General features: G+C 36.1%; 6 protein-coding genes and 1 long non-coding RNA gene across 9 annotated transcripts; 4 read left to right on the top strand and 3 right to left on the bottom strand.

The window, feature by feature from the left end:
- Positions 1–11,435: 11,435 nt before the first annotated feature.
- Positions 11,436–12,338, top strand: LOC112701275 (uncharacterized). Its single transcript, XM_025752054.1, has one exon. It carries the CDS (start codon positions 11,436–11,438, stop codon positions 12,336–12,338), a length of 903 nt encoding a protein of 300 aa, XP_025607839.1.
- A 3,325-nt stretch (positions 12,339–15,663) lies between these two features.
- LOC140174319 (uncharacterized) lies at positions 15,664–18,658 on the bottom strand. Its single transcript, XM_072198753.1, has 3 exons — positions 17,423–18,658; positions 16,241–16,597; positions 15,664–16,152 (listed from the first exon to the last, which is right to left on the bottom strand). Exons 1-3 carry the CDS (start codon positions 18,656–18,658, stop codon positions 15,664–15,666), a joined length of 2,082 nt encoding a protein of 693 aa, XP_072054854.1.
- A 2,360-nt stretch (positions 18,659–21,018) lies between these two features.
- Positions 21,019–26,123, bottom strand: LOC112702775 (uncharacterized methyltransferase At2g41040, chloroplastic). Of its 2 annotated transcripts, none has more exons than XM_025753950.3 (8): positions 25,865–26,123; positions 24,360–24,460; positions 24,120–24,260; positions 23,434–23,515; positions 23,082–23,275; positions 22,859–22,970; positions 21,792–21,896; positions 21,019–21,291 (listed from the first exon to the last, which is right to left on the bottom strand). In XM_025753950.3, exons 1-8 carry the CDS (start codon positions 26,018–26,020, stop codon positions 21,163–21,165), a joined length of 1,020 nt encoding a protein of 339 aa, XP_025609735.1. In that variant the 5' UTR covers positions 26,021–26,123; the 3' UTR covers positions 21,019–21,162. The 2 variants fall into 2 exon arrangements, with proteins under 2 accessions (XP_025609735.1, XP_025609736.1); XM_025753951.2 differs by having other exon boundaries at positions 24,360–24,445; positions 25,865–26,076.
- Positions 26,124–41,583: 15,460 nt separating this feature from the next.
- Positions 41,584–49,809, top strand: LOC112702774 (cyanate hydratase). Of its 2 annotated transcripts, none has more exons than XM_025753949.2 (4): positions 41,584–41,999; positions 42,522–42,593; positions 49,076–49,184; positions 49,420–49,809. In XM_025753949.2, exons 1-4 carry the CDS (start codon positions 41,728–41,730, stop codon positions 49,462–49,464), a joined length of 498 nt encoding a protein of 165 aa, XP_025609734.1. In that variant the 5' UTR covers positions 41,584–41,727; the 3' UTR covers positions 49,465–49,809. The 2 variants fall into 2 exon arrangements, with proteins under 2 accessions (XP_025609734.1, XP_025609733.1); XM_025753948.2 differs by having other exon boundaries at positions 49,357–49,809.
- An 826-nt stretch (positions 49,810–50,635) lies between these two features.
- Positions 50,636–54,707, bottom strand: LOC112702773 (uncharacterized). Its single transcript, XM_025753947.3, has 4 exons — positions 53,104–54,707; positions 52,426–52,637; positions 51,892–52,162; positions 50,636–51,004 (listed from the first exon to the last, which is right to left on the bottom strand). Exons 1-4 carry the CDS (start codon positions 53,365–53,367, stop codon positions 50,720–50,722), a joined length of 1,032 nt encoding a protein of 343 aa, XP_025609732.1. The 5' UTR covers positions 53,368–54,707; the 3' UTR covers positions 50,636–50,719.
- Positions 54,708–56,495: 1,788 nt separating this feature from the next.
- LOC112702772 (uncharacterized) lies at positions 56,496–57,292 on the top strand. Its single transcript, XR_003154264.2, has 2 exons — positions 56,496–56,801; positions 56,968–57,292. It is a non-coding gene; the product is annotated as an uncharacterized lncRNA (long non-coding RNA).
- A 3,048-nt stretch (positions 57,293–60,340) lies between these two features.
- Positions 60,341–65,434, top strand: LOC140174318 (uncharacterized). The gene is made up of 5 exons (XM_072198752.1): positions 60,341–62,663; positions 62,754–63,119; positions 63,462–63,559; positions 63,710–64,630; positions 64,799–65,434. Exons 1-5 carry the CDS (start codon positions 60,341–60,343, stop codon positions 65,432–65,434), a joined length of 4,344 nt encoding a protein of 1,447 aa, XP_072054853.1.
- Positions 65,435–71,172: the final 5,738 nt, after the last annotated feature.

Below are 71,172 nucleotides of genomic sequence, written 5' to 3'. Positions count from 1 at the left end.
GGAGAGCGAGTGAGGTCGGTTTCTCGCTGAGAGTTTTGAGATGTTCTCTCATCGTGTCTTCGGTGCCGTTCGAGTGTTCGTTTAGTGACGAGGTCGGTTTCTTGATTTCGTTTGGTAAAGGATTTGTCCTGACCGTATTTTGGTCTTTGACGTGACCTTTCCGTGCCTGCTGCGCCTGTTGCGTTTTTTGAGGCGTAATTGATTAGTTTGCTTTTCCGAGGGGGGTGTTTATTGAGGAGGTGTTTTTCTCCTTTTTGCCCCTACTATTTTTATTATGTCCAGGGTCAGTTGTGTCCTTTCGTCTTTTTGAAACCATTTCGTTTTGGCTTCTATTTCCCTCGTCCGTTTTTCTTTTGAAAGAGAACTTCTCCCATTTCTGAGGAAAAACTGCTTAGTGGATTTTGCTTTCTGGTGCTGTTTCTGCTCCTGCTCATTTCCCTGTGTTTCTTCAAGTTTTCTTCTGCTTTTACCAGGTTGGTTTTTTCTTTTCTGCTGTTTCTTCCATATGTTTGTTTGTGTGCCTGTTCCTGTTTTTGTCTTTGCTGTGTTTGGCGTTTTGGGTTTGGGGAAGGGGCTGAGCACCGCCACTTTCTGCTTTGCTTTGTAGTGGTGTTTAGGTTTTATTTTTCGTAATTGTGTCGAGTTGGTGGGCTGATGGTGGCGCTCCTCCCTGTTTTAGGTATGCAGCGTCGGAGAAATGAGGGTGTGGGTGCCCCCATTGCCCCTTCCAGGGGCGTCCCCAATCGCTATGGTTGGGTGACCAGCGATGTGTGGGGCGTTCCGTCGCGGATGACGGAGGGCGATCTCCAACGGCTCCGCGATCAAGGGGCAATTTGTGGTGGCGGTGAAGAGGAGGGACGATATGAGCTCGTGCTCCCTGATGCGGATGAGCGCGTCTGCTATCTAAACCTTCATTCTCCCACCGTGCCGGACTGGATGTGGGTCTACGAATCCATGTTTACTCGGCTTGGAGTGCGGTTCCCTTTTTCCCCGTTTGTCCAGGGTTTACTAAGTCGGTGTTCCGTGGCACCGTCTCAACTTCATCCGAACAGCTGGGCAGCCGTTCGGTGTTTCGAGCTGGTGTGTCAGTATCTCGACCTCCCAACTTCGGTGCCTGTTTTCCTTTTCCTCTTCTTGTGCACTCTTCCGACTAAGGAGGGGAAGCACAAGAAGGGGTATATGTCTTTCCGGGCTCAGCCTCATCGTCGGATATTTGGGTTGTTCGAGGATTCCTTTCACGGGTTTAAGTGGGAGTATTTTAAGGTGCGTCCCGTTGAGGGTCACCGCCCGTTTTGGCTTACTCTGGAAGGCGAGCGCCGGTTTCCGACGTACTGGAATTTTGGCGCCGGGCCGTCGGTTTTGACTAAGATTTCCTACGACGATTTGTCCCGGGAGGATAAGGATATTGCCAGCGTTTTGTGGTCGGACTTTTATTGGTGTGTTCCCTTTTTTTTTTTGTAACTCTTCTAAACTCTTCTGTTGGTTTTCTTTCAGTTGAGATGGCTAGCGGGTTGACGACCTTGGCGAGGTTGAAGGCCGCGTTAGTTCGGGAGGAGGGATCGTCGTCCCCTACCACTCCTGTTTCGAATCCGGTTGTGGATTCTCAGGCTGCTCCTCAGGGGGTGGTTTCCTCGGAGGTGCCTACTGAGGCTCAAGTTCCTCCCGGTTCGCCTGAGGTGGTTGTGCTGACGGGTACTGAGACTTCTCGGAAGAGGGGTAGGGCCGATGAGCCGGGCAGCGAGACTTTTGAAGGGGAGGGCTTGGTCCCTAGTGTGATTGACCGACGCTTCGACGCCACGGGTTTCATTGATCAGCATTTGATGCCTGGGACGGAGTCGTTTTTTGATGGCTGTGACGTCTCGTTCCAGGCTGAGTCGGTTTACCGTGCCCTTCTTCGCTCAGCTGTGGTCGTTCGGAAAGCTGAGCCCGTGATGGCCCAAGCGGGTTTGCTGGAGAAGAAGCTTCGGCAAGCTCAGGCTGACGTGACCAAATTGAAGGAGGAGCTCAAGGTTGCTATTACTGCGAAGGAGAAAGCGGCGAAGTCTTCAGAGGATGCCGGGGCGGAGATTCTCCGACTTGCCGGTGTTGAGACTTCGCTTCTTTCTCAACTGGCTGAAGAGCGGAAGTGTTCCTCAGATGCAAGTTCTCAAGCTGCCTTGCTCCTCGCTGAGTCGGAAACTCTGAAGGCTCAGGTCGAAGCCCTGAAGAAGGAGAAAGCGGCTTTGTTGGCTGATGCTGGGGATGCCATTGCTGCTACCGAGGAGACGATGAAGGCGCAGTTTCGGGTGTTGGCCCCTGGTGTGGATGTGTCTGTGACGGGAGCTTTCAAGACCGTCCGTGATGGGCGGATTGTAGATATTTGAGTAGTTTCCTCTTGTATTTTAGTTTTGAATTTGTTAGTTACTGAATATTTTGGTATGGCCAAGGGCTGTGACTTTTGGGGATCGTTTAATAGTATTTCCGGCCGTCTGGGCCTTTTGTATGATCCGTTTGTGGTGTGTTTTTGGCCGTTCGGGCCTTTCCGTATTATTTGTTTGTTCTAACGTAACCGTTCGTTTGGTCGGTTTTTTGGATATCCGTGCGTTCGGCCTGAAGGGTGATCAGTCCTCCAGCGATGGCCGTGTCTTCGTTCCGTGTTTTAAGAAACAGTAGTGACTTGTAATGGGGATGAAGTGAAAATAACTCGTTAAAACCCTTCGTGAGGGAAAGAGTACCCGAGGTTCTGAAAGACAATAAACAATAAAAAATAAAGGGAAATAAAGAATGACTTATTTAAGTATAGTATCTTCGTAGGTTGGCCGCGTTCCAAGTTCTTGGTATTTCGCTGCCGTCTAGTCGTTCGAGTTTATACGCTCCTTTTCCTATTACGGCCTTGACTCTGTATGGTCCTTCCCAGTTAGGTGTGAGTTTTCCTTCTCCTGGGGTCGGGAGGCCGATGTCGTTTCGTCGTAGGACGAGGTCGTTATCCGCGAATTCTCGTCGGATGACGCCGTGATTATACCTTAGGCTGATTCTTTGTTTGAGTGCTAGCTCTTTGACGTGAGCTATTCTTCTTTCTTCGTCCACGAGGTCTCGTTCTGCTTCTTCGTCGTTGCCTCCGACCGTTTTCCTGGGGCTGGGGTTTCCGATTTCCGTTTTCCTAACTCTTCTGCCCATAGCCCCTTGGCTTCGTCAAGTCGTTTCTTAAGTCCTTTGACGATGATTTTGTTGGCGGATTCCACTTGCCCGTTTGTTTGGGGATGTTCTACCGAGCTGAAGCGATGGGATATATGCAATCCCTCTAGGAGTTCTCTGAATTTTTTGTCTGTGAACTGAGTTCCGTTGTCGGAGATGATGACTTCGGGGATTCCGAACCGGGTAATGATTTGTCGCCAGACGAATTTCCGGCATTGGGTAGCCGTGATAGAGGCCAGGGGTTCGGCTTCAATCCACTTGGTGTAGTAGTCTATGGCGACGATGAGATATCTGAGTTGGCCGGGTGCCGTGGGGAAGGGCCCGACGAGGTCGATTCCCCAACTGCCGAATGGCCGTTCAGCCGATATAATGCTGAGTTGGTGTGGGGCGGCTTGGTGGAGATTGGCATGCCTTTGGCATTTGTCGCAGCTTTTTGTCAGTTGTATGGAATCTCGGATGATCGTTGGCCAGAAGTAGCCGGCCCTGACGATTTTTTGGGCTAGCGTTTTTCCTCCTATGTGGTGACCGCAGCATCCTTCGTGGATTTCGCGGAGTATGTATTCCGTGTCCCTGGGTTCGACACATTTAAGTAGGGGCTGCGAGAATCCGCGTTTGTATAGTTGTCCTGCTATCATGGTATAGTTGGCGGCTTCTCTCTTTATTCGCCTTTCCTCTTTCGGATCTGGTGGGAGGACTCCGTCGCGGAGATATTGTAAGATCGGGTATGTCCAGGATTCCCAATTTGAGGATGTTAGGTGTGCGTGGATTTCCGTTAATACGGAAGGCGACTTAACGACCTCCTGGATCAGCGATCTGTTGCCGTGTCCTGACTTCGTGCTGGCTAATTTGGAAAGTAGATCCGCCCTGGCGTTTCGCTCCCTGGGGACGTGGTGTATGGAGACGTTTTCGAATCCTTCTTTTGTTTCGCTTACTTTTTTGAGGTATTGTTGGAGCAGGGGGTCCCGGGTTTGGTAGCTCCCGTTCATTTGGGAGCATACCACCTGGGAATCGGTGTTAACTTCGAGTATCTTGGCGCCGACTTCCCGAGCTAGGTTTAGGCCTGCCAGAAGGGCTTCGTATTCTGCTTGGTTATTTGATACTGGGAAGTCGTATCTTATTGATTGTTCAATTGTGATCCCATTTTGGTTTTCAAGTATAATTCCAGCGCCTTCGTGAGTGGAGTTCGATGAGCCGTCGACATGCAGTTTCCATGGCTCGGGTGTCTGCTTTGTCGGAGTCATTTCGGCGATGAAGTCGGTCAAGGCTTGTGCTTTGATCGCGTTTCGGGGTTCGAACCTGATCTGGAATTGGGATAACTCGATGGACCATGCTAGCATTCTTCCTGCTAGGTCGGGTTTCTGTAATACCTGTTTGACCGTTTGGTCGGTTCGCACCGTTATGGGGTGGGCCTGGAAGTATTGTCGTAGTCGTCGGGATGCCGAGAGGAGCGCGAAAGCCAACTTCTCTAGTCGTGAATAGCGTGTTTCGGTGTCTTGTAGCACCTTGCTTATGAAGTATATGGGCTTCTGTTCTTTTTTCTTGTTTTCTCGGACGAGTGCTGCTGCGATTGTTTCTTCCGTTATGGAGAGGTATAGGTATAGCGTTTCCCCTGTTTGGGGTTTTGCGAGGATTGGAGGTTCCGTTAGGACCTTTTTGAAGTGTTGGAAAGCTTCTTCGCATTCTGTCTCCCATTTGAAGGGGGTTCCTTTTTTCATGAGTTTGAAAAAGGGGATTGCCTTCTGTGCCGAAGCTCCGAGGAACCGGGATAGTGCGGTTAGTCGGCCGGTGAGCTTTTGGATATCTTTGAGGTTTTTGGGGCTTGTCATCTCGAGGACGGCACGACATTTTTCCGGGTTTGCCTCAACTCCGCGTTGTGTGATCATGAATCCGAGGAATTTTCCTGCTTCCATTCCGAAAGCGCACTTTGTTGGGTTGAGTCGCATTTGGTGTTTTCGCAGGGTGTTCATTATGACTTTTAGATCGTCGGTTAGTTGCTCACCGGATTCCGTCTTGGCGAGCATATCATCTATGTAAACTTCTATTTTGTTTCCGGTTAAGTTGTGAAATATTTTGTTAACGAGTCGCTGGTAGGTGGCTCCGGCGTTTTTTAAGCCGAAGGGCATTACTTTATAGCAGTAGGTTCCGTCTGGAGTGATGAATGCTGTCTTCTCTTCGTCTGGTCGGTGCATTGGGATCTGGTTGTAGCCGGAATATGCGTCCATGAAGCTGAGGTACCGGTGTCCGGACGCTGCATCCACTAGACCGTCGATGTTTGGTAGGGGGAAGGCGTCTTTCGGGCATGCTTTGTTGAGATCTGTGTAATCGACGCACATTCGCCACTTCCCGTTTGACTTTTTAACTAGTACGACGTTGGCTAGCCAAGTCGTATAAGGGAGTTCTCGGATAAAGTTGGCTTCGAGTAGGGCTTTCACTTGTTTTCGGACCTCGGCGGCTCGGTCTGGTGACATTTTCCGTCTTCTTTGTGCCACTGGTTTGGCTAGGGGGTCTACTGCCAGATGGTGAGACATCAGGTCGGCACTTATTCCCGGCATATCGGCTGGTGTGAACGCGAATAGGTCTCTGTTTTGTTTCAAAAGTTGGGAGAGTTCTTCTTTGAGGTCGTATGGGAGGTTTCTGTTGATGAAAGTATACTCTTCTTTGGTTGGCCCTATCTGTAGTTTTTCCATGTCTCCTTCTGGTTCCGGTCTGGGTTGGCCGTCTAGTCGTGCGTCTAGGTCGGCAAGGAATATTCCCGCTGCGTCCCGGGATTTTTTCCTTAGGGCTAAGCTGTTGTTGTCGCATTCGGCGGCGACTTCCCGGTCTCCGTGAATGGTTCCGATGGTGCCGTCGTCGGTTTTGAATTTCATGAGGAGGTATTTGGTGAAGATGACTGCCGAGAAGTCGTTGATTGTTTTTCTTCCGAGAATGACGTTATAGGCTGTGGAATCTTTTAGGACGACGAATTCGGAAAGGATCGTCTTTCTCTGATTGCTTGTTCCTATGGTGATGGGGAGAGTAACCGAGCCGTCTGGTTTGAGGAAGTTATCTCCGAGACCCGTGACGCCGTGGCGGTGCGTTTGGAGGTTGTCGTTGCGGAGTCCGAGTTTGTCGAAGGCTCCTCGGAAGAGGATGTTGGAGTCGGCACCCGTGTCGACGAGTATTCGTCTCACTAGTCCTGTTCCGATTCGGGCTGATATGACGAAAGGAGCGTCTTCGGCCGAGGTGCCGTGTTGGCAGTCCTCGGGTAAGAAGGTTATCGTGTTGTCGGTAGTGGCGACTGGGTCGTGGTTTTTGACGGCCATTACCTTAAGGTCTTTCTTCATTGTTAGTTTTGATTTATTCGGCACGTCCTTGCCCGTGATAACGTTCACTATGATGGTCGGGTCTTCTTCTGTGTTTTCCCTGGGCGGTTTTTGAGTTCTTGGGTTGCGTCCTTCTCTCTCTGGCGATTTGTCTCTGTCGGCGCGCCTTGGTTCTCTGATGATTTTGACGAACTCTGGGAGTTTGCCGTCCCGTATGGCCTGTTCAAGGGCGTCTTTAAGATCGTAACAATCATGAGTTTTGTGGCCGTATCCGTGGTGGTAGTCGCAGTAGAGGGCTTTGTTTCCTCCTGTCCTTTCCTTGAGTGGTCGTGCCCTGGGGATGATGCCTCGATCTGCTATTTGGTGGTATACCTCCGTAATTGGTGCTGTTAGGGGGGTGTAATTGGAGAACTTTCCTATTCTTGGTGGTCGGTGGGTCGGTCTGATGTGGTCTCGTTGGTTTTCTTTGGCTGGTCCATTATGACGAGGAGTCGGGTTGCCGTGTTGGTTTCCGACGTGTTGCCGTTTATTGGCAGCGACGACCTGGCTGACTTCCTCGTCGTTGATGTAATCTTTGGCGACGTTCTGGATCTCGTGCATGGTCCATACCGGTTTGGTGGTGAGATGTTTGCGAAAGTCTTCATTCATGAGTCCGTTAGTCAGGCAAAGGCTAGCGACGGAGTCCGTGAGCCCGTCGACCGTCAAGCATTCGTCGTTGAAGCGGTCAAGGTATTTTCTTGTGGATTCTTCTTGCTTTTGTGTGACCCCTAATAGGCTGATGGGGTGTTTAGCCTTGGTGATTCGGGTTGTGAACTGGGCCATGAATTTTCTTGTAATGTCGTGGAAGCTAGTTATGGACCCGTTCGGGAGGGCGTTGAACCATTTGATCGCTGGTCCGGCAAGGGTTACTGGGAAGGCTCTGCATCGGACTGCGTCGGATGCTCCCTCTAAGTTCATTCTGGCTTCGAAAGCCGTTAGGTGCTCTTGCGGGTCTTTAGTCCCGTCGTATTTCATGTCGGTGGGTTTGTCGAAACCTCTGGGGAGTTTTGCTCTTAAAATTCCTTCCGTAAAGGGTGTAGCTCCCATTATGGTGTGGTCGCTTCTCGTGCGCTTGGTGCTTCGGTATCTGCGGTCTTCGTCTGAATCGTGTTGTCGATTTAGATCCCGAGAGGCGTTGCGATGGTGTTTTTTGTCGTATCGCCGCTCAGGGGATTTCTCGCGTCGACGGTTGCGTGAAGCGCTGCGATCATCTCTCCTATTGCGTTGCCGAGCTGACGACCTGCCGCGGTGGGATCTTGACCTGGAAGTTGCATGGCTTCCGTTATTTTGTTTTTCTCCGTCGTTTAACTTGCCTTCAAGCTCTTGGACCCGGAGACAGAGCTCCTGGATGATTTGTGCCGCTTTGTCTCTGGTTTTCTCAGGATGTTGTGGGTCCGTTGTGACGTGTTCGTTTGCGTGGTGGATGGTGCTTGCTATTTTTGCTTGGTTTGTGGCTTCACGGTGTTCTGAGACCGGACGACGTGGTTGGGAATCGTCCTGGTTTGATGGGTTATCCTCCGGGATGTCCTCCATCCGGTCTGACCGTAGCAGGTCCCCACAGACGGCGCCAATGTACAGAATGCTTCTGATATGTGTTGAGGAGGATCGGGAACCTGCGAGTTGGATCGGACGTTGGATGGCCCAGATGGAGCGGAGGGGAGGTACCTGCAAAGACACTCCGACGCTCAAGTCAGAATGGATCTAAGAGGTATAAGGTGTGAGGAATGAATGATTACCTGGAGGGACCTGGGTCCTCCCTTTATAGGTGATGGTGATAATCTTATCTTATCTTATTTGCTTAAGATAAGGGAGATGTTTGAATTCGAAAGTTAGTTAGAAGATCTAGAGGGCCGATTCGGGGCCTTCTAGAAAGATGAGATGGGTTGACCCGGTAAGCCAGGTTCGGGCTTTGGTCATGGGTCCGGGGCCGGATCCGTAACATATAGCAACTCTGATAAATCAAGAAATGAACTTAAAAATTTTTCCTCACAATATTAGACATCAACTACATTTATTAAAAACATGTGAGCAAAAATAGAGTTCATCAATGATTGAAAAGTGGTCGGCGCATTTGTTAAATCAAATGACATAACGAGCCATTCTTAAAGACCTTGGTGAGTGCAAATGGAGTCTTGTGACAATCTGGTAGAGTCACCCACATTTGATAATACCCAGCCCGTAAAGAAATAAAAGAATCACCATGTGGTTAATGTTTATGGTGGTTAACTTACTCATGTAAATTTTAGGGTTCATCAACCAAGACGTAAGGTTTATAATGAACATCAGTAGTGTTAGATTAATTGACTTTGCTGTGTAAATTTGTATTTTTTTAGAGTGCACTAATATTCATAATATTTATAGAATACAGAGAATGAATCGCATATAAAAAATAAAGGAGTCGTTATATGATTAATGTTTACGGTGGATAGTTTAATTTATTCATGTCAATTTAGGGTTCACCAATTGATATATAAGATTTAGAATGAAGATAAGAGCTGAAATAATTGACCTCAATTTGAATTAGTGCTTCTTTAATAAGCACCAATGTTCATAATATGTTTGAAATATAGGTGGTAAATCACATATAGAAAAATAAAGTAGTCATCATGTGATTAGTGTTTACAATAGTTAGCTTATTCATATAAACTTTACGATTTACCAATTGAGACTAAGTGTTGGATTAATTAAACTCAAAGTTTAAATTAGTTTTTTTCTTTAATTGCACTAAAATTCATAGTATTCATGGAATATAAGTGATGAATCCCATAGAAAAAAAAATAAAAAAAAGTTTTTTTTTAAAAGAAAGAGCTCTACACTCAAAGTGGAGCATACAAGAACAAAGATAACAACAAAGTTTTGGTGAAAGCTAACAATAAAACAAAACGCTACGTTCTCGGTAAGGTTGGAGATAAGAACGAGCAGTTTGGCCACCACCAGCATGAGGGGTGGTTTTGTTAGGGGAGGAGCGTCTCGTCCACACTCGCCGAGAGAAACGATCGGAGGTGATGGGGAGTCATCTGCAAGGAACACAAAGAAAAGTAAGAGACTGGAAGAAGGTGTGGAATTTACTGGAAGTATAGCTATAGTCCCTAGAGTGGAAGAATGGATGGAAGAGGAAGGTGGTAACGGAGGAGGGGAACCTCTTATTCAGGAGGCTGCTAGTACAGATCTAAATGCGCACGAGAATACAAAGAAAGTTTCCTTTGCTACTGTGGTTAGAAGTGGAGGAAAAGGGAGGTCAGAAGAGGATGGAAATAAAGCAAATAGCAAGGATAAAAATGCTACCCCTGAGGAAAAGGAGGAGGAAGAAGATATCTCTATTCAGAAACTGCCAAATGGCCTCTATAACGTAGTGATTCCTGAAGGAGTGAAGAGCGAGCTCAGGAAGGACTGGTGGGAAACCCTCATTGTTAAACTCCTTGGAAGGAAGATCTCTCTATCTGCCTTACAGAGAAGACTGCAAGTGATGTGGGGAAGAATGGGATCTATAGAAGTGATAGACATAGGAAATGAGTTCTTCCTTGTTAAATTCTTTAACTCGGAAGATCTTGACTTTGCGATAATGGAGGGACCATGGAAGATTTTGGATCACTACCTCACCATTCGGCTATGGAAGCCGGATTTTAATCCGGCTGAGGCCACCATAGATAACATAGCAGTTTGGATAAGGCTTCCTGATCTTGCTATAGAATATTATCATAGGGCAATCCTTGAGAAGATAGGAGGCATTGCGGGTCGCACGATTAAAGTGGACTCTAATACTGCTCAGATAAGCCGAGGGAAGTTTGCGCGTATTTGTGTAGAGGTTGAGCTGGATAAGCCCTTAGTTTCTCAATATCTAATCAATGGAGAACCGCATAAGATAGAGTATGAAGGATTGCACCAGGTCTGCTTTGGCTGTGGGCGTATAGGGCATGAAAAGAACCAATGTCCTTTAGCTCAAAGTGGGAATGGAGCTGCACAGAATCAGCAGAATTCAGAACCAAACCAGAATCCAATTCAGAATTCAGCGCTGGAGGTAGAAGGAGAGGGCAGAATGGTCAACAAAGACAATGGAAAGGGTAAAAATGTCATCGAGCAGACACGGGAGAATTATGGGCCTTGGATGCTAGTTCAGAAAAGTGCACGTGGCAGGAGGAGCGTGAAATCAGGAGAAGGAATGCAAAATGGCGAGGGAAGAAAAGAAAAAGGAAAAGAGGATAGTACAGTACAATCATCTCGTTTTGCAATTCTGCAAGCAAATAACGAAGAGAGCCACGATCCTACCAATCATGAGCAGTCAGGTAATGACGCTAATAAAGACAAAACAACTGAAAGCTTTCAGGGAGGCAAAAAGACACACAAACCTAATGCTAATGCCAAAAACATACCTTTAGCTATACACACAGCCCAAAAAAGCCATAACTCTGGCCCAAACCCACAAGCTCCACCTGCCCAAGACTGCCAACAACCTGCAACTTTTAAAAAAGGAACCAACCCTAGCCCAAATCAGCAAATGAACATAGACCAAAATCACATGTCTACACAAAATAATAATATCAAAGCCCCAATAGACCAAAACCAGCAAAACCACCGTATGGATATAGAAAACACAAGGCCTAATTCAGAAAATTGGAAGGAGCCAGACCCCATAAGTCCAACCCTCTCCCTGGAGATTCCTAATACATTCCAGGATATGGAAGGAGTGGAAGAACCCCCAGACCCAGAGCCAAAACCCCCTGATTTCAGTCCTATGGATTCAAACGAATTAAGCAGAGCAGTGGAAGCAAATGAGCAACCCATTATGGTGGTACAAGATGGAAATGGAGAAAGCTTTCCCCTTCAGGGGGATGAAATGCAATGTTCATAGAAGGGCTTAGGCCCAGCGATTACCCTGATGGGTGAACTTGACACGTAGTGAGTACAAAATAACTCTTAATGATGAATATTTTGGCGTGGAACATTAGAGGAGTTGCGAATGATGCTACCATTCGAACTCTAAAGGAACTTAGAAGGCAACACAAACCAGACATAACTCTTCTCTTTGAAACCAGATGCAGTGGGGCTAGAGCTTTGGAGGTAATATCTACTCTTGGTTTTAAATTTTATTTTATTGAAGAAGCTAATGGTTTCTCGGGTGGCATATGGGTCTTGTGGGAGAATAGCAATTTGAAGATGCAAGTTATAGAGAAGTTTAATCAGTGCATTCACCTTAGAATTGAAAATTCAGGGGAAAAGGTGTGGACTTTATCGGCTGTTTACGCAAGTCCGCAGGAGAATTTAAGAAAAGTGTTTTTTGAAAATTTAAAAGACTTCTCCAAGAGAAATAAGGACCCTTGGATGCTTATAGGTGATTTTAATGAAATTGAAAATGAGGGAGAAAAAAAGGGGGGTAGACAAGTTGATATGCATGCCTGCAGGAGGTTTAGGGATTGGATGGATGACTGCAAGCTCTTGGACCTTGGATTTGTTGGTACAAGATTCACTTGGAAAGGCGGACAAAGGGTGGGATTAGATAGAGTTTTCAAGAGGTTGGATAGAGCTATATCAACCTCTAGTTGGAGGACTCTCTTTGGTGATGCAAGAATTGAAGTCCTTCCAAGGGTCAATTTGGACCATCACCCCCTCTTGGCCATCCTCAGACCAGAACAGTTTGATGGTGGGGAAAGGCCTTTCCGTTTTGAGGCGATGTGGAGTACCCACCCTGACTTCTTTCAGTTCATTAGTGGAAGTTGGGACAGAGAGCGTTGGCTACCGGGAGCTTTGAAGGAGTTAGCGGTGAACTTAAAAAGGTGGAACAGGGATGTTTTTGGTAATGTTTTCAGAAAAAAAGGAGGATTTTGAACAGACTGGGAGGAATTCAAAGAGCAACAGATTATGGGAGGAATCTTTTTCTTGAGGAATTAGAAAAGCAGTTGGTAGCAGAGCTCACCGAAATCCTGAATCACGAAGAGATTTTATGGATGCAAAAATCCCGCCAGCAATGGTTTGTCGAAGGAGACAGAAACACGAGATATTTTCATACTAAAGCGACAATTAGAAGAAGGAAAAATAGAATTCTAAAACTTCGAAGAGGAGATGGAACTTGGTGTGAAGATATGGAAGAAGTCAGGAATATGGCCACTAATTTTTTCAAAGAGCTCTATGAAAAGGACATCACTGGCCCCTTCATACTCACAAATACGACTTACCCAAGCCTCAACTTTCAAGAACAGAAAAAATTGCAAGCTGCCCCAAACCACTCTGATATTAAGAGAGCAATTTTTGGCATTGGTGACTTAAAGGCCCCGGGGGAAGACGGATTTCCAGCCATTTTTTTCAAAGAAAATTGGAGGATAGTTGGAGATTCGGTTTGTTCCTATATTGAAACCCTTTGGAGAAATCCTCAAGGAATCAAGGACATTAACCGAACTTTAATAGTGTTAATCCCCAAGAAGGATCAGCCTGAATTTATAACGCAATTTAGACCCATTGCATTATGCAATGTAATCTATAAAGGCATTTCTAAGATGCTGGTTGCTAAACTGAAGCCGATTCTAGCTCAAAGAATTGCTCCATATCAATCGAGCTTTGTCCCGGGAAGGATGATACATGACAATATAATAATTGCAAAGGAAATGATGCACAAGATGAAAAAGATGAAAGGAAAAAGGAAATATATGGCTATCAAAATAGATTTTGAAAAAGCTTATGACAGGTTGGATTGGAGCTTCATTAGGGAGAGCTTGGAGGAATTTGGAGTTACAGGGCACGTTCAAAATGTTATCATGAATTGTGTATCTACGGTTTCCTACCAGATTTTGTGGAATGGATTTAAAACAGATGAATTTGTTCCCAAGAGGGGACTACGACAGGGGGATCCCATTTCTCCTATCTCTTTGTGATTGCTATGAACAAGCTATCTCAAATCATAGAAGATGCTATGACTATTAGGGATTGGAAACCAATGACAGCAGGGAGAAATGGGCCGCACATAGCCCATCTTTTGTTCGCGGACGACTTGCTTCTGTTTGCAGAAGCATCTATTGAGCAGATGAAGATGATCCAAAGCATACTGAACAAGTTTTGCAAGGCATCGGGGCTAAAAATAAATCCAGCGAAGACCTCTATTACTTTTTCCAAAAATGTTGACCAGAATACTAAACTAAGCATAATGCAGTTCAATGGGTTCAATGAAACAGTCTGTCTGGGGAGATACTTAGGAGCCTTAATCACCACCGGAAAGAAGAAAAAGGAGAACTTCAAAGGTACTATAGAGAGAGTGAAAAGAAAACTCAGTGGGTGGAAAGCAGATTGCTTGACCTTTGCAGGAAGAGTTACACTGGCACAAGCAGTTATTAGCCCAACCTTGAATTTTAACATGATGCACTCGTGGGTTCCTAAAGGAATTTGCAAGGAAGTTGAAAAGATTCAAAGACGTTTCATTTGGGGAGAAGGAGATAATCAAAGAAAAATACATGCGATAAATTGGGAGGTCATATGCAAGCCTAAGGACCAAGGGGGCTTAGGTTTCAAAAATTTGGAATTAATGAATAGAGCTTTTCAAATGAAAAACGCTTGGAGATTGATCACAGAACCTGAATCTCTTTGGGCTGAAGTCCTATATTCAAGATATGGGCGGGATCAGAGTATTCTATATGAGATGAATAGCAAACCGTCGGATTCACAGTTCTGGAAAAATATGTGTACAGTGGCAGAAGATGTCAAGAAAAATCTAAGCTACTCTATAGGTAATGGGGAGCACACGTGTTTCTGGAGAGACGCATGGGTTAAAGGGGAACAGTCTCTGGTTTTGAAAGCTACGACTCAGGTGGATGAGAATCAGCTGAACCGGAAAGTAAAAGAATATATTTCTCAGGAGGGTAATTGGAATCTGGAGCTCATACAACAATTTCTCCCACAAGAAATCCTCAGGAAAATCAATGCAATCCCTCCTCCTCATGTTTCTTTGGGTGCAGATAGAATAAGTTGGAATCTAACTCAGGATGGGAACTTTTCAATCAAAAGTGCATATAAAAGTCTAATTAATCAAAACAATGTCCAGGATCATGTGTGGAGTATTATATGGACATGGCAAGGACCCCAAAAGATGAAGACATTTCTTTGGCAAACAGTTCATAAAAAGCTCTTAACAGCTAGCAGGAGGAGTAAGTTTCTTGGCACTGTACCTGATTTTCATAGATGTAATGGCACTCAGGAGACCCTTGCTCATGTACTTCGCGATTGTGGAGTAGCTTCAAGAGTCTGGGTTAAACTAATTAATCCGTCGCATCTCCAAAATTTTTTCAGAGCTCCCTTTGATCTCTGGATAAGGTGGAATCTTTCATCTAATCTGGACGCCCAAAAACAAGAATGCTGGCAATCCATCTTCATCACAACCTGTTGGTGGCTGTGGAAATGGAGAAATCAAGAAATTTTTAACCCTCCAGGAAGAAGGCCTCTAGACCCAGCAAACTTCATAAGAGAATATGTGAAAAAGATGAAAGAAGCATTTCAAAACAGAAGAGGGAGGACTCTTACCCGAAACAAGAGGGAGGAACATATCACCTGGATCCCACCTCCGACTGGCTGGATTAAAGTCAATACAGATGGGGCAGCAATGGAAGGTGAAGGAGAAGCTGGTTGTGGAGGAGTGTGCAGAGATGAATTGGGCCGATGGGTGGCAGGGTTTCAAATGAATATCGGAAGATGCTCAGCATTCCAAGCTGAACTGTGGGGAGCTCTCCAAGGACTTCGAACTGCTTGGGATTTGGGGTTTAGAAAAGTGATTTTAGAAATGGATTCCCAATCAGCTTTGGAGGTACTTCACAAAGGAGAAGAGAGAAAAGATCATCCTAATCCTTTAATCAGAAGTATTGAGGAGTTAATGAGAAGAAATTGGCAGTTAAGATGTACCCACACATATAGAGAAGGAAACAGGGCTGCTGACTGGATGTCTAAACAGAGTTTGAAGATTGGCTTGGGATACAGATTTATTGATCAACCAGTTACAGAATTAACTCAAATCTTATATGATGATGCTAGAGGGGCTTCACTTCCCCGCAGAATAATTGGATAATTGTTTTTTGTTTTTTGGGCGGCTAGCCCCGTATAAGTACCAAAAAAAAAAGATAACAACAATACTAACTAACTATTATGTCATCTCTGGCATAGCCATCAACAACATAAGCTAGTTACCACACCATTCCGTAGCACTAAGAAAAGATTGTGCCACACACTCTACAACGCCTGCTGTCTTGTTCTGGAATATTACACCATTTCTCTGTAGCCAAATGTTCCTTATAACTGAAAAGAACCCAACTAGCCAGAACTTTCGTACCTCTTGTCTCATAGTCATGGATCTCCAACTCTCAAAGTGATCTTTCAATGTGCCGGGAGCTGTCCACTCCTGACCAAGTTTCGAGATCCATCCACGCCACACCTGCCAAGAAAACTCACAAGCAACCAACAGGTGATGAACACTTTCAACGACTTTCTTACACAACACACACAAGTTATCATGTTGTCCCAGAATACCCAACCTATTAAGCATGTCCTTTGTGTTGACCCGGCCAATCAGAACGAACCAAGTGAATAGCTCAACTCTAGGCAGAACTAATCCTCTCCAGATCTCTTTTGTGAGTTTGTACCTCAGAATCTCCTCATCCAGAGTCGCTTCCTGCAACACCTGCACAAATGAGTTAGTCGTATAAACACCTTCCTTTCTAAATTTCCACACCACTCTATCTTGCACTGCTGCTATTAACAGATTGCAAGGCAAGTAGCATCTGATCTAAAGTTTCTGATTCCCACTGGCGGAGCTCCCGCCTCCACTGAAAATTCCATATCCACTCTATCCCATCCCAGAACCCACAATCCCCAATAGGTGATCTTTTTTGGCTTGAAATCAAGAAGAGTCTCGGATAAGCGTCTTTCAACTTTCCTATGTGCAGCCACGTATCCTCCCAAAATCTGATAGTCCTCCATCCCCTACCTCTATCGCTAGGCCATCTATCATCTTCTGCTTTACTTGTTGCTTCTTTATTTGTAATTGACATATATCTTTCCATGGACCCCCTCTCACTGGTAAAGTATGAGTAGACAGCAACTGATTTGGGTTCAATCTATTGCAAGAACACACGATCTTCTTCCACAATGGACAGTCCTCCTTCGAGAAACGCCACCACCATTTAAACAGTAAAGCAGTGTTACGAACCACTACATTACCCACTCCCAGCCCACCTAACTTCTTTGGTGCCTAGATCATCTCCTACTTCACTAGAGCCATGCCAGGCCGTTCATCATCCTTCCCCCAGAAAAACCTCCTCTGCAAAGTAATGATTCTTCGAGCAACTGCATTCGGCATCTTATACAGACTCAGATAATAAACTGGTAGGCTGTTTATGACTGACTTAATGAGAACTAGCTTTCCAGCCTTAATTAGAACCTTCGCTTTCCATAGGCTAAGCTTCTCTTCCACCTTCTCTATAACCGGCTTCCAAGTTTTCACTAACCGCGGATTTGCTCCTAGGCAAATACCAAGATACCTTACCGGCAGGGTTGTTTCCTGGCAGCTGATGCGTGAGCATCTTTACTATCTTTTCATAGTGAATTTGCATCTAATTTGTTAAGTTTAATTAAGAATTAATTATATTTTAGCCACTATGGATGCTATTTTGATTTTTGTGCAATTTTATTTATTTTAGGTAACATTCGGCTGGATTCGATGGAGTTTCTGCAACACAAGAATCAAAGGAGATGGATGCGAGGAGCGACGCGCACACGTGCCTGACGCATGCGCGTGAATTGGAGGTATCCATGGCGACGCGTGATTCGAAACACCTCAGAAGTCTCTGATAACTTCTCACTGTCCCCTCCTCGGTCGGGCAGAATAAAATTGTGTCATCCGCAAATTGTAAATGTGACAACTCAATATTATCCCTACCTACCAACAGTGGGGAGATGCGACCGTTCCTTACTGCCTCACCTATCATTCTGTTGAGCACATCCACCACCAAAACAAACAAAAACAGTGATAATGGGTCGCCTTGATAAAATCCCCTCTCCATTTTGAATGCTTTTGACGGGGATCCATTAACCAGAATAGAGATGTATGCCGACTTTATACACTCCTTCACCCATGCCCTCCATGTACTACTGAAACCCATCTTCTCTAACACGGTATTAACAAAGCACCATTTAACTCCATCATAGGCTTTGTGGAAGTCCAGTTTGATAATCGCTGATGCCTTTCTTTCTCTTTTTAACCAATGTATCGTTTCGCATGCAATTAAAGCTCCATCGTGTATCTTCCTTCCTTTCACAAAGGCACTCTGGGATTCTCCAACTAATTCCGACATTACACTCCTCATTCTTTGTGTCAGCAATTTAGAGATAGCTTTATATACACAACCAACCATGCTGATTGGTCTAAGGTCTTTTATCTCCTTCGCCTCTATGAACTTTGGTGCCAACGCTACCCATGTGACATTGGAGTCTGCTGGTAGTCTCGCATGCTCAAAGAAGCTTAATACAGCTGTAGTGAATTCCGATCCAATCTCTCCCCAACACTTTTTTATAAAATTCATGTTGTATCCGTCATTCCCTGGTGCTTTCGAAGATTCACAGTCCCATATCGCCTCCTTCACTTCCTCTGCTGATGACATCACCTCTAAGGCTTCCGCTTCCTCCCTCTCCAGTCGGTTCACTAAACCATCTCTAAAGCTCACCGTCGGGGAAGCTTCCTGGTGGTACAAGCGCTTATAAAAGTCTCGAATCGCCACCTTTATCCTTGCTTGGTTCCTTATTAGTCTCCCATTAATAACCAAAGACTCGATTCTGTTATTCCTTCTTTTTGCCGAGGCGATATTGTGAAAATATTTAGTATTCCTATCCATTTTCTTGGCATACCGGGCTCTAGACATTTGCTTCCAGTGGACATCCTGCCTAACATACCACTTCTCACAGCATCTCACTAGTGCCCTTCTCCTTGACTCCAACATACCATCATGCAAACCACTACTCACCACTTCGTCCACCTTCTTGATCTCTTCTTCAAACTTTCTTATCTTCTCAGCTATATTCCCAAAGTTCTGCTTATGCCATCTCTGAACCGGAACGGACAACGCTTTCATCTTGTCTAGGAACTGTCCATTACCTAATTCCCTCCACTCTTCCTTCACCATTCGTAGAAAACCTTCATGCGTAAACCACGAATCCAAGCTCCGAAAAAGTTTTGGGCCATCAAACTTTCTGCTCTCTTCCATAATCAATGGGTAGTGGTCTGATAAACCTCTTGGGCCTCCCCTTAGTCGTGTTCCCGGATCATCTCTAGCCATCCCAAGGTAACAAGGCTCCTATCAATTCGACTGCACGAGCTCCCCCTAAACTATGTATACCTTCGATCATTTAACAGCAAGTCAACCAGCTCCATATCATTTATCCAAGCTCTAAAATCCTCCGCAGACGCTAATAATGTAGTAGCTTCTTTCCTTTCTTCCACATGCATAGTTTCATTAAAATCGCCCAGAAAATAGATCGGAACCTAGCATAACCTTGCAATGTAACTCAATTCTTTCCATACTACTATCTTCTCAGCTCTCACATATGGTCCATACACCAGACAAACAGCACACTGAAACTGATCTTTTATCACAACCCTTTCCACACACATCCATCTATCTCCTTTATAACAATTAGTCAAATTAAACACTGTTTCGTCCCATATGATCAACAACCCTCCGGACGCCCCAACTGAACTTATATACTCCCAATCAGCTCCATCTCTACCCCAGATACGCATAACATCAAACTTAGTTACAAACTCCTTTTTTTTGTCTCTATTAGCCCAAACATATCCAAGCCAAATTTATTTTTAAAATTCTTTAACATACTGAATTTTTCAGCACCACCTAAACCTCTAATGTTCCAGGAACTTATAGTCATTTAGTATTAATGTTCCAGGAATTTATAGTCATTTAGTATTAATAGAACACATCTGGTTGTGATACTTTGGTCTACTTCTTCTTATTTTCTCTTTTTTCTTTGCTTGTCGCTACTTTAGGGCCATTGCCTCATAGTTAGTATTCTAAGTAGTTAATTTATTCATGTCAATTTTAAAGTTCACCAATTGAGATATAAAATTTATAAAGAAAATAAAAATTGAGTTAATTGACCTCAAAGTTTAAATTAACATTTTTTTAGTAAACATCAATATTCATAGTCTCTATAAAATATATGTGATAAATCACATATAAAGAAATAAAGAAATCACCATACAATTAGTGTTTATAATAATCAGCTTATTGTGTTTTGCTACGACAATAAACAAATGACAAGAACAAACTTTATCAACTGTTGGTATTTATCTTCTTAAATCTGTGTTTACACATAGTCAGCTATATATTATACTGTCCAGAGTAAATTATAAGAGCTAAAGGTCTTGATCATGAATAACAATGATAAAGTATCAAATCACACTGTAAATATTATTTATCGTAAGGTCTTTGGCAACTTACTTCATGGTGTTAATAATTAACAGAAGATTTGGTGATTTATAATTTGTATTAATTTTTGTTTCTTTTTTTTTTTTTTTCTGTTTTTTCAAGTCTAGATTGATTAATTGTATTTGATGTTTTCAGCTATGTTTATTAAACTAGTAATACAACAAAATCACATGTGGGTGTGTTTGGCAAACGCCTTACAAGAGAAGAAGCACGTTTAGCCTTCTTGAAAGCTTCAATTTTAGTTTGGCAAATTTTTGATTCATGAACGCAGAAGTGATTTTGCTTTCAAAACCATGGTTTTCAAAAAGCTACAATTTTAAGCTTCTGCGTTTCACCAACGGGCTTCTAGCTATCAATACTCAATCTTTATTTACTTTTTACCAACTTTATCCTTTATACATATTATTATATTATTTATGAAATTCTTATTATTTTTGTTTACATGAATTCTCTTTTTTTATTATTTATTATTTTTATTTTTTATTAATTATTTATTTGATATTATACACTTTTATAATTGTAATTTTTTGTATTATTTTTATTATCTTTTTATAATATGATTTATTGATTCTATTAGGTAAAGTAAATTAAACAAAAAATTAATTGTAAATAATAATAATAATAATAAATTATAGTATACTAAAAAAGAGTATTAAGAGTATTAAAAATATACTATATAAAAAATATCATAATTTTTTTTTGATTTATTTCAATTACTACCAAAATAAATATTTAATTTTTTTATTATTCTTAGTACTCTCTAAAATTTATATTTTGTTAGTTTTAATTAAAAATATATTTTGCCAATGTTTATATATTATTTTATTTTAGTGTATAAATATTAATTTCATTATAGAATTAATTAATAAGATATATTCAATTATCTAAATTAAAATGATAAGATAATATACAAAAATTATTTAAGTTGGTGTCTATTTTAGTAATTTTTTTATCTAAAAGTGATTTTGAGTAGTATAATCCAAACAACATTTATTTTATTATAATTCATTTTGATGTAAAGATTGCCAAACATAAATCACTTTAACACAAACTTACTTTTCATTAAAATCAAGTTTACAAAATCAATTTTATTCAAATTACCGTTTGTAAACTGTAATCCAAACACACACACAGAATTATGATAAAATAGAGTAAGTATTATAAATAGACTAAGCCTAATATTATCAAGGCTTTTCAGCAGTAAACATAATATAAGATTGTTGAGTTTTGCTTGAATAATTTGTAAGACCAGTTGATGTGCAAAGGTCCTCGATCTCCTCCTCTGTCAAATAGCTATAGCCTTGAGGACTCCTCTGCAAACCCAAAAAATGATTTACCTGGCTACTGCTCAAAGAAATGTTTTGTTCTTTATTCCGTTACCTACTTTTAATTTAGTATCTTCTATTTTTAGGGTTCTATACAAAAAAATGTGAAAACAATAAATGAAAATATAAAATATATTTTATTATTTCCGCTGTTTTCACTTTTCTTTGCAAAATTTTGAAAAACAAAACATTGGAAATAGAAAACAGAAATCAAAACCCGTTTAACATCTGAACAACATTTCAAGAAGAAAAAATTAGAGAGAGTAAAGTGTGATCTCCTACCATTAATTTTATAAGTGTGACAAAAAATAAATATAAAAGAGAGAACAATAAAGGATTAGAAATCACACTTTACACTTTATTTTTTTTAACAATTGAGAAGATCCATTCACATTTCAAGGGACATCTTCTTCAGCTTGCAAAATATTTAGAACTTAAGGCTTCAGAACCAATGAAAAAGAACAAAGATAACTATGATCTGAGTTTACCTCTCTAAAAGGGCGTATAATCCAGGGAGTTGATGAAGTGTAACGCAGAAAAGTGGTCCCCACAAATTTTCCACCACTTCTTAGTATCCGGGTGATTTCAGCAATCTTAAAGAGTTTATATTGGGGGAGTCATTATGAATTTATTTTGAAGAGCATGCAGATACAACAGATAAAGATAATAGTTGAAAAAGTCTAGGAGCCAGTATTTTTGTTGAAATCTGGCCAGCACTTAATCATAAAAAAAATAAGTAATCCTACACCATTAAAAATATTAATGATAGCTAATTGATGGCTAAATATCACAAATTCTGTTGGCCCCTAACATTTCTCGATAAAAGTCACCTTCGCATGAAGATATGGAGTATTGGAGTGCACAAAAGTAGTGCACACGGAGACAGCACATTTAGGAATTAGTTGCAATTTTTTTGTGTTGAAGTAAAGTAACATAATTACTTCTTCGCAAAAGAATTTATTCTCATCCAGAAGACTATGTGTACCATATCATAGATTTGTAAGATTATAATGTGTTCCAACCCGGATAATAGTCTATATGTGCAGGCTGTATACACAGATAAAACATTCATGTAATCATATATATGCATGTGTCATGTATGTATACATTTCTTCTGCACATAATAGGTTCATATATTGAGGAAACTCAACAGAAACTACTGTCAAGTGTCAACTTCCTCTTTATAATCTACTACTCAATATCTAAGACTAGAAATCTTGCTTTCCTGCTGCCCTAATTAGGTTAGACACATGTAAATATTCTGTTTCAACATACATTTTTCTTTCAGATTTTTTCTCGATTGCGATATAAAAATCTAGGCAACATTTTAATTAAGCTAGTATCTGAGTCCTGCAAAATGCTTGACACATTAAGATGCAGAAATGCAGTATATATGCACAAAGTAATACGTTAGGCAATGACAACCTTAAAGCAACATCATGTTTGTCTGATGATTAGCTCAAGCTTTCAATAGAAAAATTCACAGAAAATTTCATGTCACTAATAAGGTTTTGCCAGAATATTCTACTGTTCATAAGGCAATGGCAGCACTTACAGCATTGGAGGGAGATGGCCAACAGTGCAAGGCTGCACCAGCATGAACAGCATCAACTGAACCTGAAGGGAACGGAAGCCTAGAAACATCGGCCCTTACTAGAGCAATATTGCTGCAAAGTGTAACCAATGAGATTAATACATCAATGTCTGATTGAAACATTGAATTAGTTATCATTATGGAGGATTAAATTCAGATTTATGCTGAAAGAGGGGGAAAGTACGCTGTTGAAAGAGTGTCCTCTTTCTTAATGAAATCATAACACTGGCGAAGCATATTCTCTGAAAAATCTAGTGCAACGACTCCAGAATAACTTCCAGATTTAGCAAACTTTCGGGAAAATAAACCACTACCACAGCTGACATCGACAAGCAGACCACCTTTGGAAGATTCAAAGTACTCTTGGGCCACTCTGAACTGAATGAAAAAGAAAAGTTGATGAGCTCAATATATATTATGAAGAAAGCTAAATTAAGTAATAATAGAGAAAAAAAAAGAAAGGACTAGAGCCACATATAGATTCTAATGCCATTTTGGATAACTACAAATCTGCAATCAACATGATTCAAGCATACCTCTTCATCTGGACCAGGAAAGCCACTTTGCCTGAAGTTCTGACGCCAACCTCTCTCATATAAGAATGAAACAAGTGGGCTCCTAACATTTATATGGAAATGAAATCAATTGCATTAAATTACAACTTGTGGTGCATAGGTTGAGACAAAACCCACTCTGCTATTAATATGACAGCACCACAATGTCGACTATTCTTTGCCACTTTGCAATATGATACAAGGAGATTTTCCCCTATCAAAGGTTTTATATAGTGAAATACAATTATTGGCATTGGTTCATTTAATTACAGCACAGCTGGGTGTAATACATGGATTCCTTTCTTGAAAGTTGTTTACTTTATATAACAGCCAATGACAATTGTATTTCATTTAGTAGAGTTTCTGATTTAATTAACTAAAAAGATGCGAGGTTTGATTAATATAATTGTCATGATCGTAGTTGCAAAATGGTATAATACATTTTGTGTGATATGACTTCTACTATGGCATTGCTTAAAGGTGTTGGTGGTTTCCTTATAAGGATAGTATATCTATCTATTATCTATTACTAATTTTACAACCAAAATATACCACATGTCACTCTCTCATTGCAATTGAATTGAAATTTTTCCCACCAAAATTGAAGAGTAATGATATGTAACAAAGTTATCCCATATAAACAGAGTTGAATCACAATCTATTTATACCTGAAAAGCTCTGTTCGAGCTGGTTGAACTTCAGAGTAATCTCTCAAGCCAGAAGTCACAGTTAGATCTAAATACATGTCCTTGCTAGAGTAGAATTTATTGCATCCCTTACACTTAAATGCAGACCTGTAGATTGCTGATCTGAAGTTTCAAATGAATTTAGTATATTAGAATGAGACAAAGTTTAAGAAACATACAGAATTGAACACACCAAAACTCATGCATATCAGCTCAACCTACATCTTAAGGCCAGGAGGACCTTTCCGTTTCAGGGGCTCAAAGCATATTGGACAAGAGAAGACATCAACTTGTATTTCCTGCTCATTCTGTGTATTTAAACCCTGAAGGTTAAAATAATGATAATTCTAAGTTGGAATATTGGTTTGGGCATCAACTAGAAATTGATATAAAATAGATATCCGTGTTATGTTATGAATGCACTGCAATGCCAAAATTCACGATGCATCTGAATTTAATATCTATGTCTATATAGACAAAGAGCTAAACAAATTTAGCACACTATTAATACAGCTAATAGACATTGGAGGAGAATTTCAAGCAATGCCATAAATTAAAGTTTTCAAGGAAAAATTTCAAAGTTTCATGTCATGGACTACCACTAAAAGTTTAGAATCTAGAGTACTTAACAAAAAATCTAGAGTACTTAATAAAAAATTGTAAAGCATCACAAGAGTGTGAATCAAGCCTAGAAATTTTGGCATGAAGCACACATTTGAAGTACTGTATAAAGGCCATAGGAGCCTCGGATTTGTGCATACAATATTAGTAATCATTTTCATCATCAGTATCTATTGTATAATACATCGTCACATAATAGGTATCATTTTCATTCATTCCAATATCAAATTCACTTGATCACTACATTTCATCCATCCATATAGCCAAAATTTATTTTCTCTAGAACTAACAATGGACATGAACCAATGGACAATAAACCAAATTTGAGTTATTTAACAAGGAGAAACTAATGTACTCCAACAATTTCAGATTCTCCTGTCACTCAAACATCAACGTTACTTACTTTCCCTAAAATTATAATCAATAGTCTCAGTTATTGGTACGGGAGACCATCTTAGCATTCCTAGCTAAACCACATAAGAAAGAAGGATTAAGTCAAATTACAGCATCGGAAATCTGCTACCAAGCAAATATCACTAGTAATAAAAATCAACACTTTCATCTCATATAGCTAGAGATGCCGTGAAGACGGAGAAATGCCTCTCATTATCCATACACTATTCATAATTTTATTAAGTTTATATTTTATCTTGTATACCAATTGTGACCCTTGCCAACAGTCATATCTAACTATGTAATTGTAACTCATGAGGCTTCGTTTAGAAAGCAGAACACAAATTCATCCATTAGACATTTTCCAAACAAGAAGGTTAAACCACAATTACAAATTTCCAATCAAATCCTTTGCAAAGCTTTCTCTCTTTTCGAATCAGAATCATCTGCACATGTAATCTATTAAACTCAAAAAGAAGGAATATCATAAATTTTACATTTCTATAATATTTCGTTCGTCACCTCTAGTAAATAAGGACTACTATATGTAAAATGAAGACTTTTCACTGTCATGACATCAATTAATAAGAAAAAAAAAATCAAAATATCATAGTTCAAAGCTATTGTATCAACCTTTGACTTTTAGGTAAAAAAAAAAAAAGAAACATTAACTCTAAAAATTAAAGTTGTCAGAGTGAGAGGGTTTACTGTACCGACTCTAGAGTAACAGCCGAACTTGCATGAATAGTTCGTTGGGACTTGAAGCGGAGGAGGTGAGGGAGGAACTGGGGTTTCGAAGAGAGGAAGGGGCATTTGCGGAATTCCGCTTGACACAACGGGTGGATGAATGGAGCAGAAGAAATGGCCATGGCCTGAGAACTATGCCGCTAGTTCCTGATCGCTCGTCCAAATAGAGATACATTTATTTTGTTTTTTGTTTTTGTTTTTTCTTTTTTTTTTGTTAAAACTTGATGTATGAACTATGTACACGTTGAACAATGAGAGGCAAACACGCGGCAAGTGGGATAACATTAAACATGTTCAAAATTCGTTTGGAGAGACAGTGGGATTTTTTTTAAAGAAAAAAGTTTAATAATAAGTCAAATTTATTGTTTTTTTAGTTTAACAATTTAATAATATAATTTTAATTTATATTTTTAAATATTAATAACTAATTATTAATAAAAAATAACAAATTTTACATATTTTAAATATTTTTTAAAAAATAATTTAAATATTTTTATTTATAAATATATAATTTTAAAAGTATAAATAACGTACTCTAAAAGATAAAAGAGATACGATCAAATTTATGTCGTTTATAACATAAATAAAAAATTAACCAATCTTTATATATGTACTCGAAATTTTTTATTTGTAGAGTTTGACATTTGTAAGTACTTAAATCAATTTATAAGTAATTGGCATGACCCAACTTATGTGTTCTTTCCCAACTTATGTGTTCTTTTTGAAAGTTGAAAATTTTTATTATCTTTGATTTGTAAATGCATGAGATTCAATAGTTACATAATCAAACACAATGACTATAATATTATTTTACTAGAATGGTATCTATGCTCATTTCTGTTTTATTTTTTTTATTTGGAATTTAGTGAGAAAATTAAAAAGCTTTTTTTAAAATATTTAGATATGTATTTATTTTTGTGTATTTTAAATCTTAGAATGTCAGGTAGACAAATAAAGTTTTAAACAAATGGACAGACTATTTGATAAACCAAAATATTTTACTTTTTAATCTTGTCAAAACTTCAACAAAGATGTCTCTAAAGCGTGAATTATTAGTATATAATCTAATAATTGTCTTTAAATGAATAATTATTAGTTTCTTCACTTCATTTATTTATTGAAGAGTTTATGATGCATCTATTTTAATTATGTCTCTCACTTCTTGAGTCTTTTTCTCATAACTACTTTCGTTTCTTCAAATTCAAATTGAAAATCATATACAATTGCAAACAGATAGAATGATGGACAAAGGAGAAGTATACTTTGTTTTTAGGAACAGTAATGTTATATGGACAAGAATGACAATGCATAAAAAGTAATATTTTAGATCCCAGCCAACACTTATTTTTTAAAATTTTATTCTTATGGTATTTCATCTTATGCATATTTAATTTGAATTGCCAATTAATTTAAAAATGTATCCAAACTCAAAATTTTGAAATTGATGTCACTGTTTTTTTTGGTGACTTATTGATGTCACTGTTTAATTCCTTTGATTTTATCTGTTGATACTTAATATGGTAAAAATATTTCGTTTCAGATATTATTTGTCCTTTAAAACTAAGTGACTTAAATATTTACAGGTTTAACAATTTTTAAATAACTATTTATGAAAATATATGAGATTTTGTTGTAATATCTATTGTGTTATATACTCTTTCATATCTTTTACTAGGATGAACTTCCACAAATTTATTCTGTTACCACCACTATTCATGCTTTGCTTCTTATTATATGTATCATATTTTCTCTTGTTTTTTATTGATTTTCTCTTCACAAGTCTTTGATTTGCTATTATGAGTGTTTATTTGGGCGTCAATAAATTAATAAAAAATATATTTTTTAATAAAATTTTTTATTTTTTAGTATATTTGATAAATTTTTAATAATAAAAATAAAAGTATTAGAAATTTTTTTTGAAAAAATACAATTTATATCTTTTTAAAAGAATTTTTTTTTTAAAAAATATTTTTCACATAATAAATGAACAAAAAAATATATTATCTTATTTTACCTAAATATAATTGATAAATAAAAAAATTTATATGAAATATTCAAATATAAAATTACTTTTATTTTTGTAAAAGATTTTTTAAAAAAATATCATTTATAAAAAGATTTTTTTTCGAAAATGGTGTCCAAATAAATCCTAAGAATATAAGTGAAAAAGAACAAAAAAAAAATTAAATGAATTTAACTATATAAATATTATTATAGTAGGAATGTGATTTAAAAATACGTAAAGAATTGTTAGAGGTAATGATATTATTTTTTTGTTTGTATTTAATCATATATGAGGTCATACACTTTACATGGAATGCGCTCTTACTTCATCCGAGAGGCCTGTCTTCGTTCTAGTAGTGGGCAAATCCCCTGTTCTTTTTGAAAGACTAGGCTATGGGACTGATGAAATTTCTTTGTTTAACTTTAAACAGACAGACGGATACGTAGTGGAATAAGGTGCTGCCACTATAGGTTCGAGTAAGCTGACTGGTCTAACCTCAGATTATAGGTCAATAAGTGAGACAGAGGTTACTGGGGAAAGGCTGAGTTTTTTTTTTCTCCAATACATCACCTTTGTTTTGCCAGGGTTAATATTTATATAGTCTGAATTGATGAAAACTCATGAAGGAATGATTGTATTTTTGGGATTTTAAATTTTATTCCTGCAACTTATAGAGTAAGAATAGGCTTTGGTAATTAGTATCGCATAAAAGTTTAGAATCATAGTGTTAGTAAAAAATAATTGAATTCGAAGGAGGAGGTTATTCGAGTAACCAAGTGAGTTTTTGGTAGGAAGTTGGTGTCGAAAGAGACGTATTCAGGAACATTAAGTAAGAGTCCAATCGACTTAGCGAATCCAAGAGGTATTCGACAAAGAAGATCGAAGACTTTGAAATCAAAAGAATTTCTGAAACCATCACATGATTAAGTAAAAGAGTGAGAATGGTTACTTATGTTTTCGCTCACGTGGGAGTTTCCTTTAAATAAGTATCTTCTTCTCATACTAAAGATTCGATCTCTTCAATCGAATTTGGTCATGGTTTAAGATCTTCTTATTTACATAATTCTAATGATATTGTTAGTCAAATTGTTGTTGAAATAGCAGAAGTTCATTGTGTTGAAAATGAAGTTGTTGTTAATCCAACAAATAAAAAAGTTCGTTTTAATCCTATTGAATCAGTTTATTTATCTTTTGATTGCATCTATGATTTAGAACATTTGGGTTTTGAAAAATACTCAGTAAAAGATGATGAATATGCAAAAGGGTTCAAATCATAGGATCCCTTAGAAGAAATTAATTTGGGATCTATTGGTGATGTTAAAATTACTTATATATCTAAAGGTCTTGCGACCCCATTTTGAACTAAATTATACCATCTGCTATTGATTATCATGAGATGCCTGGTCTCGATCGTTCTCTTGTGGAACATCGATTAGCGTTGAAACCAGACGCTCGACCTGTAAAGCAAACGCTTCGACAATTTGCTCCTGAAATTAATCAAAAGATTAAAGAAGAGATTGAACGCTTGATTAAAGCGAAATTCATTCAAACCGCTCGTTATGTTGAATGGGTTTTGAATATTGTGCCTGTGATGAAAAAGAATGAAAAATTAAGAGTGTGTATTGATTTTAGAGATTTGAATAAAGCCACTCCGAAAGATGAATATTTTATGCCTATAGCAGATATGTTAATTGACTCTGCTACAGGGAATAAAATTCTAAGTTTTATAGATGGGTTATTCAGGATATAATCAGATCTTCATTGTTGATGATGATGTGTCCAAAATTGCTTTTCGATGCCCCGGAGCGTTGGACACTTATGAGTGGGTAGTTATGCCATTCGGTTTGAAAAATACTGGTGCAACATACCAACGTGCTATGAATACCATTTTCCATGAGTATATTGGAAAATTTATGGAAGTATATATTGATGATGTTATGGTTAAGTCGAATTCGACAACTCAACACATCGATCATTTGAAAAGAGCATTTATTACTATGCAGAATAAATGATTAAAAATGAATCCTTTAAATTGTGCGTTTGGTGCGTCAGCAGGGAACTTTTTAGGATTTGTCATCAACAAAAAAGGAATTGCTATCGATAAGAATAAGGCTGATGCAATTCTAGCATTATCCCCTCGTAAGTCGAAAAAAGAACTACAATCTTTTCTTGGAAAAGTCAATTATCTTCGAAGGTTCATATCGAATCTTTCAGGTCAAACTCGAATATTTGCACCTTTAATAAAACTAAAAAATGAATTACCATTTCAATAGACGGGAGAACATCAAGAAGCTTTCGAGTCAATTAAAGCTTATTTGTCCAAAGCGCCAATAATGATGAATGTTCACCCTCATGAACCTTTGAAACTATATATTGCCGCATTTGGAAACACGATTGGGTGTATGTTAGCTCAGAATGATGAGAATGGCCATGAACGAGCTGTTTATTATCTTAGTCGAGTTTTAACTGATATTGAGACAAGGTATTCACCTATTGAAAAGTTGTGTTTGTCTTTGTATTACGCTTGCACAAAGTTAAAGTGCTATATGGTTGCCAGACCTGTGAAAATTATTGCACAAACTGACCTCGTTAAATATATGTTGACTTCTCCGATGTTACGGGGTCGACTAGGGAAATGGATGTTGGCATTAACAGAGTTCGACTTGCAATATGTTCCAGTCAAGGCTGTGAAAGGATAGGTCATTGCAGATTTTCTAGTTGACCATTCAAATAACCTGAATGACCAGGGGAAAAATATAATTGACGTCCATGTCGATTATTAGAAGTTATATTTTGATGGTTCGAAGCAAAAAGATGATGCAGGAGTGGGAATTTTGATTATCTCACCAGAGGGAAGTCCATTGGAATTTTTGTTTTGAGTTAAAATATTCTTGCTCGAATAATGTGGCTGAGTACGAAGTTTTAATTTTGGGCCTTGAAATTTTGATCGAAAAAAGGGCTTTAGAAGTTCAAATCCTTGGGGATTCTCAATTACTTTTTGAAACAGTTGTCGAAGGAGTTCAAATGTAACAAAAATATTTAGCAACGGCATGGATTGTTAACTTCCTTTCGAAAGGTCTCATTAGTCCATATTCCGAGAATTCAGAATGAAATTGCTAATGAGTTGGCTCAGATTGCTTCGAGATATAAAATAGACCCAGAAACACTAAGAAAATTGGCAAAAATTTGCCAAATATTAGTGCAGGTGGATGAAAGAGAAGTTTTGTGTTTGGATGCATGGGAAGATGATGATTGAAGAAAACCTATTGCTGAGTATTTAAAAAATTTCCGTATTCAAGTGGATAAAAAAATAAAGTTGAAAGTAATGAATTTTGTATTAATGGCTGATGAGTTATACAAGAAAGGAATTAATGGAAGTCTTTAGAGATGTTTAAGTCAAGCCGATAAAGATATTGCTTTAGGGGAGTCTATAGAGGTATATGTGGCGCTCATCAGGCTGTGATAAAAATGAGATAGGTTTTACGTCGAAATCATGTTTATTGGCCTTCGATGGTTAAAGATTGCATCAATTATGCAAAGGTGTGTCAAGAGTGTCAACGCCATGGAGTAGTGCAACAGATCCCAGCATCTGAGTTGCATTCGATCATTAAGTCATGGCCATTTCGAGGTTGGGTTTTAGACCTAATTGGGTTGATACACCCTCGTTCATCGAAGAATCATAAATTTATCTTGGTAGCTTTATATTATTTCATGAAGTAATCATAATTGAATTCGAAGGAGGAGGTTATTCGAGTAACCAAGTGAGTTTTTGGTAGAAAGTTGGTGTCGAAAGAGACGTATTCGGAGACATTAAGTAAGAGTCCAATCGACTTAGTGAATCGAGGAGGTATTCGACAAAGAAGATCGAAGACTTTGAAATCGAAAGAATTTCTAAAACCGTCACTTGATCAGGAAAAAGAGCGGGAATGGTTACCTATTTTTCGCTCACGTGGAAGTTTCATTTCAAATTAATCAGTTAAGGATACGGCTATAAATACCAGAAGGCTCGAAGTCACAATGATTGGAACTTTTCTTTAGAAAACACTCAAGCACACTCATATCCCAGCGACTTTCTGATTCTGCATTCAAGTTTCTTTTCTGTAGGGTTCCTTCCATTGTTTTCTATCTTTTTAATTTATATTTTTTGCAAACTTTACTTTCCTTGCAAATTCACTTTTCGAACAACATTTAATTTCTTTGCCAAATTTCCATTTCAGCATCTTTAATTTCTATGTCAAAAGTCCTTTGACTCAATCGAAAGTAATTTACCGCTTTATTTAAATTCAATGCAAATTATTTTGATTTCAGTCAATTTAATTTTCAAATCTTTATCTTTCATTCTTTCAGTTTTTTTCTTTAATTTTTGTCTAATTCGAGGAACTTTGATGAACTTCTAGAAAACTGGTATTCGCAAAAAAGAGGAGTAGGTTTCGTTCCCAGACTATTAGAATCGAACCACCGCCGATTTACTAAAAATCAACAAAACACATAGTATCCATTTAGTAGTTACTATGCCGATGCTTAATAGTGATCTTGATCTCTCATCTTACAAAAAGGTTCCCACTTTTTGCCAAAAACATAGTAATTATTTTTTTTATTTTTTAATCTTTATAGTTTTTGTTTTAACAGTATTTATTGTACATGTATAATTGCCTAAAAAATTAAACTCTATCAATTGTTATACAGATATATGAAGCATGAGATAGAGTTGTTAGTATCACTCTCTTTGCAGGTCCTTTAGTATTGTCTGGCTTTTTGAGATATATTCATTTATTTTTATCAAAAGCCAATGTTATGGTGCTGAAATGAAAAATTTTCAGCACTTACTGAAATGATGCTGAAATGAAAAAATTTTAGCATCTATTGAAATGATGTGGACATATGTTACTAATGACGCGTGTTAGCATGAATGTGATAGGATAAGAGATGAACTCAGTGAAAGCAGCAGTTAATAGGAATTTGTCTGAGACACATGACGTAATTATATGAGTGATTAATTGAGTGAATTAGGTGATTAATTATTTTTTAATTTTTAAAAGAATTGAGGGTTTTTTGTGAAGATTGTGTGTGGCCTTTCTTTGAAGAAAAAGTCTCTGTGTGAAAACTTCTATATAGTTCAAGCATAGCTTATAAAATCCTCTTCACTAATTTATATGTAGGTGTTGTCCCAAGACAATCTCTTATAATACGTGTTAGTCACGTGACACATAAATAACCAAGTCTAATTTAACATAATTTATTTTTCAATATTTTACCACAATAATTCAAACATTATTTAATCCAAATTACTTAATTAACATTTCTGAATGTAATAAAAGAATATATATTTTCAATTATAATGCCTTCAAACCATATTAATCTTATAATTGGTTATAGACAGGGACATATTCAAAAATTATAATATAGAGGAGTCGAATTTTAGATGAATTTTTTATTATATTTTTTATTTCATAAAAATAATTAACATATAATTATTGAGTTAGTTTTTTAAAAGGTTTATATATATATATATATATTATAAATTGTTTTTCACATCAATAGTATAAAATATAATAATTTTAATAATATATTATAAAATTATAAAATACTAATAATTTATAATGTGTTTAGTTAAAAAATTATTACGTATCTTATTAATTAAAATTAATTCTTTCAAAAATTTTGAAAAATTTGAAAATAAATTATAAATTATTAATTATTTGAAAGACACGGTACCCTTATAGAATACAAGATAGTTTTTCTTTTAACAACGTAATTAGAAGTTTAATGAGTATTTTTTATAAGAAAAGATTATCTAAAGTATACAATGTGGTTATCAAAATATAACTACATAAGTCATTATTAATATTCTATATAATAATATAAATATTAAATATGTTAATATAAAAGAAATTAAAAATAGATATAGAGATTAATATATAAAATCTAATTTAAAAAGTACAAAAACTTGAGGGTATGATATTAAATTAGTTAAGTGAAAAATATTAGTGAGAGACATAAATTCATCACATAGTAAAAAATAATATATATATATATATATATAACTACTAAATTATACAATTTTTTTATTTTTTCAAACACATATCCCATATATAAATATATAAATGTAATTTTTTAAAATTTTGGGAGAAACCCCTCTAAGTCTGTTTTTAGTTGGCAAAGTATTAGATGGTCCCAAAACGTTTGAACTATTAAATGGTCCCATAATAAAACATGTTTTTTAAGTTTTTTAATAATTGCTAAATAATCATTTTCTAATTTTAATTACAAATTAACCCCATATATTTTATTTAATTATAAAAATTATTTTTTATTTTATAAATATTATTTTATCATTCATCTATTATGTTTATTAATAATAAAAAACAAAAACAATACGAATTAGATCTTTCATTGATCATAATAACTTTTTGGCAATCCCAATCGATTAAAAGTTTATCTTTGATCCGTTACATCCGTCGAGGGTTGTGAAATCGTATTTCTTAGAAATCAATCGATTGGATTAACAAAACAATCGATTGAATTTTAGGTTTCCCATAACTCAATCGATTGGACTTCAGGTTATCACAAAACAATCGATTGAAAGTTGCAAGACAGTATGATTTTCGCAAAAATCAATCGATTGGTCATATTACCCAGTCGATTGAACGATGACTAGAATGTGGATTTTTTATAATTCAATCGATTGTTTATATTACCCAATCAATTGAAGACTTCAAAGCAACTTGAGGTCTCACAATTCAATCGATTGAAGTTTGTACGTGACATATGGTATATTCCAATTCAATCGATTGGTATGAGCATTCAATCGATTGAAATGTGACGTAAATAAATTTTTTTCTGCATTCAATCGATTGGTAAGATAATCCAATCGATTGAATTTTGAAATGCGCTATATATTAAGCATGGTAAACATGCGTATTCAGCCTCCCTCCCCTTTTTAAAACATAACAACACCATTTCTGCATAACCTCTCTTCTCTCTCTATATCCAGAAAACTTATCTCTTCTTCTTCTCCAATATCACCAATATCCACTCCAAACTACATATATATTATTAATCCTCATCCAAATCCCTACAAAACCCACCGAACCAATATCCCCAAAATGGCCAGAACTAAAAACGCCAAAAGAGTTAGGGTTGAGGGTGAAAGTTCTACATCTGCCAGACTAGTTGCTTCATCCTATTACATGGCAAGGTGGTTGCCATCTCCGAGGGCATTGAACAACTATTTAGAGAAGTTCGAGTTAAGGACAATTGTTCCTCCCAGGTACATCATAGTCGAGTTCATTCATGATAGACATTATAATTTAGTTTGGAATGCTTTGCAAACACAGCGCTTGACGGATTTTGTACAAACTAAGGATGATTATTATCCCCACTTGGTTAGGGCTGTTTATAGTACTTTAAATTATGTTGTTCCTGAAACTGATGAAGATGATGAGGAAGTAATGCCACTGTTTGAGTTTGATTTAGGGTCACGACATTATAGAGTTACTTTAGAACAATTAGCTGAACAATGGAATTTAGTTTATCACGGGGCAAAATTTACTAGAGGTATTGTGGTAGATGAGGAATGGAGTGAATATAATAGATTGGTTGGTTTGCAGAGTCTGCAGTATGAGGATCTACATATGGATGCTAGAGGTAATATAAGTTGCAGTAGTTTGGGTAATGAGCAGTGTATATTGATGTATTTGTTTTCATACATGTTGATTCCAAGAAAACATAGTGCTTTGGGCTTTGGTGACTGGAAAGAAGATAAACTGGCCTTATTTTATGGTTCATCATATGCTTGAAATGAAGAGAGGAAAATCAAGTGTTGGTTTAGGATATGCTTGCCAATGGACCAAGATTTTCAAATGGCTTGGAATTGACTTGAGTGAAGAGAAAAGTATCGTCTTGAGTAATGTAGCCAAGATTGATGACAGCACGCTAAGACAGATGGGAAGAGATCTGGATGCCTAAGAACCTCAAATCCAAGGACAACCACAAGACCTTGAGGTGCAAGCACAACCCCAGGAATTCCCACCACCACCGCCTCCGTCGCCAACAATGCGAGATTTGATGGATGAATTGTGAAGCATGAGATTATACATTGAGGGACAATTTGCTGAGATGAGGCAGCGTCAAGACAGGTAAACTGAAGCTATCAATCATCTAGGAGAAGCAATTGATCTTTTATACACTAATCTAGGCATCACAAACCTAAGGGGCATCTGGACCATGAAGAAAATGTGTCGAAGAATGAAAAAAATTTGTTTCAGGGTCTTGAAATTATTTTAGTTGTTCTTAAAATCAATTCATACGCATTTAATCGATTGAATTAGGAAACCAATCAATTGAATAATGCTTGCAATCAGAAGTTTGTATGTATTCAATCGATTGTTTTGTTAGTGAAATCGATTGAAGTATCTTCAATTACTGATTCAATCAATTGTTTTGTTAGTGAAATCGATTGAAGTATCCTCAATTACTGATTCAATCGATTGGTAAGTGCTTGAACACATGTAGTGCTATTCAACTAGTTTGTTCCTATTTTTATTTAATTATTAGTGATCCATCCAATATTATTATTATTATTTGAGTATTTATTGACTTAAAAATAATTATAGATAAGATATAATCATATGAATTAATAAAATTCACTTTGTTAAATTTTAAAATTAAAATCAAAATAAAATTCAATTTCTATTTGATTTTAACCAAAAGATAAGATAACATGAAAATTTGTAGAATTGTTCACTTAGTTTAAAAATTTTAAAAAATATAGAATTAAAATTTGACTATCTTTATTAGGTGTATATATATGTGCTCACTCCGACTAATTTTTTATACTTTAACAAATTATTTTAAATATTTGCCATTCAGCCAAATTTACTCATACAATATTCTTCAATTGATAACAATCATAGATACTCCTCTAATGAAGATTTAGTGCCTAATGATACATGTAATACACAAAATATGTCACTGGCTATAGACTGTGATCTTAGCACAATTGATCTAGTTAATCAGATGTGAACTATAGTTCCTAATGCTAAGGTAAGACGTAATAGATTTTTAATTTTTAGTAGAATTTATTATGAATAATTAAATCTTTTATGTTTTCTTTCTACATGATGACTTAGTTATTAATGATGATGTCAAAGATTTAAATAAAAGTGAATAATTGTCTATTAAAATGGAAGAGGTCCTCCTTAGCATGCAAATAATTTAATAGGCAAATAGTAATTAAATTTATATTATGTAATACATTTTATATATTATAAATATTTTTCGCTATTAGTTGTGATTAGATAAATCTGTCTTATTCCATTGACAATCTCATCAGAACAACCATCATTCTTTTTGTATTTTTACATTTATATGGAATTATTTTACCTAAAATGCTTGCAGTCAATGAGAGTTGCAAACATGACTCGGGACGAAAAAATTGATAAAATCCTTGAATCTATAAGCCGCATTGAGACAATGATGACACAACTGAATCTGAACAATGATTTCGAGACTCCGACCAAATTTTCTTCACACAAGACAAATCCATTCCTAAATAGATTGAAGGCTAAGAGTTCGGATATTGATATTCATACTGCTATATCGGATGATGAAGATGATCTTATTGAACTGGACAAGAGGTCTTTCACTCACGATGATGTGTTCAACATTGACATCAATATGGACAAACCAGTATCCCCAACTGTAAGAGCTACAACAAAAAAGAAAAATATATCAAAGGTATATGCATGTGTAGTAAAATTCATGCATCATATTTATTAGTATATTCCTAACATGATAATAAGTGTTTACTGACCTATTTTTTTTCTTAGGGTAAGACTATTATGGGGGCACAGAAAAAATTACCGTTCACTCTCTCAGGTGGAGTTAGAAAGTCAAAGATTAAGCCCAAATTATTCAATAAATTCAAGACCTGTTTATTTCTTTTCCATTACCAACGTAATTGCCTCTTAGGCACCAATTTTTAATTATCTAGTTTGTTGTGAGTAGTGCTAATTAACCATCTAGTCTACAATGAGTATTGCTAATACTTTTGTGTTAAACCTTGTAGTTAATGAAGTGTAAATTTATGCCAACTCCAACCATGCATCTTTTGGAAGATCAGATAAAGGCCTGTACATATGCATTTTCAGCCTCGCTAGATCCATCGTAAGTTATTTTGATATTATCCGTGTTGTCGATCAATGAGAACAATATCTAATGTGTTTTGGTTTTTAATTGATACAGTGAAGAACTTGAAGTAACAGACACAATCAAAGCTACTAGATCAGACTTTGATCATTTCGTACTTGACAGACACATTACTGATATGGTACACTAATCATCTATTAATTAATTTATATTTGATTTTTCGCACAATCTAGTAATATATTTGGATTATGGTTCAGATGCATTGATGATCAATCTGATGTAAGTTTCAAGACAACATGGTAACTTCCACCGAGTTTTATGGTATGTTCTATAACACCTAACAAGATAATTTTACTGATTATAAGTTATAAATGTAATGCTGATAAAGAATCATGCTTTATCATGTAGTAACAGTTATATGAATGCATTAATGTTTTTAGGTGGATGTCTTCAACAAGATACATTTAAAGCAAAAGATGCAACATTATATATACAAATTTATGCAACCTACTGCTGATTTAAAATTTGTAAGATTTTTTTTTGGATATTCTTTGTTGAATATTGTTTTTCCTTATCAACATACATAACTTACGGGCAAATTTTATGGTCTAGATATATGTTCATATTCAAGAGGGTGACCAATGGTATCTAATGGTAATCTCGGTTGACGATCGCATAATCTATCACTTGGACACCTATTTTAATGATGACAGAATTCACTATCGTGAACGTGTTATCAAAACACTAATAAGGCCAAAAAATTTTTTATAAGCTTATTTGCTGATATTTTGTTTTTATTATTTAACTAGTTAATTGAAATCAGGCAAACGTATTGGAGCAAATCATCATGTTGAACTTTTACAAGGATGATGGCATTCAAGAGTATAATAAACAATTTCATGACTACAAAATTATAAGGCCAGAAGATATACCTCAATGTAGTTCAAGCTGGACCTCTGCAACTTGGGCAATGAAGTAGATGGATATGACTTTTGAGTTTAAACCAAAGGGTAACAATAAGGTTAGCAGCTTTTGCAAATCTCTAATATTTATACTATATTTTTTTGTACTAATTTATAATAAATAAATTGCAGCTTGAGGAGTATGATATACGCATGATAATCGCTGTGCATTTACTCAGGAGTCGGATCAACCAGAAGAAGTCACAAATTATAGCGTCGGCCAATGAGTTTTAGAATATGCACACAAACCATGAGATGTAAAGATAATAGTGGTAATCTAGATAAATTACAATACTTTGATTATTGAGTATTTATTTGTTAGGTTTGGTGGATGTACTTTTTTAGTTATTTTTTAATGATTTCTTAAATAGATATTTTTTGTTTTGTGGCTTTTACAATTTTTCTCTATTTCTATGCTCTATATAGATATCTTAGTTTAAAAAAAACTCATATTTTTATGATGAAGTAATATCATTTTCATTTATTATTTCAGCAACAACGCCATACAAATATTATGTATGGTGAATTATATTTTATTTTATACAAATAATTTATTTTTAAAAAAGAGCCCATTTTTTTATTTATGTGCATTCTATTTTTAATTTTTTATGTTTTCATATATTCAAGATTTGAACTAGTATGATAAATGATTTTTCAAGCCACAAATGGTTTCTTTTTCTTAAATCCTCTTCCTTATATTTGTAAGACGTATTTTAGACTTATTTATATTTGTGAGGCATACGTTAAACTTATTCAAGTCCAAAATAATAAGAAATTTCCACTAATAGGGATTACAAGAAATCTATTAACTGATACTATAATAAAAACCAGTAGTGAAAATAGGAGAAGAATAAGAAATTTGAGTGAGAAAAAAAATGAGAAATATTTTATTTAACATAACAAACAATATATTTGTTTCATTTCCATCTAATAACTCCATCGATCTCCTCTTCTGCATTTTTTCAGCTGTATCCTTAGCTGTAAAACCACTTTCAAATACTAAATAGAACTTTTGTAGATTTAGAGGTTTTTTTTCATCGTTCTCATCATTGACACTATACCACTCACAGAAACCACTAACATAAAAAATTAACATAAATCACTAACAAAAACCACATGCAAAACCATTAACAAAACCACTAACAAAATCACTAACATAAACCACTAGCAAAACCACTAACATAAACCACTTGCAAAACCACTGGCATAAACCACTAACATAGACCACTTCCAAAACCACTAACAAAACCACTAACATAAACCAACAACAAAACCACAAACAAAATCACTAAAATAAACCACTAGTAAAACCACTTCCGAAACGATTAACAAAACCACTAACATAAACCACCAACAAAACCACAAACAAAACCACTAAAATAAACCACATGCAAAACCACTAATATAAACCACATGCAAAACCACTAACATAAACCACTACAATAAACCACATACAAAACCACTTATAAAACCACTTGCAAAACCACTAAAAAAAACTTTAACTACTAACCTTGTCGTTGATGACCCCGACTATATGAGCAACTCCATCCGAACGATATAGTCTTTCCGGATCGTCCCACATCGGCTTAGTATCTGCTCGAGCCTTTGTCGGAGTGAATCTGGGTTATTTTCTCTAGGATTTGGTGGGGTATGAATTTGTAAAAGTGATTCGAATGAGGGTGGTTCGAACTCCTTTTATAGGCGAACCAAGTGTAATTCGAAATACCCCAATTCGAATTATTACTATAGCTAACAAATGAGTAATTCGAATCAGCTAGATTCGAATTACTTGGGGTTTCGTCCTTGGGTGTAATTTAAATCACCCTGATTCAAATTAAGCTTTGTGTGGTTGATTCGAATTAGTGAGTGTGTGTAGTTCGAATTTAGGTGATTCGAATTACATGTAAATGAAGTTCGAAACAAACTAATTCGAACTATATAGAAATGTGCATTGATGAACCAGTTTTTGGTTTGACTGATTTGTGTAATTTTCTGCTACCCTTGGCTTAATTAAGTGATTTGCCCTATTTTAATGTGATTAATTTTACCTCAAACCATATATTTGGGAATTAATTATAGTTAATTTAGTTTAATTAATTAAATAAAATAAAAATATCTTCAAGAAAAAATTACATCTATCAATTTTTTAATTAGTTATAATTGATTTAGGGTTTAGTGTAAATATGCATTAATTAAATCAATAGTTGTATAATTTATTTGTTATAATTAATTTGATTTAATTTATTTGTTATAATTAATTAATTGATTATAATAAATTGTGTAATATTTGAATATCTAACTAAATTAATTAATTGATATAATTAATTCACGATAATAAATTAGATTTAATGCATTAAAAAAATAAATTAAAAAATATTTTTAAAAATATACCAATTCAACTCCATTATTAAGTATAAAAATTTAATTTTTATATAATAAAATCAGTATATATTTTCATATACTGCACGAAATAATATATAAAAATATATATAATTTTTTATTAAAAGATTAAATAAAAATTATATATTATAATTATTACTATAAATATTTTATAAATTATAATTAAAATAAAATAACGATTTTTGATGAGGGGTTGATGCTGGAGCTCCGCACCTCTGCTGCTGTCTGGGCCGCTGCTCCCCACATGATAAATAATGATTTCATAGTCCACAATAATCTGACCACTGCTGAACACACTATTTCTTATTGAACCATGGAGGATAATAGCAAAGCGAGCGTAGTGAAAAAGCTCCAAGCTGTGAAGCAGAAGAACGGCAAGTCGTACAGTCAGTTAGCGGAGGAAACCGGACTGACCAACGTGTATGTTGCCCAGCTCCTCAAAAGACAAGCTCAGCTCAAACCCCAAACTGCCCCTAAGTTCCGGGCAGCCCTCCCCGAGCTGACCGATGATCTTTTGGAAGAGATGATGAGGCCTCCCTTGAGGTCTTATGACCCTCACCTCATCCAAGACCCCACTGTATACAGGTTCTTCTTCTTGCTCCTCACATTTCGGTGCTGTAAATTTGGTTTAAGTTCAAAAAATGAATTAATTATGAAACATGGTGTAGAATTGAAACCATTTATCAGTGTCTGAGAATGGATAAGGATTAATGCTATTGTCTTTGTTCTTTTTTATTTGTCACAACGAAATTTGGTAAATTCTTGGATCAGTGTATCTGAATATAAACTTAGATAAATTAATTCAAGAATGTACGAGATTAGTGACTGATAAAAGGGGAATGGAGGCAGTGGCATTCAATTCTATATGAGCTAAATATAAGGTCAGTAAAGATATAATACGGCTTCAGCTTTTGAAAATGCTTCTGTTCACTCAAGGAATATGTGACATACTTCATTATTCCAAGTGGTTTACATGTACTTTGTGGACACGTGTTACTCGCTTTTTTGGTTTCTAAATATTAGGAATGTATTACGCATGATGCATCATATTACTTGCAGTTTTTGGAAGCTTAGTTTTGCGGGTTTTATTGATATTCTCTTTCATAGGTTGAATGAAGCTGTTATGCATTTTGGGGAGAGCATTAAAGAAATAATCAATGAAGACTTTGGTGATGGGATGTAAGTTTCGAATTTTTTTTTTTTTTATAAATTTTTCTTGCTTGATCAAATTATACTCTATTTGTGATGCTTTTTTATATTGATAATGCTATGCCGCAGTGTCATATATGCTACGCCATTGAATTTTACAGCTTATTGTTTAAAAAGAGGATATTAGGAGTTAGGACTAAGGAATTCTCTAAATTATTGTCAAGACTGGTCCTTATTGAAAAATTGAAACTAATAAGTAATAACTCTTGCCGCTGAAATCAATTTTGATTTTCTTATAACGCAGTAGGCTATGTATGTTATATATATTCAGTTACAAATAAAAATGTGCACTAAATATGTTGAGGCTTATTGAAACATGGTTTCTATTTTAGAGAGAATATTCAACTGATAATACATTATGTATTGATATTCATATGCTTGTGGTTATGCCATTTCAATCAGGGTTGGGACATTTTTGTATCCGCCTTGTTTTCAATATGAAGCGTACAAATTATTAAGCATTGTTAACTGATAATTTAAATTAATAATTCAAACTTCAAAGTGCTGATGTAATATACTCTGAAATCAGGATTTTAGAATTTTTTTTAGCAAGGTTCTGAATGATTGATTTACATTTTTATAGGTTCAATTAGTTCAACCATAGTTCATTCCAAATAATTGAGTTATACTAAATTTATATATAAAATTATAAACAAACACATTTAAATATAAATATATTCTAATATAAATCCTAAAAATACAAAAATTAAAAGTATAACACTAACTAAAGTCTCACAATCCTATGTAAATAAGATTTACAAAATTAAACTGAAAATTAAATCGTTAAAACTATCAATTCAAAAGTTTAATTAAACTGTTCAATTTATTTATTTGGTAATCAAACAAATTATATTAAAATAAAATGAATAATATATATAAAATTATTGTATTATATAATATATATTGTGAAATAAACAGCGAACAATAAAAATATTTATCATTTAATAATAATAATGATAATAATAATAACAATAACTAATATTTTTTATTCTTTAAAGTTATTTATCTCGATATTTAATATGTAAAGGTTCCTTAATTTTGATGTTTAAATTAATATTTTTTATTTTTCCTTAAAAATATAAGTGATAAAATATTTTTTTTTGGGTACAAGTGAATGATAAAACTTTGAATGTAAAAAATGTAATCACAAGGAAAAAAAATGTAACAATAAATTTGGACCTAACTCTATATCCAATGAATATAATAGGAAAAAGTTTTCTAATTCAGTAATATACTAAGGTCAGTTTGTCTAAACTTTTTAAATAAGTTCTTTTAAAAAATGAGCTTAAAATATAATCTTTTATTAATAACAACTTTTAAATAAGTTATTTTGTGTTTGGAAAATTATTATATAAGTCCTTGTATTAAAGTTGTGCATTAAATAGGATTGATAAAATAGCTTTTGAAAATAGGAGAAGTCACATTTTTTAACTTCTTCGAAAGCTCTTAAATAACTTTTTGAAAAATTAAAAATTTATCTAAAAAATTGTACCAAACACTATTAATATAACTTTTTATAAGTCAAAAGTAAAAAAAAAAATAGCTTTTTGATGTTTGCCAAACGGATCCTAATACCAATTCAGTAATCTCCTTCTCATTTTTGGCATTGTGTCGTCCTCCCTAACTACTTCATGCAACAAATTAAAAAAAGGCAGAAGGTTAACAACAAAATAATAAATGATGGAAGATAACACGGGTACAATTCAACAAAAAAAAAAAGAAGAAAACGATAATGGAAGGAGTGGTGAAGATGATGACAGAACGGGCTTCTCTGACAAAGGAGAGGCGAGATAATAGCAGAGGGATGTGCAATGGTTGGGTGCGAGGAAGAAGATGCATGGAAGTGGAACCACTAAACCTTGGATTTTCTAGCCTTACGGGATTAGGCCATTAAAGTTACAGGTTGCCGTTTTTTTTCTCTTATTAATGAAGGAAACTATGTTGTTCAAGCTTCAAATGTGAAAACCGATTGGGTTTCAGTTCGGATCGATTGGACGGTTTTCAGCTAGTTCAGCAATTTAAAAGCGATTTCTAAAACAGACAATTATACCTATTGATCAAATTATTTTTTTCGTCGGTTCATGGTTCGACCGGTCTAATTGACTGATTTGAACCGATTTCAGAACCTTGCTTTTTATGATAGAACCAACATTAGCATAACGGATAAGTTTTATTGGTGCACGGGAATTGCCAATTAGCACTTCCTATAAAATTCTACACAGTTAGAACTATCAATTCAGGGAGAGGAATTTTCTCTAATTTCTAACAAAATTCACAATAGAAAATGCATAGTAAACTAAATTAACTATAACCTAACTATTTATAGGCAGTGAAGAATAGAGTCTAATAAAATATCAGCTAGTTAGACTATGCTAAAAACTTCTAAATTGCCACTTAATTGCTACTTATCTCTCTTTTGGTAACACAGCCCAAACCTGATAGTAGTATGCGTCTCTCTATCAATAATTTCTCTTTGAAACAATCACCTTGTCTTCAAGGTGAAACATCAAAAAAGCATCCTGCAATATTATCACTCGCTCCAACTGTCCTCACAAGGAGAGAGGCCCCCCAGCACACCAAATACTCCAAAGCCCCATCCTTTGCGGTACGCGATGCCACGATCTGAGAAGGACTCATCACCAGCTCACCATTCTCAGCCAACCCAATGGAAGTGTCTGCACTTGCTGCTGTGGCGGGACAGCCTTTTTCAACCTGCTAACGGGAAGATTGGGTGAAGTCTACACCCTAGAGGCATGGCTAACCTGTATGCCACCGTTCCTATCTTTTCAAATAACTTCAAACGGCCCATAATAACGCGGGCTCAACTTTTCATTAACCCTTCGAACTAGTGTCCGCATCCGATAGGATTACAAATTCTAATAAACCCACTCGCCAAGCTTGAACTCCACATCCCTTTGATGCCCATCCGCTGTTGTGCCTGCAATAAATGCATCTTTAGCTTTGCCAAAACAGCTCATCATCCTCAGCCAACCCAATGGAAGTGTCTGCACTTGCTGCTGTGGCGGAACAGCCTTTTTCAACCTGCTAACGGGAAGATTGGGTGAAGTCTACACCCTAGAGGCATGGCTAACCTGTATGCCACCGTCCCTATCTTTTCAAATAACTTCAAACGGCCCATAATAACGCAGGCTCAGCTTTTCATTAACCCTTCGAGCTAGTGTCCGCATCCGATAGGATTGCAAATTCTAATAAACCCACTTGCCAAGCTTGAACTCCACATCCCTTTGATGCCCATCCGCTGTTGTGCCTGCAATAAATGCATCTTTAGCTTTGCCAAAACAGCATCCCTGACTTCGATCGATGCTGTCACTTCCTCGACATGTGATGTAAAATGTCTCTCCATGGAAAAGAACCGATGCTGGCACCCTATAAAGTGTTTGAAATGGTGTTGTTTGGGATGAGACATTATAGGAGGTATTAAACCAAAACTCCCATCCATTTCTTCGGGTAGCCACCCACAAAGCACCACAAATAAGTTTTCAAACAGCGATTCACCACTTTGGTTTGGCCATTGATTTATGGATGAAATGTCGTGCTGTATTTGAATTTTTCTCCTGCGGCTTAGAATAATTTGGACTAAAACTTATTTATGAACACCCTATTTTCATCCGATATGACAGACTTGGAAAATTCGTGTAGTCTAACCACCTCCTTAATAAAGGCTTTTGTCTTCTTTGGCACCACCAAAGGCACCTGTGTTTTCCAGAGAAGAAATATCAAAGTGATAATCAATGTCATAAATCTCATTGAATGAATCATTTCCAAAAACTTTGGTTGGATGGTAAAACCAAAGGATCCATAGATCTTGTAGTAATAAAACTCTCACAGAATAAGAAAAACAAAGATAAAAAATATTGTGTTTTGTATTTTTTGATTGAAAAATTATAAAGATAAAATTGAATATATATACAATATTGCTTATGAAAGATAAGAACCAATAAAGATAAGATAACAAATAAAGATAAGATAAGAACAAATAAAAATAAGGTAAGAATAAATAAAAATTATAAAAGCTAAAATTATGGCTAAATTTATGTATTCTGTTGGATTGAATTTATAGGTTGGTGTGAAATTTTTTTGTTGTTGTCATGGGCTAATGTGGAAGAGAGATTTAATACGCTCCCGCGAGTTGGAGGATGAAAAATATCAAGAACACCAAGTTTATTTAAATTAAGATGGAATGATTGAGGAGACAAAAGCTTAGTGAAGATATCAGCTAGCTGGCCAGAAAAAAAATGGGGAGAAGTTTCATCACAACAACTTGAGCTTTCTGTCAGACCAAGTGACAATCAAATTTTGTCAGTAGCAAAAGTCAAGTACCATTTTGTCAGTGCCAGAATCATTCGGGTACCGATCTGGTATTTACCTCAAACAAACTATAAGAATCCAAAAATTTTAAACTCATGATAATTTGATGGATGATTAAATAAAATCTCAAATGATGTTTTAAAATTAATTGCAAATGATGAAACTCTATTAAGCAAATAAACAGCATGATTAACAGCATAAGACCAAAAAAATGATAGTAAATTAGATTGAAACATAAGAGCACGAGCTATATTCAAAATATGTTGATGCTTGCATTCTACCCTTCTATTTTATTGAAGGGTTTCCACACAGCTACGTTGATGAATAATGCCCTTTGAAACACAAAAATCATGTAAAATGAATTCTGGTCCATTACCGGACTGACAGTTTTGACTTTAGAGTTGAATTATGTTTCAACTAAATTAATTAAATTCTTTATATGATTTTGCATTTCTCCTTTTGATTTTAATAAAATGATCCATGTAAAGTGACTAAAATCATCAATAATAATTAATAAATATTTATTATTAGAAATAGAAATGTAATAAATCAAAACTTATATTAGCTTTATTAAAGTTTTGAGAAAATGAAAGTTTTTTTTGTTAGAAAGATAACAAATGTCACAAGTTTCATCATGATGCATAGAAATAAAAGAAAAATATTTATGTAAATGATTAATTTTTTGTCTAAAAAAATATTCTAAACGAAAATGCTATATATTTAAAGGTATAATGGGTGAGAATTGGATGGAATTTACAGAATGTGTAGTGAATGAATTATTAGTGAAGTTGCCTTCAAGGACATATAATCCGTCTAGGTGAGTGTACATTTGAATACGGAAGTAATTTTTGAAATGGAGATCAAAATTGAAATAGGATAAATAAAGAACATCATGAAAAATTAAAGATGGTGAAAATAGAACAATACATTTATAGAAAATAGTAATACCATTTGGTAAATAAACAATAATAAAAAAAATTTGAGTGTAAAAGATGAACCAAGATAAATTTAATAAAATATTATCTATAGCACCAGAATCAATGATTTAAGTGTTCAAAAATAAATTTCAATTTAAAAAATTGTTAACAATAAAAAAGTACTCAGGAATAAAAATAAGAAGAATGTTAGGGGTCAGCAATTTTATAATTTGTAGCCATCAAGTAGCTATCAATGATGTTTTTAATGGTGTGAAATTTTATTAAATAGTATGGTATTATTCATTTTCCTTTTGCATAATTACTGGCCAAAATTTAATAAAGTTATTGGCCAGACTTTTCCTAAAAATAACGAGTACTTGGACTTCACAAAAGTCCAAATTAATTGGAAGCACTAATTTTTTTTTAACTAAAAAAATGGTTGTTTCTGTTTTTACAATCTAAAGAATGAGTTTCAGTCTTCCTTAGAAGTGTCATGAGAGAAGAGTTTTATTCCGAAGCTAATGGGAATATTGTATTGTTAAAAGGTTTAATGTTAAATTGTGTTTATTAATAATGTCTTGTTAGGAGGATTTCAGACAAGACACCAAGAGACATTCTGGTTTTTCTGAAACTGAGTCCTGGTTAATGATCTCTAATAGTCTAATTGAAACCTTGATCTTATGCTTGTTACTACTGGATGCTTATGAATGATTTTCGGATGAGGGAACTAAACCTCGCAAGGCTTAATCACACACAGACATGCTGTGATTTAATGATCGTATTCCTTATATGTTATTTCCTCGTTAGCCAGCATTATCTCTTTCTCCTAGAATATCAGGTTATTGTTTTGTCCTGCATGTCCATTCATATGTTCTTAAACGTATCTTCCTGCACCCTTCCTTTTCTTATTGTTATCAGAGTGCAAGTTAAAATTGAAGGAGCAAAGTCGGAAGTGAAGAAATTTGAAGTTCTTTCTTTTGGAGATTGAAAGTTTACCACTCACAGTTTATGACATACATTATTATCACCTTTTATCCTTCTTTAGTCTTTACTATCTCCATTGTCCAATCTATAATGGAACATTTTCACTTAAACGTGCTTAAGATCTCAGCAAATAATAAAATTCTTGTGGAAAGCAAACTGAACATTTTATTTTTAGAAGATTTCCCTGCCTAACAAATAGTTTTTGTTAATTTTCATTTTCAGCACGTCAGCAATAGATTTCTACTGCTCAGTTGACAAAGTCAAGGGAGTAGATGGGAAAGATCGCGTGGTCCTGACATTTGATGGAAAATTTTTGCCATATTCGGAGCAGGTGAGTTGCATCTTATGTCTTTTTTCTCTTGCGAGATTTTGCTGCATGGAACAATGATCCACACAACGGAAAAATATAAATAAAGATAAAATTAAACAAAACAAAAAGTCAGGAAAATAATGCTAATACCATGTAAAAGCGGGGATAACAGAAAATTTCTATAATTCTGCAGCCTCAAGAGTGTCTCACTTTGCTAACTGCTATACTTATGTCCAAACTTTCCCATTGTGAGCAGAAATCAGAGCACATGGTTTCAAGACAAAGGCCACACAGAAATTAATGAGTGCCGCGATGCGTCAACCGATACCAAAATTGTCCGTCTTTCCGCACAGTCATTCCTCTCTGCCTGTGTTTCGTATTACTGCATGATGTTTTTGTTAGCTGTTGTCTTGTTTGTGCGGCTTATGTGTGTTAAAGCCAGAATAAAAGGTGAGTCCTAAAATATTTTTGGGTGTCTCTAGCTTGACCCAAAACAAAATAATGTACAAGTTTTTAGACTAGCCAATCTTGGCCGTGTATGGCTTTTGGGATTAATGGCGTTTGTATCTTCTTAAGTCTTTTAACAGTAAATAAGCTTTTATTGAAGTCAAGGAAACTTAAAAATGTTCATCCTTATTCCGTCCAACATTGTAAAGTATCTGAAGTTTGGTGTTGAAAACCTAGGTATGTTTATCAGTAATTACATTTACGAATAGGTTTTCTCAAGTTCAAAATTTAGGAAGAATAAAAGTAGTAGTTGGAGACCTGTGAAACTATGAAGTGTGAACTACATAATTTATGTAAAAAGTAAAATATTAAAATCAAAATCTGTAAAAATTTATGAATAATAAAAATGTGGTTTGATGGATACAATGTCTAATCTGAAGTTATATTTGTTATAAATTATGTGTTTATATAAAAAATGAAAGAAATAACAGCTTGTAAATTTTACCTCTCATTACTTTACCTCTCATTACTTAGGATTTGGATGAACTTCAAAAAAAAATATTTAGTTATTTTTTTTAATTTAAAAAAAATAAAAATAATTTTATATTTAAATATTTCATAAAAAATTTTTGTTTATTTATCAATTATATTTAAATACAATAATATAAAAAAATATTTCTATATTTTTTTAATACTTTTATTTTTATTATAAAAAATTTATCACACTAAAAAATTATTACAAAAATTTTTTTAATCAACTTAATAACATTCAAATAAAAACTTATTAAAAAATATATTAATATATTCTATATTTATTAAAATTCATCAATATTTTTTTCTATAACAACTTTTAATTTTTATTTAATGAGATCCAATGATTATTTTACGAAAAGTGACATTTTAATACGCACAAAATTACCTTTCTTATTTTAGACACACCCCAATAGTCCATCACTAATGGTTATACTTATAATGACTTGAAAATTCTCAAGCATTAAAACTAATATAAAAAAGATAACAACAAATATTCTAAAATATCCACCAAATAATTTATACAAATTTAACTAAAATAATACAAAATGTATTCTTTAATTCTGCACTTACAATACTCATATAAGTAATTGTGTTTTGAGAATGACTTCATTGAGTTTGTCTCCTAACGGAAACATGTGCCCTGCACCTGGCAATTCATGGTAGTGAATCCATGGAATGTTTTGAGCAAGATAGCGTTGTAGCATAGCAGGAACAAGCTGATCATCTTCACCTTGCCATAGATGAACCTGGCCTTCATTCTTTGGAAATGGGTTATCAATCTTGAGGGGATCGAAGTCCCAAGCTCCAAATCCAATGATCATGTCACGGCAAATGGATTCAGATTCACCTTGTTGCACCGCCTGTGACGATAACAACAACGTACATCACATCTTGTAAACAAACAAATGGCTTTCTCTTAGATATATTCAAATTTATCTTTTAGGTTAACTTTTTTAGAACATCTAATCTCCATAGATTTTTTTTTTCTCTTTTAATCGGGGAGGGGATGAGAGTGAAACACATACTTTCAAACTGAAATAAAATGTAAAAGATTTAACCATTAAGATATGGATTCATTCTGTACCATATTAAACTTAATACTACCTTTTGAATAAATAATTTAAGAGTGGGTAGTCTCTCGAAGTTTATTTTACAAGATATTTTATTTTACTAATAACTTTTAAAACATCAATTTTATAACATACTGGGGTCCCCCTCATTTGTAATTTTTAAGGTATATTTCCTTCAAATTACAAATAATTTTCTTAAATATTTTTTAAGCTACTAAAAACTTGTTTGGGTAGACTTTTCTAAAAAGATTTTTTCTCCTAAATTATCCTTTTTGAAAGAATTTTTTAAACATATGTTTTTTCTGTTTAAGACTTATGTTACGATATAATATTAATTTTCTTTTCTATAAACTGAAAATTGTAAGCTTTTTAAAATGATTTTTTATTGCCTTTTTCTAGGGATATAATAATAATAATAATAATAATAATAATAATAATAATAATAATAATAAATCTTCAAATTCTCTTTAACCAGTTAGAACATCGATCCCGTTTAAAAGAATAAAAAATAATAGTAGGTAGCGTCGAAACCCAATAAACATGAAATATAATGTGTGATGAGATCTGGTGTGAAAGGTGTGGCATATCACACTATACTTGGGTATGGGAAAAAGATTGCAATATTATATTTATTTGCTAAACATGGAGAAATAGAGTTAAATAATTGAAATACTTACCTGATTTTCTCGACCTTTTGAAAAATTAGAAGAGCGAATTATGGATAAATCTTGTTGTGAGAAAATAGCAGGATTGTATTCCACAACACTTGATGTTGGAAACCACTTCTGAGTGATCCACCAATATGTTAGCGATGGTAAGTAATGAGCAACTCCAACAGCCCATTGGTCTTGTGCAGGTTGCTTGTAGTAAGCCTTTGTAAACAAGTTAGAAGGGAAAGCATTCCACCAGTAGTTGGTAACTGGGGTCAATAGTGTTGCTCCAGCAAGTCTGTGCAAGTGTGTAGCATTTATATATTCTTGTCATAAAGGAGCAAACACTTGTATTCAAATTAATTGTATTAAATGTTGTAAATAATAAATGTGTGCTACAATTGATATAAATATTAAGTATAAGTATATCTATGTTATTAGAATTTGATCTAGCTAGGTGTATGAAAAGTTAAGCTTACATTTATCTAATCGTTGTAGAAATATAAATTTTTAGACTGGCTTTCTAAAAGGTTAATGAGATAGTAACAATATTTTGTTTACCTGTGAGGGATGTACTTGAGGACACCCCAAACAGCCTGCCCTCCCATGGAATATCCAAAAACATAAAACTTGGGTCCAAGTCCCAGCTTATCTGCAAGCTCTTCAACATCAAAAGCCAAACTTTTGGGTGTTCGGATCGGATCTGGATCACTCTCCCCATACCCTGGTCTATCAAAAGACACTATATATGCTCCCAGTTCCTCTAGAAGACCCTAGTGATCATTATCATCAATTATTGTTATTTAGGGAGGCTTTACAAAATCTAGAATCAATCCAAGTAAATTCAATTACTTGTCAAACTGGTCAAATCAAAAGCTTCTTAAGCATTTGTTTGGGAACAAAACATTTTTATAAAATTTTGAGGATATTAAAATATGATTATTAAAAATACTAGTAATAAAAAAACTTAAGAATGTATTTTTAAACAAGAAATATATGTCTTAAAAAATAAAAGTTTAAGAATGCTTTATAAAATATTTACTAAGTAAATATTTTTTTTTAAAAAGTCTCAGGAGACGCCAATTCAAACACAAGTAAATTATCTCTGTATTGAGGCTGGTCTTGGTGGTTTGAAATGGGAGAACTTTACATGAAAAAACATAAGAAAAAGGGAAAAAAATTAATTCCAACCCTTTCTACTGTATGAAAAAAAAAAGCATATGAATTAAAGGAGAATACCGAAGGAAGATTCACTGTAATCACAGTATCATGTCTGGTAGAAGCAAAGCCGTGTAAGAAGACGATCTTGTTCTTGGCTAATTCTCTAGGAACACCATGTTCCTTGTATGCCAAATGCCTCCCATCTCTAAGCCTTATTCTTGGTGCTGTGGTGGGCGGACCACCCGGTGAACCGCATGTTCTTGGGGGAGGCGGCTGGATCGCCCTGTATGCCAACGCTATCAAGGCAACCAATAAGAAAATCAATGTTCTTTTTTGTTGCATTATTGTTTTGGGAACAAAAGGGATCACAAATGAGTGACTCTTGTATGCTCTAGTCAATGATCTTAAATAATAAGATATTTTGTTTTTGGTGACTCAACGATCTTAAATATTAGTTATTGTAATGAAAAATTCACCTATGGAAATTAAAATAATATTTTCTTGTACCTTCTGTTCAAAAGTATACCAGTAGCGTCAGACACAATATACAAATCAATATTTTTTTTATTATGGAGTTTCAACATTGGTAGGTCATCAATACAGGGTAAGAAAAAAATGGTTGCAAGAACCGAACCGACATCAATCGGTCAAATAACGGGTTCAATGATTTAATTGAGATCGAATCATAATTAAACTGATTTATTTAAATATACAATAAAATTATTAAAAAATTAATATATAATTTCAGAAATCCAAATCAATAAGAATGGTAGAGATCCTCAAACTAAGAATCATACAATTCTAATACAAAACAAAATTCAATTCAGTTACAAATTTGTAAACCTGCTGAATATAAGAGATCCAAAGCATATCATCATATTAATTTTTGAAATTCTAATCAGTTAATCAGGAACGTGATTCTGAATTAAACTGAAAACACATTAGCAACAAAGACTAAATTGAATCCAATTCCAAACTAAGAATTCAAATTAAATTGAATTCATAATCACATCAGCATTCAACAAACCAAACAAATAATCCAATTCCAAACTCAGCTCTGAATCTTAAAAATTAATTAAAAAAAAAAAAGATGAACCCAAAATTAATTTAAGAGTAACTGAAGAACCCACGGCGTCCATATAGGGGGAGTCAGGGAAGAACGACAAGGTTAGAGGCGAGGAGCTTACCATGGACGATGTCGAAGAAGCAAGGAGCGGCATCACTCGCGACGGAGAACGAAGAGGCGAGCAGAGAGGTGATTTGGGCGGCGAGCCGGCGACAGAGACGAAGCAAATGGAACCGTGAAGTAGCAAGGAGAGGGCCGCGGGTGAGATGACCGACGCTGGTTGCGTCAACGACGGCGACAACGATCACTGAAGCATTGAAGATTGAAGAATACCTCAATAAAATTTTTGAAAATAAAACTCCACGAAGCACTGAAGCAAGCAGTGGCTAGTGAGGGAGGAGCCGAGGTGAGCAACAGCGAGGTGAGCAGAGGCCGGAGAGCGCAGAGGCGAGCCGACAAGATGATCGACGTGCGACAGTGAGGTGGGCGACGCGAGCGACGGCGATGTCTCCGAACAGAGATTCCACGCCGAGAAGAGGAGGGCGACTGGCAGATGGTGGTGGGGGCTGCTCTAGTCTCTGATTGGGTCCGTTTAGGTTTGGTTTGTGAATTCACTGGAGATGAGAGGGTTTTTTTGTTTTTTTATTGCAAAAAGCCGGAAATCTTTAAAAAACCGGCAGGTTCTATCGATTTATTACCGGTTCGACCTTTCTTTTACCGGTTTTTTCAGGTGGTTTGCTGCTTCAACCAAACCAACCAAAAACCGGTTCAAGGTTAATTCGTCCGGTTCGAGTCGATTTTCAGAACTGAACTGATGAACTGAACTCTGATTTTGATTCTGAAACTGTTCTGAATTTATTTTTTTATTTCATTGATTCTGCTGAACTGAACTGATGAACTGAACTCTAATTTTGATTCTGAAACTGTTCTGAATTTATTTTTTGATTTTATTGATTCTGATGAACTGAACTGATGAACTGAACTCTGATTTTGATTCTGAAACTGTTCTGAATTTATTTTTTGATTTCATTGATTCTGATGAACTGTGCTATGATGAACTGAACTGATGAACTGAACTCTGATTTTGATTCTGAAACTGTTCTAAGTTTATTTTCTGATTTTATTGATTCTGATGAACTGTGCTATGATGAACTGAACTCTGAGTCTCTACTCTCTGAAACTGTTATGAAATAATTTTGGGATTTCATTGATTCTGATGAACTGAACTCTGATGAACTGAATTCTAATTTTGTAAACAAAAAATTTTATTGAACCTGAGATGTTGTACTTGTTTAGTTGTTACTTGTTTGTAACTTTGTATACTCTAATTTTGATTCTGAAACTGTTCTGAATTTATTTTTTGATTTTATTGATTCTGATGAACTGAACTGATGAACTGAACTCTGATTTTGATTCTGAAACTGTTCTGAATTTATTTTTTGATTTCATTGATTCTGATGAACTGTGCTATGATGAACTGAACTGATGAACTGAACTCTGATTTTGATTCTGAAACTGTTCTGAGTTTATTTTTTGATTTTATTGATTCTGATGAACTGTGCTATGATGAACTGAACTCTGAGTCTCTACTCTCTGAAACTGTTATGAAATAATTTTGGGATTTCATTGATTTTGATGAACTGAACTCTGATGAACTGAACTCTAATTTTGTAAACAAAAAATTTTATTGAACCTGAGATGTTGTACTTGTTTAGTTGTTACTTGTTTGTAACTTTGTATACTCTAATTTTGGATTTTGGATGATGTTTGTTCATTTATTGTGAAATTGAGAGTTGAGATTATTGGGTTGGATTGCTGGTAATATTTAGGTATGGAAGAAAGTATCAAACAAGACCTACCTAGGAATAATAATGCTGAAAATAATTCTGCTTCGAATGAACGTTCTCCTCCTCTCGCGAGTAACGAAAATCAATCACAAACTTGTAGTGTTAGGGGGAAAACTTGATGATGCTATGTTGGGTTTGATTGGTTGTTTGAGGACTTTTGAACTTTGAATTTGTATTTGAATGAGATTATAACATTTGGTTTATGTAGTACTTTTAATTTGAATGATATTTTAAAGTTTAGATTAGACTATAATTATATTTTCATGTGCTTATTTACATTTTAATTATTATTTTATTATAAAACGGTTTTTACGGTTCAATCACGGTCAAATCGGTTGAACCTATGAACCAGTGAACTAGTGCTTAGAGCGGTTCGATGACCGGTTCGATTTTCAGAACCTTGACTATAATAGATATATAAATAGATAGATATTTGTTTTATCATTCCCATTTCCCAATTCTCATTATCCCATTAAGGTAAAAATAAAATAAAATGAGTTTTTATTCTTTTGTTTTGGGCCTTCGAAAGAATAGTGATTTAGTGCGTAAAGCAAGTAGTGGTTATTCCGGCTTGTGATGGAGGCCATAGCCCAAAAGCAAGTGTAAAGAGGGCACGGGCTCCACGCACACTCTCCCTATAAATTCCGAACTAGTGTGTTTGTTCCCCATTGCTGTGAAAAGAAGAGATCGGAAGCCCTGGTTCGTTCCATCTTTTTAATCAAAGGAATCACAGTTGAGGGCCAAGACAACCTCGTACTCTCTCTCTCTCTCTCTCTACTGTGTTCCTTTGGTTAACCAGATGTACTGAATCATCATCATCTTTATTCATCGGCTTTTCGGAACCCTAACATGAAGAATTGAAGGTTATGTTCCAATCATTCTTATTATATGCTCGAAGTATGCATTTGAGAACATTTAGAAATTGATTGTGAATTAGGTTTTAGAGGAAAGAAAATATTTTTAATGTTAAATTTTAAATTTTTTACACTGCTAATCTTTCCTTTGGTTTTGATCCCTAAAAAATGTCAGCTCGAAAACAACCGAATCGAGGAGTAAGATTGTGGTCCTCGGATAAAACAGAGGTTGTTGGCCGAAGAGATCGAGTTTGAGGATGTGGCGCCAGTGGCGGACAGGGTTAGTGGTGGAACTGGAATCTGACGAACAGGGTTTTGGACTTTTGGTTTTAGGAACTACCAGATTTTAGATGGATCACCGGTGGTCCAGAACCAGACAGGACCATAATATACAACGTGTACATTATAATACTATTTCCTTTCGTTATCAAATATCATATTTGGATCTTCTAAAGTTTGAATTTTATTTTAAAGAGTAAAGTGTGATTTTTTACCCTTAATTAATTTTTCTTTTATATTTATTTTTGGTCTCACCTACGAAATAAATGATGAAAGATCACACTTTACTCTCTAAAGTAAAAATCAAACTTTAGAGAATCCAAATCCCAAATATCAAGTACCAATCTCGTGATAATAATGAAAACTTTAAAGTTAAAATGGGGTCAACGTCATTTGGTAAATGTTATCAATGTCGTGATAATAATGAAAACTTTAAAGTTAAAATGGGGTCAACGTCATTTGGTAAATGTTATCAATGGCATGTTTAATAGGATTTGAATTTAATTTTGATGTAAAATGTTTTTGATATAGTGGTAAAACCTAATTCAAAAGCAATTAATTGGCTTTATGCGTTATAGTTTAATACTGTATTACCATTCAATGAAAATGATTGACAAAAGTGTAATTCACCTCAGCTATAAAAGTAGGACATTTTATCTTCTATAATATACACACTGAATACATAATACCCACTTAAGCATTTGAATACTTTTTGTAGGTACACTTTTACATTCATTATTTAATACTTTTACATTCATTATTTAATAACTCAAGTAATCTTAATCTCATCTTATTTAACATATTCTAATATTATTTAATTTTTATATTCATTAAATTAAGGATTAAGTACGATTTTGATTCTTAACATAGAGACTTTAGTTTTTTTTTTTTTTCGTTACACAATGGTTTCAAAAATTTTAGTTTATTTTAAAATTGTTATTTTTACCAAATTTTAAATTTTTATTCTAAAAATATCCCTAACAAAAAAAAAACAAAACATTGAATAATCGGGGAAAGGGGAAGGGAAGAGAGGATAGAAGAAGGAAGGAAGGAAAGGAAAGGGAAGGGAAGGGAAGGTGGGGAAGGGAAGGGGAAGGGTCGCTGTTGTTGCTCTTCTCCCCTTCGCGCTAACCCCAGAGCCGCTGCGACCTTCTCCCCTCCTTCTCTTCTTCCCTGTCTCGGACCTTCTCGAACCAGAGCTCACTCCACGAAGAGCTATCACAACACTCCAGTTGTCCACTAGCGGTAAGGCATTTACGACTTTTGGTGGCGAGGAATCTGAAGTAGGCAGTTGGTCCGAGACTGATGCGACGTTGGCGGCAAGGGAGGTGGAACAGGTAGACGATGGCGGCGACGGCAATTGCAGAGTCTCGACAGTGGATTTGGACTGTGCGCCGCGGACAACTTGATCCCATGGAGAACCTGTTCCACGCTTTTGATTCCATTGAAGAAGAAGACGATGCTGTTTCACTTCTATTTCTTCTGTTTTTGTTTCTGATTTCATTGAAGAAGAAGAAGAAGAATGTTTTCTGTTTTCTATTTTCATAATTCAAGTTATCATTTTGCTTTCAATTTCTGTTTTCGGTTTGATTATGGATTAGTTTAGCCGAATGTTAATTTTTTGTGAGTGGATTTTAGAAAATGGTTATTGCTGTTGATTTGATTCTATTTATGGTTTGATTCTGGATTGCTTCTGCTTCTAATTCTGTTTTTGTTGTTGCTCTGAAGGACGATTTTGAAACTAAGTTAAACCTTCGAGACCATTTTGTAGCGAAAAAAAGGTCAGGGACGAAATAAATTTTCGATCTTTACGTTATGGACCAAAACTGTACTTAACCCTTAAATTAACACAACAAATCCTAATCACACACTTTATTAAACAAATTTAACCACTGATTTAACCTAAACCTTAACCAAATGCTAAAGTCATAAATTTAATATGTAAAAAATAAAATCATACCAACAATAAATCCGATGATAGTGGTTGGAGGGTCTCTCTAATGTGGTGGTGATAGAGGCGGCAGTGACGGCGACGTGAATGACAACCACGGCAAAGGATGCAGCGGGAATAGCAGCAGCAACAGCAGAACGACGACGACGTGCGCGGCGGCTTCGGTGGGTACTCTAGGTGGCAGCAACGTTGACAACGAGGTCCCGACAAGCTCCCGGCATGGCGATGGTGACAGTTCGACGACGAGGGAGAGAGAAGACAAGAGAGAGAGAGAGAGAGAGTTCGGACAAGTGAGGGAAAAGGGTTCCGCGTGTGAATTTTAACCCAATTTTATCGTCAGATTTTTCAGACAGTAAATGACCAAAATGACGCGTAAAATCATTATCCCAGCAGAATATACCGACGGTAAATCAGACAATAATATTGGTGCCGTTGAGTTATATTTTTGCGCCAATAATTACCATCGACTTTAGCGATGGAAAATCTCTTTCGACGATAATCTTTTATGGTGACGAATTTCTCCTCCTTTTTGTCAGAAAATTTGACAATAAATCTGCCAGTACAAGTCGAAACTAAACCTAATAATAATTCGACGGTATTCAACATTTTTTTTTGTAATGTATGAGAGCATAAAAATTATTATAAAATATTTTATCAAACCAGAAATGTCAAAATTATTGGGCAATGTTTGGTTACTAGCATCTTCCCATTAGTGCAATGACAAAATTATTAGGTAGGTTAGTGTTCTTCAAGACACAAATATAGAAAGAGTTACACATATAAAGATGTACACATTGTTTACTATATTTGATGATGATATACATGATATACTAAATTAAAACAAATGTCAATTTTATTCTGATACGACCGTTATACATCGGTTACGAGTTATAACTCGGCAAACATCTTCATAACCGACATATTACTTGCACCGAGTTTATGACAATAAATGGCCTTATGATCGGTTACATCTTAAACGGTAAATTAAGGAATATGACTGTTACAATATCTCGGTTATAAAAAGCAATCGAGAGGAATCGGTAAAGGTAGACCTTTCTAGACTAAGCAATTCCTTAAGATAACTCTTCTAAGCTGACTTGAGCGTCGGAGTACTTTTTGCAGGTACTTCCCCCCTTTTTTCCTCTTGGCTTCGCTGGTTGGTGGTGGAGCATTGCAACTCGAAGATAAGCTCGGCCTCCTACTGCTCGGGAACAACTCATAGTTCGGCTATAACCAGGCAAGAACATTTGGCGCCCACCGTGGGGCCCGAAGCTTGAAATTCCTCTTTCTCAGGTCCCAAACGCCCCGACGATTAGTAATGGCCGACGCACCTCCCCCCACGCCATTCGAGCTCCTCCGCATGGTAACCGAGCTTCAACAGGCAAACCAGCAAATGGCCGAGGCAAACGAGCGTATAAGAAACGAGAATCAACGGATGCAACAGCAAATGGAGCAATTAATCAATGCTCGCCTTGAACACGGTAACGATCATAATAAACGGAACAATGATGATGAACGCCGCACGCACGTCTCGGAGACGCCTCAGGACGGCGAAGGCGGAGGTCCTCGGGACAACGAAAAAAAAGCCGAGACCGAAGAAGACGAGCTTGACAACTCCACAGGACCGTTCACAGCAGACATCATGAATTTCCAACTACCTAGACAATTCACCTTACCAACAACGCTAACCCCTTATGATAGATTGGGAGATCTAAAGCAACACATAAAGAAGTTCCGATCAATTATGATCGTCAACGATGCATCTGACCCAATTTTATGTCGTTGTTTTCCTTCTTTTTTAGATGGTCCTGCACTTGACTGGTTTTGCTCTTTGCCTGCAGATTCTATTTCCCGATTTCAGGAGCTGGCAAAACAATTTGAGGATCACTTCGCAGCATCTGCGATATACCTACATGACTCCGACTACTTGACAACTGTTAAACAAGGCCCTCAAGAAAGCCTAAAGGACTATATCACCCGCTTTACAAAGATAGCAATGAGGATCCCCGATCTCCACCCTGAAGTCCATTTACATGCCATCAAAAGCGGTCTCCGTCCGGGAAAATTCCAGGAGGCTATCGCGGTGGCCAAACCAAAGACCCTGGCGGAGTTTCGTGAGAAGGCGAAGGGTCAGATAGATATTGAGGAGCTTCGACAAGCTCGGAAGTCTGAAAAGTCGGCATCCACCAAGGAGGACGACAAACCTCGAGAAAATAGAAAGACCTTCAAACCGACACCTCGCTATGAATCATACACCCAGTTCAATGCAAAGAGGGATGATATCATCAAGGAAATACTAAATTCCAAGTTGATAAAACCTCCTCGGAAAGCCGGGAGTTATCCAGAGCCAAAAAACGCTGACAAATCCAAGTATTGCACATTCAATCAAAAGTTCGGTCACACAACCGATGAATGTGTGATCGCAAAAGATCTTCTCGAGCGTATGGCACGACAGGGGCATCTTGATAAATTCATTGCAGGCCATATGCAGAATAGATCCACTTCTACAGCAGAGCCATCCTCCGCAGGAGCTTCATCAAAAGACAAGGGGAAGGTTCCCGCCCAACCTAGAGGTGTAATTAACTGCATTTCAGGAGGCTACGTAGGAGGAGGGCATACAAGCTCCGCTAGAAAGCGCACATATAGAGCAATGCTCGCACTTGGGAATACCACCAACAATACTCAGCCGGCGCAGAAGGTTCCTGAAATGACGTTCTACCCGACCGATTTTTGTGCTCATGATGCAAACTTGGACGACCCTGTCGTCATCTCCATTCAGCTCGACAATTTAATAGTTCGGAAAGTACTGCTGGATCCAGGCAGCAGCGCCGACGTTTTATTCTTTACCACATTTGAAAAAATGAAATTAAGTACTAACATTTTGCAACCATATGTAGGCGACCTGATCGGCTTTTCAGGAGAGCGAGTCCCGGTCATGGGTTCAGTGTGGTTACAAACCACACTAGGCGAACAACCATTATGTAGAACACAGGACATTCAATACCTCGTGGTGGACAGCTTCAGCCCTTACAATCTCATTTTAGGCCGACCTTTTTTAAACAGATTTGCTGCAATTATATCTACTGTTCATCTTTGTGTCAAGTTTCCTATGCAGGACGATACGGTGGCCACAGTTCATGGCGATCTGCAAGAAGCTCGATACTATTATAACACGAGCCTAAAGCCTATCAGGCGGAACAGTGACAAACACGTCAACTCTATTGGAGCTGAGCAGCCAATGCTAACCGAGTTGGATCTCCGAGCCGACCTTCAAGATCGCCCTTTACCCAATGAAGAGCTAATAAAGCTTACCTTGACCGATGATCCCACCAAATTCACTTTTATTGGCACATCTATGGAAGATGAAGAAAAAGACAAGCTCATTAATTTCTTGAGACAAAACGCCGACTTATTTGCCTGGACGTCAGGAGACATGCCAGGAATAGATCCATCTATCATTACGCATAAGCTCGCCATTAATCCGGCAGCCCGGCCAATAGCTCAGAAGAAAAGAAACCTCGGCACAGAAAAGAGACTTGCATCCATGGCCGAGGCTAAAAAGCTCATTGATGCAAACTTCATACGAGAAATCAGGTTCACCATTTGGCTAGCCAACATCGTAATGGTAAAGAAACATAACGGTAAATGGCGCATGTGCGTTGATTTCACTAATTTAAACAAAGCATGCCCAAAGGATGCATATCCTTTACCTTCAATTGATACTTTAGTAGATAATTCTTGTGGTTATGGTACATTAAGTTTCATGGATGCATATTCTGGTTACAACCAGATCCTTATGCATCCATCAGATCAAGAAAAAACAGCTTTCATCACTGAATATGGTAATTATTGCTATAACGTTATGCCTTTTGGCTTAAAGAATGCAGGGGCAACATACCAACGGCTGATGAATAAGGTCTTTGACCAACAGATAGGGAGAAACATCGAGGTATATGTTGATGACATGGTGGCCAAAACTAAGATCGGCGAATCCCATATAAAAGACCTCGCTGAGATATTCGCACAGATCCGAGCTTATAACATGAGACTTAATCCAGAAAAGTGTGCCTTTGGTGTCCAGGGCGGAAAATTCCTCGGTTTTATTCTCACTAGTCGAGGAATTGAAGCAAATCCGGAAAAATGTCAGGCGATCCTCAACATGCACAGCCCCACTACTATCAAAGAGGTGCAGCGACTGACAGGGTGACTAGCAGCACTCTCCAGATTCCTGCCATGTCTGGCGTCTAAATCGGCAAGTTTTTTCCAATGTTTACGAAAAAACACCGCCTTCCACTGGAACGAAGACTGCGAATTCGCATTTCAAGAATTAAAGCAATTCCTTTCTAAACCACCTGTCTTGCATAAACCTAAGGTTGGCAAGACACTATATTTATATTTATCTATCACTGATATAGCAGTTAGTGCCGTTCTTGTTGCAGAAAACGATAAAATACAACAGCCAGTTTACTTTGTAAGCAAATCACTTCAGAATGCCGAGCTTCGCTACCCGAAGTTAGAGAAGTTGGCATATGCTCTCGTCTTTTCAGCAAGGAGACTTCGTCCTTATTTTTAGAGTCATACGATCAAAGTCAGAACCTCTCAGCCACTGCGACAAATACTCGCCAGGCCCGAGCTTGCAGGGAGACTGATTAAGTGGTCAATTGAACTCTCAGAGTTCGATATTCAGTATCAACCTCGATCATCGGTGAAGTCACAGTATTTAGCCAATTTTGTTGCTGAATTTACAGGATCAAGCCCAACTGAAGATACCGAAAATTGGGTATTATTTGTCGATGGAGCATCAAACCCCCAGGGATCCAGTGCAGGGATACTCTTGGAGAACCCCAAAGGAGTTATTATTGAACATTCTCTTCGGTTTTCCTTTAAAGCTAGCAACAATCAGGCCGAATATGAAGCCCTCATTGCAGGGCTCAGGTTAGCCATTGAATTACAAGTCCTCAATTTACATGTTTACTGTGATTCCTTGTTAGTTGTTCAACAAGTAAATCAATGTTTTCAAACGAAAGACCCAATTTTGTCAAAATATCTTGAAATCGTTAATCAACTAATAAACCGTTTCTCCAAATTCGACATTACACACATAGAAAGAGATCATAATCACAGGGCAGATGTATTATCTAAGTTAGCTACCAGTCAGTCACATAATGCTTTGCTTTTACAGTCAGTTTTGCAGGCGCCGAGCATAAATATGATCGGCAACCCTCAATCCGAGGATACCTGGCAAAAGCCATATATCCAATACCTCAAAAATGGGGAACTTCCGCTGGAAGTGAAAGACACTAAAAAGTTTAAGCGACAAGCATCTTTCTTTACATTGTTAAATGGCGAATTGTATCGGCGAGGTTACTCTCGACCATTATTGAAATGCTTAGACAGGTCAGAAGCTGAAATAGCCTTGGCTGAGGTTCACGAAGGCATCTGTGGAACACATTCAGGAGCAAGGAGCCTAGCACGCAAGATTCTCCGTGCCGATTTTTACTGGCCGACCATATGGGAAGACATTCAGAAGAAAGTTCGAAATTGTGATCACTGCCAAAAGCACGCCCCTACACTAAATATCCCAGCCGAAGAATTGCATCAGTCAACGGTAAGCTGACCATTCAATAAATGGGGAATGGATATCCTCGGACCTTTTCCAACTGCACCAAGATAGGTAAAATATTTAGTTGTGGCAATCGATTACTTTTCCAAGTGGATTGAAGCTCAACCTCTAGCCAGAATTACTTCGGCACAGATGATATCATTTGTCTGGCAGCATATAATCTGTAGATTTGGTATACCTCAACATATTGTAACTGACAACGGTCGCCAGTTCATAGACCATAATTTTCAGACTTTTTTGCAGAATTTGAAAGTCAAACAACATTTTTCTTCAGTTGAACACCCCCAATCCAATGGTTTGGCAGAAGCTGCCAACAAAGTCCTCCTCCAAGCTCTACGAAAAAAACTCGACGACGCTAAAGGCTTATGGGCCGAGCTTATTCCAGAGATCTTATGGGGAAACAATACCTCAGTACATTCAACAACTAAGGAAACACCATTCCGTTTGGTGTATGGTTCGGATGCGATGATTCTAGTCGAGATATCGCAAAACTCCCTAAGAACGCAACATGACGCTCATGATGATGCCCGCCGAACCGAGCTTGACTTGGTTGAAGAGGTGCGAGCCATAGCAGCAATTCGGCAAAAAGCATTGCAGCAACGAATAGCTCAACGCCATCACAAGAACGTCAGACCAAGATCATTTCATCAAGGTGATTTGGTGTTAAGGAAAACTGAAACGGCACGTAAACCACCTTCCCATGGCAAGCTCGCTGCAACATGGGACGGACCGTACAGAATACATCAAGTGATCGGCAAAGGTGCATATCATCTAGAAGAATTAGATTGAACAAAACTACCTAGCACTTGGAATGTTAGTTCCTTGAAGAAATACTTCAGCTAACAAAGTGCAGCACACTAGTACTCTTTTTCCTACCTTGAGATTTTTCCCATATATGGTTTTGCTCAAGAAGGTTTTAACGAGGCTAGCTTACCTATCTCAATTGTAAAGGTACTGCACTAAATAAAATTTGTTTTCTTATACATAACTATGCATAGTTTCACGGCACAGACTTTATATCTATTGTCTCTTACCACGATCTTACAAAATATATATATATATCGTCAGCCGAACTTAAAGTCGCATTGATAACTAATGCGCAAACAGCCGCTGATAAAATCTCAATCAGCATATCAAACTAATCAGACCCTAAGATTGGGACACATAAAAATTAGGATTAACCATATCCTAATTTAACAGACATATCAATCACAAATCAAACAGTACCAAAACCATAGTCATCAAAACGACTATACATAAACCATTCAAAAGAAACAGTTTTTACAGGAATCACGTCATTCCATTTTAAAAAGGGACAAAGAGAAAGATAGTCCAAAATACAGCCTAATATCTTAGTCAGCTAAATTATCATCACCCTCTTCAGCTCCATCTTCATCATCAACTAATTCACCATTCCGAACTACTTTGCTCGGATCCATGGCAGTAAAATCGCTTCCAGGAAACAAAAGCTTAGCTTGGATTACAGCACGTTCAAAACCTTCTGCGAAGGCATCAAGGATATCGGCATCTCGGCTCGATTCCATCTCTTTCAACTTCATTGTCACCTCCACAATTTTTTCAGTCATCGTACTCAACTCACCCTTCTTCTTCTCTAATGCCTCAGTAACACTCTCATGCTCTTCCTTTTCGAGCTTCAATTTCTCTTTCACAACAGATAACTCCTTCTCAAGCTCGCCAAGCATAGTTTCTTTCATTTCCAGCTGACCCTTTAGCTCCGTGCTCTCAGACGCACTTTGTAACATCTTCCTATGCCTTTTTTCCTGACTCCGACCAATGCTGGCCAACCGAAAACCCAAAACCTACATTATTACAAACCCAATTAATTTTTCCAAAAAAAAAAAGAAAAGAAAAAAGAGAGTATAACACAAAATCCACTAAAGCATACAGCTGACCTGCATAAATTGATCTATACCGAGATCTCCCACTTCATCAATACGAGTAACGTCAGAAGCAGACTGCACAACTTCGTCTGCCACAATGTTAAAAGGAAAATTCTTGTCCCACAGTGACGAGCCATCACCCTCTTGCTCAAAAGAGTGGAGCTTTTCTTGCTTAACAATAAAACTCGCCAATTCGTCGAGCTCAATCGTTTTCCTCCCCTCTTCTAGGTTTTCGGACTTTCTCTTCTTGAACACAATTCCTTTCTTCTTCGGAATTGGTTGATTCACCTCAACCTCCCCTTCCACTTTTTCCAGGTTAGAGGAAGACCCTTCAAAGTTTTTCAACTTAAAACGAGCTCTCATACTCGATGCAGAGACCCCAGGATATCTCCCACCTGAAAACAACAAAACAAAACTTTTAGCAATTAGAGTTTAATGCAGAGCAGATAATAAATAAATCCTTACCTAAATATTCCACTACAGAAGCCCTATTTTCCTCCCAAGGCAACAAGTTTGACACAGATATCAACCCACCCCGATCAACCATTTCCATTAAAAAATTTATAATACATTCGTTCCGCGGCGAAATCAGTTCGGGACCCAATATATGATTAGGATGACAACACCAATAAAGGGGAAACTGTTCGCCGAGATGTTCGTCCAAATAGAACGGAAATTCCTTTTCTACCGATCTCACTTTGAAAAACATTTCTTTAAAATCTTTGAAAGAAGATTTGTACAATTTAAAAACAGAAAATCCAGGTGTACTGTTCAGGTTTACCCAGAGGCCTTTCCAAACACCTTTTTCTTGAAAAAGTGAGAAGAACAGCTCTACCTCAGGTTCAATCCCTAAGAATTCCATTAACACTTCAAAACATTTTATAAAAGCCCATCCGTTAGGATGAACCTGAGAAGGAGCACAGTTCATCTGCTTCAATATATTGCATTCAAACTTGGTAAAGGGTAATTTCACAAACAACTCCTCAAGAACACAGCTATACAAATAGAAATTTTCAAAATCCCTTTTTCGATGATAAACCTGATCCATACGGTTACATGGAATCAATTCAATGTGAAAACCAGGCCTCGTTATTTTTTCTAAACTTATTCCCTTAACACTTTCTTCATCGAAAAACAGAGAGGCCCTTATTTTCACATCTTCACTGACCCACCCATATGATCCATCGTCTTCTACCTTAGGCAGCGCCTTCACTTTCGTATCACTCATTTTCTCTATCGGACGAAGGAAAAACAGAAATAAGAGAAGTGAGGAAGTAGCATTTCTAACCTCTTTTGCTCATTCTTTAAACCCCCGTGAGAAGACAAAAGGACTAGAGCCTTTGAATCCTCACACGAAAGTAACTCAAGGTCACTTTCTAGCCACTCATTTAAGAAAACGTTTTCAATTCCAAGTTAAAATCTTGACCCTTCATTTAAACCCACTTTCAACGGCATAAATATCACTTTGGAACTTGCACCTTCATTGAAAAAACAAATATCATCATTAACTGTTCAGGTAACTTTTGCTATACTACAATAAATACACCCCACTCGATACGTCAAGTTGACCTGGGGGCTCCTTACGCCGAGCTATAACTCGATCAAATCAAATTTCAAAGCTCAACCTGCCTTATCTACACCCAGGCTAAGCGTGGGGGCTGTGATACGACCGTTATACATCGGTTACGAGTTATAACTCGGCAAACATCTTGATAACCGACATATTACTTGCGCCGAGTTTATGACAATAAATAGCCTTATGATCGGTTACATCTTAAACGGTAAATTAAGGAATATGACTGTTACAATATCTCGGTTATAAAAAGCAATCGAGAGGAATCGGTAAAGGTAGACCTTTCTAGACTAAGCAATTCCTTAAGATAACTCTTCTAAGCTGACTTGAGCGTCGGAGTACTTTTTGCAGGTACTTCCCCCCTTTTTTCCTCTTGGCTTCGCTGGTTGGTGGTGGAGCATTGCAACTCGAAGATAAGCTCGGCCTCCTACTGCTCGGGAACAACTCATAGTTCGGCTATAACCAGGCAAGAACATATTCTTTCATTACTTCACTACTACCACTAGTATTATTGCTTTTCACTACACTACTACTAATTTCTCAACCCAAATTAGTGAAATTACTACCATCAACGATTCTAATTTAATAATTAATTTAACAATTATTAAAAAAAAATTGGTGACATGAAGAGAAAAAGAGACAGGCAAAGACAAAAATAAAGATAGTGGTAAGAGCACGAAAGGTGGAGCATAACAAGAGGGGGGTTAAGAGACATTAGGGTTAGAGTAAAATTTGATTTGCTAAAATTTTATAAAGAGATGTTTGTGAAACTATTTATTTTGTGTTTAGTAAATAAAAAAAAGTATGTACTTGTGTTATAATTTTTGAAAGATAAGAATGTTTTTGAAAACGCTTAAGATAGAATTTTTTTAAAATAACTTGTATTCATCAAAATTAAAAAGTCTAATATAATTCCATGCATTAATTAATTTTTAAATTTAAGTCTTATATTTATGTTTATTATAATATAAAGACTATTTTATCAACCACAATTGTTGTTGTTTATATTTTTAAAAAATTATTTTTTATTTAATTTACCAAATATAGATACTACAACTTTTAAAAAGTTATTTTTTAAAAGCTAATTTTTATAAATTATTTTTGAAAAATAAAAATTTTACCAAACTAAACATAAATAACAAAATAAAAGTTTTAAAAATAATAAAAAAAAAATAGAAAAATCAGTGTCTCAAAAATTGTATTTTAATATTGCAATTTTAAAGAAATAAACTAAAAATATGTATTATGTATATTGATGTACTTTTATATTCATCAAACTTTTGTGTCTCAACAAAATGGACATCTATCATAAATCATAATATTTCTGGGGGACATAAAAAGTAACCAAACAGTATCTTGTTAAGAGACTTATTCAAGACAAAAAAAAAAGAAGAGAGAGAGAGGGAGACTTATTTAGTATACTTAACTTAATCACATTTAAAGGACTAAATTAAATTAATGGAATGACCAAATTAAAGCTTTATCAATCAGATCTGTTTTGAGCAGTCTATGGGTTTGAGTTAATGTTTTTTGTCCCTTTAAAAAATCCGAACAAGTATGGGTGTAAAAAATTCTTTGTGACGGACACAAACAATAAGGTTACATTTAAAAAGAAGATTGAGAGACAAAAAATAAAAATTTTTATTATATTTAGTGTAAAGTGTATATAGTTAAATTATATCTCAATATTTTATTTGATTTAAAATAAATATAAAAACTGAAATAAATAAAATTACTTAAATATTTTCATTAATTAAAAAAAATCCTAATCTTGTTAATTTTTTTTAAAACAAAAACAAAAACTCTCTTTTTCATCATCAAAATTTACCTCATTTTTTTATAAAACAAAAAGAATCTACCTTATTTTTATTCAACACATACATCAAAAAAGAAAAAAAGAAAAACAAGAAGAAGAAAGAAGAGTAAAGTGACAATTAAGTCCCTGAAAATTTTGCGTTCGGACAATTTAGAGCCTAAAAAAAAGGTAACAAATAGATCCTCCAAAAAATGAAATGTGAACACGTTACATCATTCTGTTAGTAAGACTAACGTCGCTTTTAACGTGGACTGTTAATGTTTTGAGGTGTCTGTTAAATACCACATTGAAATTACTCTAGATGATGAGGACAAATTGGTCCTTCTATATTATTTGAATTTAAAATGTCCAAAACCCTAATTTTTTAGAATCCCCAATTATTCATTCTGAAACAAAATCATAGCACAACGTAGAATGACTACCACCGAAAGCTCTAGAAGCACGAGGTGCCAAAGGGAAAGGAATGAAGGCAGCGGTGAAAATTGTAGGGGTGACTCAATACATGGAAGAGGTTTCAGCAATAAAATCGCGCCCAAGTGTAACTGTCAGCTAAATACAACAATATACAAATCTGAAACAGTAGAGAATCCAGATAGATTGTTCTTAAGATGCCCAAACTATAAGATAAGTGTTTAATTCAAATTGTTTTTATTATTTGAGTTTTGAGTATTCCATTGGATTGAAATTTATAGCTGTCATTCAAGGTATATTTTTTTGTTCTATTTATAGTATAATTTGTCATACTACAAGTTCTTTAGATGGTTAGATGATGTTGCTGGAGATATGGAGGTTCAAAGTTCTAAGTAGGGGAGAATAAATTAATTGATTTGGATGAGAGAATTATGAGATTGAAAATGGATTGTAGAAATAAAGAAACTCCAAGCAAAATTAATGGTAGTAGATTTAGCGATGTTATGTATTTTATGGTTGATTTTTTAATTGCAATTATTGTGAATGTGTAGGGCAAAAATTTTGGGTGAATCAAATTAGATAGTTGCAGTATGAATAATGTAGTATTTATAATTATATTATTATGAATGCGATCATGAATAACTATTTTTGAATCATTGTATGATCTATGATGGATGTTGGTATTAATGAATTTGATGTTCACATTGATGAAATGGAAGAATCAAATAACTATAACAGGCATAAAAACATTGTTATATTATCTAAGCTTCCAAAAGATTATTTTTAATTGCAGGGTTCATCCAAAAAGAGATTGAACACTTGTCTG

Source organism: Arachis hypogaea, chromosome 7 (assembly GCF_003086295.3).
Source record: "Arachis hypogaea cultivar Tifrunner chromosome 7, arahy.Tifrunner.gnm2.J5K5, whole genome shotgun sequence".
Classification (NCBI taxonomy): Eukaryota; Viridiplantae; Streptophyta; class Magnoliopsida; order Fabales; family Fabaceae; genus Arachis; species Arachis hypogaea.
Note: the sequence above shows the minus strand (reverse complement) of the source record. Positions and strands in the feature narration are given on the sequence as shown.

Coding starts and splice junctions, on each gene's coding strand:
- LOC112701275 (XM_025752054.1), top strand. CDS start 11,436: ATGAATATTTTGGCGTGGAACATTAGAGGAGTTGCGAATGATGCTACC.
- LOC140174319 (XM_072198753.1), bottom strand. CDS start 18,658: ATGGTGAAGGAAGAGTGGAGGGAATTAGGTAATGGACAGTTCCTAGAC. Junction 16,598..17,422: donor GTCGCATCTCCCCACTGTTG/GTAGGTAGGGAT, acceptor TTCTTGCAATAG/ATTGAACCCAAATCAGTTGC. Junction 16,153..16,240: donor TGCTACTTGCCTTGCAATCT/GTTAATAGCAGC, acceptor CAGGTGTTGCAG/GAAGCGACTCTGGATGAGGA.
- LOC112702775 (XM_025753950.3), bottom strand. CDS start 26,020: ATGGCCATTTCTTCTGCTCCATTCATCCACCCGTTGTGTCAAGCGGAA. Junction 23,516..24,119: donor GCTCGAACAGAGCTTTTCAG/GTATAAATAGAT, acceptor TATAAATGTTAG/GAGCCCACTTGTTTCATTCT. Junction 22,971..23,081: donor GAGGACACTCTTTCAACAGC/GTACTTTCCCCC, acceptor TACACTTTGCAG/CAATATTGCTCTAGTAAGGG.
- LOC112702774 (XM_025753948.2), top strand. CDS start 41,728: ATGGAGGATAATAGCAAAGCGAGCGTAGTGAAAAAGCTCCAAGCTGTG. Junction 42,000..42,521: donor CAAGACCCCACTGTATACAG/GTTCTTCTTCTT, acceptor TCTCTTTCATAG/GTTGAATGAAGCTGTTATGC. Junction 42,594..49,075: donor GAAGACTTTGGTGATGGGAT/GTAAGTTTCGAA, acceptor TTTCATTTTCAG/CACGTCAGCAATAGATTTCT.
- LOC112702773 (XM_025753947.3), bottom strand. CDS start 53,367: ATGCAACAAAAAAGAACATTGATTTTCTTATTGGTTGCCTTGATAGCG. Junction 52,163..52,425: donor CTCAAGTACATCCCTCACAG/GTAAACAAAATA, acceptor ACACTTGCACAG/ACTTGCTGGAGCAACACTAT. Junction 51,005..51,891: donor CAAAAGGTCGAGAAAATCAG/GTAAGTATTTCA, acceptor TTATCGTCACAG/GCGGTGCAACAAGGTGAATC.
- LOC140174318 (XM_072198752.1), top strand. CDS start 60,341: ATGGCCGACGCACCTCCCCCCACGCCATTCGAGCTCCTCCGCATGGTA. Junction 62,664..62,753: donor AATGGTAAAGAAACATAACG/GTAAATGGCGCA, acceptor ATACTTTAGTAG/ATAATTCTTGTGGTTATGGT. Junction 63,560..63,709: donor AGAAGTTGGCATATGCTCTC/GTCTTTTCAGCA, acceptor TTCGATATTCAG/TATCAACCTCGATCATCGGT.